Genomic DNA, 71,232 nt, shown 5'->3' with positions numbered 1-71,232 from the left:
TGTAAAACCACAAGAAAAGATGATCATATTCCCTTCACCATGGAAACACAAGTACACTAAAGAAATCAAAATGTTGGTTGTTGTGTGATAGAAGACAAAATGGGACACAAGAGCTGTGAAGTGAATGGTTAAAAATAATTTAAAAATTAAAAAAAAGCAACTTGTTACAGGCAGAACTTTTTTAAAGACTGAAGGACTCAGTCTCTAAGATGCATCCTGTGATTGCACTGGGAGGAAGGCAGCAAAAAACACATTTCTTGGGAATGGCACTGGTAAAACCCAAAAACCACACTCAGAAAACCCAACATGCAACAGCAAGTTGAGGGGGGAGGTTGTAAGGTAGCATGGCAAGATAGAAGATAATGAAAAATTAAAATCAAGCTATCCTAAAAGTTAGGCCAGTAATTATTATCTGAAAAAATTCATGCCATTTCCCAGATCTAAACTGATTTTAATATCATTCACTTCTCTTGTGATAATGGAAGGACAGCAGTGTGGGGTTGTTGCTGGCCATTTTTCAGTTTAGCAGTGTTTTCAGTTGCTAAGACACAGATGTGATTTTTCAGACTGCCTGAACATGACTACCAGTGAGTTTTCTATTAGAAATTAATGTGTAAAATGACTATTTCACTGTCAATACAGAAATAAATGTCATAAACATGAGGAAGTACATACAGAGTAGGACAGCTGTAAATTCACAACCTCTTAGATATTGTTTCTTTTTTACTTGGAGAAAATCAGGAATAGGTTGGAGTAAGTAAGGGCTGAGGTTTCTTTAGCTCTCAGCAGCTTCTGGGAGGACTTCCCAAAGTCATGGGACGTGGCAGCCTGTCACTGAGGGATAACGTGGATTAGGTAAGTACATTTAGCTTCACCTCTCTTTTTCTTCTGAAAAAAGCACATTTCTTTTTTTCTTCCCTCAAAGCAACCACAGCAGTTAGCCAATATTGAATACCTTGAGGGTTGTTTCTATTGGGAAAAGAAGCCAGTGCTGGAGCTGGGTGCTTTGTGCAAGCTTATTATTGAAAAAGGATGTCAGGAGCCCTATTTCCCTGAACTCAGCATGGATGGACAATAGGACGCAGTTTCTATTTCAAGACTCTTTTCAGCCAACACAATCCATAACAGAACTTCTTTTTTCCCCTGGTCTCTCTCTCTCTCCACAGCTTTATCTGAACAGCAGATGACAAGTAATTTTCTGGTGTGTCCTCATTTTCCATCTCTCTCTATTACTTTTCCTGCAGACGGGGCATGCACACTCAGCTGGTATTAATTCAGTCCCTATGTCTTTTTGTTCTCTGTGTTCCCATTCAGGCTACCATTTTAGATGGGTCTCTCCCATGAGGAACAAAGAGGTCATTAATTTCTCCACTGTTTCACTGATTCAAAGGTATTAATGCTCACCAGATTCAGAGCAGAGATGTGACTGCATATGCATCAAAGACAAGATTTGCTGAGGGCCATCCACTCAAGAGAGCAGCACCTCAGCTGTAGCTCCCTCACTTGGCTTGCTGGCAAGTGCAGTGACAAACCACTGAGGACAAGCTTCTCTCCTAACACGGATCACTTGCAAGCCAAAAATTTCATTTGCTGAAAGCTGTGCCATACCAGTTTATGTCTACTCGAGATGCAACTGTCTAAGGCTGCAAAGTCAAAAAAGGGAAATAATACCTCCAAATATGAAAGGGTAGCTGTCTTCCTATACCAAAAAGATTATTTTATTTCATTGCCACATTTCTTGTTCTTTTTTTGGCATGGTCTGTACTTGATTTTAGTCTAGACCACACCCTGGCTCACTGTGCTGGAATGCTGTGCACAATGGAGAGGTGGGCAGTGAGTAAACCCTTAACAACCCAAAAAGATGATGTGAGACACAGAACACAAGCTTCAGTTCAGTTCCTATCTAAGCAGAAGTCACTGTTTGTTTATTACTTGTTTTCCAGGGTTTTTTTTGCAAGTAGGTTGTTTCCTGTCAAGCTGAGCTGCTGTATTTTGAAGAACCCTGTGATAGAAGAGCCTATAAAACTCGAATGTCCAAATGCAATTTTTTAAAAATCAGGTCAGATAAATCCTATGCAGAGGGTCAAACAGTAGAAAGAACAGAGAGAACAGAAAGGGGGGAAAAATGTATGGCTGTCTTTCCTGTTCTCATTTAACCTGAATAAGAAATTAAGGAGGAGAAGAGGGAAGGAAGAGGAAAGACAGAACTAGAACAAAATTATTTCAGGATCTTTTGCAGATTACAATCTTTATATTTACATATGAAACCAGGCTGGACAAAGCACTAAAAATACACTGTATCTCATTTGGAACAATCCTATATAGCAGCAGGGAAATACAGCAGTTGACATAAATGGCCTTTTTCTATCATTAGCCTCTGTGATTCCATACCCATTTCATTCACAGCATGTATCCTTCTTACAAGTCTCTCTGTAATAATAGTTCCAGAAATACAATCCACCCAGCCCTCATTCTCTGCTCTACTGAGGAGCTGGTGCTTTTTAGTGCTTGTCATATTGGTATGGACATTGATGACAGACATCCCGATGTTCCTCTCTATTCCATTAGTTTTATACCATTATAATTCATGCAGGGAGAAATGTACAAGCACAATATCTCACACAGGTTTTGGGGTGATTTCTGCAGAAAGAACAGAGGATGCAGCATGCTGCAAAAGTCCTGGAGAAAATGAGCACTGTTATCTGTCTTTGATGTACACAGAAATTACTTATCAGCCATTAAACAACTGGCTTGACTTTTTACACTTTCTCCCAGTTGTCCAGGCCTAGAGTTACCTGTCTTGATTACACTAAAGATGTTTTGTCAGCCTTGCAGCAAAAGCTATTTTTGCAGGGCAAATTCCCCTGACCTGATAATAACAGGGGATTTGTCATTACCAAAAATATTTGGGATATGAAGAGTTCCTGTTAACAACAGAATAAAAGTAAAGGGCATATGAGGAGTTTTGGTTAACATCAGAAGGGGAGGGGAGGGGAAGGGAGGGGAGGGGAGGGGAAGGGAGGGGAGGGGAAGGGAAGGGAAGGGAAGGGAAGGGAAGGGAAGGGAAGGGAAGGGAAGGGAAGGGAAGGGAAGGGAAGGGAAGGGAAGGGAAGGGAAGGGAAGGGAAGGGAAGGGAAGGGAAGGGAAGGGAAGGGAAGGGAAGGGAAGGGAAGGGAAGGGAAGGGTACCCACTACTTGGAGCTCACTGTAGAGGTGCTGGCAGTCATTCTGACTCTGGCTGGGAAGCAGCACAGCTGCATCATTGTTGTCCTGCTGGTGAAAATCTAATAGCTTGAGTGGCTTTCCCAGGTGGGTTAAGCTGTTGAAGCTGTTTGACTTGCACCACTGTGAGCTCAGGGCCCTCTGAATCACACTGAGTAGCAAAGACAATTCCATGGTTTTTGTTTCCTCTGAAAATGAAGGTTTCACTGGTTACGTCTCCTGAGCCTTTCCTGGTGGGCTCCCACCTTGTTGCAGAGCAGCAGGAGAGCAGAGCTCAGCTGTGAGCTCCAGAGGAGGACTGTGCTCTGCCAGAGATCTTAAACTCCCCTGCTCTCCCAAGGAGTGCTGGTGCTTTGTTTAGAGATCTTGCAGGCCTGGAGCTGGGCACCACATTGTATTTTCTGTATTTCTGCTTTCAAATAAATCAGTTTGACATACCTGAGAAAAGAAAATAGTGGAAGCATTTCATATTTGGTGGCTTTTAATAGCGGTTCTTTCATGCAGGCAAGCAAGTACTGATTTTATGTTCTGCCTGTCCTCCAAGATTTCTCTGAAACACTTCAGTTACAGTACCAGAAATGGTGTTTCTGCAGTAACCAAGGCCCACAAGTGTAGTTGTGAGACTCTGCTTCACAACACTGCTAAAAATACAAACGTTTGTGGTGCACGCATACTTTGTTTATAATCTCATCATTTCTTATATGGCTTCCATTGCAAACTGTGGGATATATCATTCTGTCTCTTAGAGTGTAGAAATAGTGTATAAAAATCAGATTGAGCCCTTTATTTATAGTTGTCAAGAACCAGATGACAGAAAACATCTTCTGCCTGGAGAATGATTACTGCTGGTGTTTCCTGGGTACCCTCTTCATCAAACAGTGGGAATGTTTCTTGTCTTTAGCATCACATCTGCAATGCTAGAGCCAAGAAAATGTCAATAACTCTGTTATAATGAATCCCTGCTTTCAAGGATTAATAATTTCACACTTACACACACACAGGCAAAAGCATCGGAAACTGAAATTTGGCACAAACATTTGTAATCCAAGAGCAAAGCTTAATTCTGCAAAACGATCTCTGCAGTTTTGAGTCTGAGAGAATTCTCAAGGTGCCTGCATTTTACTTTTTTCTTCGAGTCAGTTGTTTGGAAATGATACAATCTCACTTGCTATCTGGCAAGAACTCATTTGTATGCCTGAAGCTCTCAGTAGGGAAAAAATTGTAGTTTACTTTGTCATGCTTTCTTGCTTTTCTAATGGAGTTTTCTCTAGATGCCAAGGAAAGTGAGATGGTGAAGTCCAGTTGGTACAATGGAATGCCTCCCTCTCTTCTAAATTTGTTCATTTAATATTCCAGCCACCCCTCTTGTTTAAAACACCTTTATATGTAGCTGTGTAATATGTGTAAAGAATATTTTGCAGGAAAATGCAATTGCATAAAGAAGCTCAAACCCCAAGTATATCTCCAAGCATTGGAATAAAGGAAGTCTAGTTTACTGTGGGTTTTGTTTGAGTTTGATCAACTTCAGTTTTGCTAAGATATGAACTGTAACTCAAGTTCTCCCTTACAGATAGCCATTTATAGTCTCTCCATTTATAGTCTCTCTTACTCCTTCTCTCCTTCTTGACCTTTCCGAGTGCCCATGTAGATTTAAATTAGCTTTTTCTCTGTCTGTTTCAATTAATTTGGCTGAAATTTGTATCCTTGACAACTTTTCCCCTCTTCCTGTTAGATTTTTTCCCTTTTAAATTGGTGAACATGTTCAAAAAGTATTACCAGGTCTCATAGTCGCACATAATTAAAATACCTGTACACTGGAAACAGACAAACCTCATTAGCTTAGAAAAGCAGATTTAAGAAAGCCCTCTGGCTTTCTCAGCTTTTGTGTGACATTATCTCAGTTGTCCAAGAATGACTAATAATCTAAGAACCTGCAGTAATAGTGTGAATTTCTCATCAGTCATTGCCCAATGATCTTTGGGCACCTTTGCAAAATGTAAATAAACCGAAGCGCCAAACATAAGGCAACATGCCCAGATTGATTTTATTATGCAACTGGCAAGTTGCTAAATTACAGAAGTGTTGGTGAAGAAAATTTGAGCAGATGTTTTTTCCTGGTAATGCACAATTTCATGTCAAAACCCAGAACTTGGTAGCATTCAGAACACCCACACAGTTGTTGTCGATGACAAGGGAATACAGTCCAGTTTAGCTTCTTCCAGAGGCCTGCCATCCCTCCTTTGCATTTCTGGACTGCTGGCTTAAATAATTCACTCATTCTGAAACCATGCACTTGCTTCCTCCCTCAGCCACCAATCCAAAGCATGAACAAACTTCCTGAAGTTATCACTTCGTATTTCAGCTTGTAAAACATGGCATTTCAGGCCTTTTGCACAAGCTGCCTTGGCTGCTGCTCCCGCTGTGGGGCCAGGGCATGATTGGTGTCCAGAATGAAAAATTCAAGTGGAGGAAGTGTCAGGCATTCGATCCTCCTGTCCTTGCACGTAGCGCTGCAACCATCGTCAGCGGAGTGGAATATTAAACATCGCAGGCGAGACAGCTTGAGTGGGAAGCCTGTGGTTTCATGAGGAGTGCTCTTCATTCCCTTGTTAAAATGATGCAACTGGGTCAGAAAAAGCCAAAGTCACTTCATGATCAATGTGTTAAGGGCTGCCTACTCTAGTTCTGACAGAAAAGTTACCTTTCTGCATGTCAGGGAAAGGGCCGATGAGGCTCTTGAGTAGTCTGTGCATAGAACATTTCCCTTCCCTTCCCTTCCCTTCCCTTCCCTTCCCTTCCCATCACACTAAACACAGAACTACTGGGTGAAAAGGTGTAAGAGGTACCAATCCAACACTCTGCATTTGAACATTTAATTTCATTTTCTTTTGATTAAAACTCTCCTTATATTCTGTTGCCTGAATCAGCATGGGCTCCCTTGACACCATGCTGAGCTCCCAGAAAAACCTGTTCCTCTTCCCTCCTTACTTCTTCCTGCAGGATTGTGGCCATTCAGCCACATGGAATCTGTCACCTGCCCAGTTGCAGCCAAAAAGTGAAAAAAAGCCAAGAAAGCTCTAATTGCCAATGTCCACATCATGAAATCTGTAAGGAGAATAAAGTTTCACAGCCATTCTCCAGCTCTAGGGAGTCGTGCTCATCTTTGGGAAGGAGATCTCCCTCTCTGGCCATTCTCTGCTGCCAATCTGCCCTGCAGATCAGGCACAGCTTCTCCAGGAGCTCAGCCCTTCCCTGCGTGGCAGCGGGGTCGGTTTGCAGGGAATGGCCATGGGAAGGTCTCAGGCTATCTAATGACGGTGCCACACGGATGTGTCACTGCTGTTGCCACCAGGCACCGCTGAGCCTCGCACCGAGCCTTGTGAGTGAGAAATCAGCTGAATCTAATCAGAAGGAGTGGCATAATTAACACGAATTCTGCGAGGAGCTGTTTGTTGAGTGATATGCAGCTCTCTGTTTAGTGGCTCATTATTCAAGCGAGTCCGGGTAAAGCTTTGCTGTCTCCACGGAGCACAATGTAAATAGAAAAAAAAAAAAAAAAAAAAACAGCTTCACTTTCCCCATCCTGTCACTGTAGACCATAATTTAAGCTGATCATACTTTTCCATTTTTCACAGAATTTTTCCACAGTGTGGACAGGGGCATCTAAAGTGTTATTAAAACATGTTAGGGAGGCAAGCTGGCCAGGGCTGCTTGGAGAGGACAGCCCCACTGCTTTCTGGCTGCTCCTGAATCTGCTAAAAGGATATAATCACAGATTTCTGGTGAGACAAGCAATGTATCAGTGAGGCAAGTTCTGCAAAGCATTTCAAGATCACACGGTGAGGTTGTCTTGGAAAGCAGCTTTCTGTTTGGGAAATAACCAGATATTGTCAGGAAAAGTGGGATCTCACCTGTTCCACAGCTCTGCATTGTATGCAAAGAAAAATTTCAGTCAAAAGGCAGGGAGGAGCAAGAGGCATCAAAGTGGCTGCTGCTGAAGGAGTAGCTCCAACCTGACATGAAATACTGCCACTGCCTCAAGCCAATGAGCATTGCTTCTGTCCCACCATCCACCTCAGAACCTGCTAAAAGCTCTTCTTCTCCCTACTGCCAAGGACTTGTGTGCTAATGGAATGCTGACAGATGGCTGAGAACATTCTTCTTTTTTTATTTCTTTTTTTTTTTTTTTCTTTTTCTTAATGTCTAAGAAAAAACCCCAGCCCCTTGGGAAAAGAAAAATGCCAGCCATTCCTCTGCAGTCTTAAGGAAATATGGGCACCCCCTATAGGTTTATATAACTTTTTAAAAAATAAAAAGAAATCAAAGCCCTACCATGTCTCAAGTTGCATCAGGGAAGGTACAGGTTGGATATCAGGAAAAAAATTTTTACTGAAAGAATAATAAAATACTGGAATTGTCTTCCTAGGGAGATGGTGGAATCACCATCTCTGCATATGTTTAGAAAAAGACTGGACATGGCACTTGGTGCTATAGTCTAGTTGTGGTGTTAGGGCATAGGTTGGACTTGATGATCTTAGAGGTCTCTTCCAACCTCATTATTCTGTGATTCTGTGGTATGTCCTTGGGCATTATAATTTCTTCCATTTTGTGCAGGAAATGCACTCGTGTAACAGCTGTTGACACATCCAAGTTGTGCTCCACAGCTGCTGCTGACCAACAGCAAACAGGAGGCCACCAGGACAGGGACACCTGAGCAGTGTGCCCCAGGTTTCAGTGCAAAATCAAAGCCAACACATGACCAAAGACATAATTTAGCTGGAGAGTGGCACAGTGAATGCTCTCCCATCTTTATTTTACTCTTTTTTAGTGCCCACAGTCTCAACTATGTCTCTGCTAGGATTTCCACAAGTCTGCCAGAGATGTCCTGAGCAGAAATGAGTGTGTCCATGCAGGATACTGCATGCTCATGGGCCTTTATCCATCTTCACCATGCTTGGGCAGAACATCTGCCTAGGATTCAGATTTACCAGCTGTACCTTCTTTCTCTGCCCAGAAATTCTGTCCAGACAAAATCTGAAAAATGCATGCCCATTTGGCCTGAATTTCTCAATGTTCAGCAGTCTAGAAGGAGTGATATTTCCAGTCAGAAAATGAGACAAGATAAAGAAAACCCAGACAGGTGGCAGTTGTATCTCCTATGACATAGATGGATTGGATGCATCCTCTCTTGGAAAACACTTTCATCCTGACATCTCCATTTCAATAACTTCTATTAAAAACTGGACCCCACTGCACCAATTCACCCTTGTTTCTGCAAATCCCAGCTCAGCCTTACTCCTGAATTCCTGCTAGTGAGCCCTGACTGGCAGCAAAGGAAATAAGAGTGTGTTTGTAACTGTGGGGGTTTGGAGAACCAAAAGTAACCTAAGCAGTCATTGGAATGGAAATATGGGGATGTTGGTCATACATGGAAGGGGTGTCTCAGTGGAAAGAGAAATAGAGACCAGCCTGAAATCCATTGCTGTGATGACTCAGAAATGAAGGGGCAGGAAGTGTAGACTGAGAAGCAAACCATCCCACAACTGAGAGACACGATTTCCAAATGAGCTGCAATTTGGCCAAGCTATCCCAAGAGCAGCAGGTGTGTTTGTGGTAGAAAAGATGTTTCTGGGGAACATGAAGCTGTGCCTTAACTTGAGCAGAAAGGCAGCCACACCTATAAGGTAAGAAAACCCCCTCCTAAAATAATAGCTCAAAACAAAAATAGAACAGCCAAATGTAATTCCCCCCCGCCCCCCCCCCCCCCCCCCCCCCAATTTTCTTCTTTCTTTTTCTCTCATTAGACACATTAGATCTGCTGAAGGGATTTTTTTTCCCATTCATGTTTCATGAATGCAAAAACATGTGCAATGTGTGCAGATTAAGGATATAATTGACAGACAAATGGCAACTGCCAAAACCAGGAGGGAAAAGTTTCTAAAAGCTAAAGGTTTCACAGATCCTTTCTGTTGTATTGTGGTTTTGTGTTTCTTGTTGTTTGGTATGTAGTATATTCTGGTAAGAATCCCCCAAACTGGTGTTTTTTATGATTTGAAGTACTCTGTCCATTATTTATGTCGGAATCAATAGAACAGTTTATATCAAAAAGATGCGTTGCAACAGTCAATTCAAAAAGAGCAATTTGTATGCAAGTGGAACTGATCAATCCAATAAAAATGATTGCCAAGTCTCCTGAGACTTATAGAAATACTTTCAATAAACGCATTTTTAATAAAATAGCAATGAAATATATCACAGCATAGGAGTCAAACAGAAAGCAAAATGTTTTCTGAACAGCTGAGGAAAAGAATTTATGCTTTTCTTACAGTCTGTTTTTATTCAATTATTGATGCAATATGGGTATTTTAGCATGGAATATTATTTTTTAAATCCTGGATTGCTCACTCAGGTCCCATTTGTCCATGCAGTTAATTCAGTGGAAGTGCCTAACTCCAGGATAACTTCTGTTCCCAGGCTTAAGGAAATAAGGTGCATCTTTAAGCCTGTATGGTGGTACCTCCACAATAAGATATAGAAATATTTGCTCAGAGATGGTGCTCAGAGTCTGACTCAGGCCATGCTCAGCCTAATTACAGCTATGACTGTAAGAAATCTAATTTCTTATGTGTCAGAAAAGTTCTGAAGTACCAGTATAAGACTCTGACACTTTTGTTAAGAAAAAAAACAGATTTTCTGGGGAAGTTTGTGCTCTTCAGAGTCTCTTTCACTGGAAAGCAGAGCACAGCTATTTGGTATTCAGCTGAGTCAGCATTCACAGCAAAGAAACAGCTTCCAAGGCAGGAAGGAGAGGAGTCTTCAGATTTGGGTGATATAAGTCTTCCTTCCTTCTGACTGTGGCAGGCACAATTCTGTAACAGGACTCTCCCTCCCAAGTTTCTTAAATCATGGTTGGTTTCATCCCAGCCTCAGAGGCTGGGTTATGACCTGACTGGGTGTGTGGTGGCACAGCCAGAGTGACCTGCAGCTCTGGCTCTGCTGTGTCCATGCCTGCAGGTGACCCAAGGCAGTGACCCTGCTGCTTGCTGTGCTGTCTGCCAGGGCATGAGGAGCTGCTCTCACATCATCTCTGGGTGGATGGGGACCTCCTGCCAAAGGGCTCTTCATCACAAGATGAAATAGGCACTTCTATGCTGTTATTTCTTTACACTGCAGATAGATTCAAACAGGCGTCTGCTGGTTTGCCAGACAGAAGGAAACCTAACTTGTTAATAAACCTACTTGTTTATAAATTAGACACTCAGATTTCTTAGATATAAACACTGAGGTTTTTTTAAGTCTTTTCCTGGCCATGGTCTGTCTCTCTGGACTCAGTGTCTATGTGATTTTTTTTTTGAAAGTACAATTTCAGTGAATTCGATGCCTAAAGAATTTTGCTTTTAATACATTTTTCATGCATTTGTAGCTTTGTAGACTGTTAATACATCATTATAGACCTCTTGGCATTTTTCCTACCCTTTCTTTTAGATTTTGGAATAATAAGCTAACCTTCTAACATATTCCTGAAATACTGTTTAGTCCTATTGTCAAGAAGAGAACCTCCAAAAGGACATTTTGTTTTCCAACCAGAACCTGAGAGGACACAACAAGAAATGAGGCAAAGAAGCCTCTGTACCAACTCCAGTTGGGCAGAGCCCGGGGAAAAATTACCTAACCAACTGCTCTTCTAATTGAACAAAATTTGTTAGATATGCTCATTTGTTAAACTTATAAAAAATAATAGAAATCTGATGCCAGGTGTGCCCATGACCATGGGAGCACCTGGAAGCTTCCAAAAAAGACCTGCTTTTTATTTTACTTTTTTAACACTGTTGCAAGTGTTTGGGATGGTTTTATTTTTTAATTTTTTATTTTGGGTGACAAATGAACTCACCTTTTTCTGTCTTGCCTTAAATCTATGAGGGTCTTTATGAACCCAGACACAAGATCCTCCTGCTCCTTCACCAGAAATGTGCTCACCCAAACCCTGCTGCCTGTTGGTGAGGAAGGCAGAGGGATTACAGAGCTGACTCTTCTAGAAGCCTCTTCTCCCATCTGCTGCAATTTCTTCAGGCCCTGGGGATCCATGACTATTAGCTGTGCAATAATTACATCAGCAGCTATAAAATCATAGAGCCCAGGCCTTCTCACCACAGTCATAAGCTCAGATGATGGAGACAAACAAGAAGTGTCACCACTAGTCACCACCAGGCAGACTTAGGCTTGCATAGTTGTGGGGTACATGAAATGAATGACCTTTGGCGTGATGAACACTTAGTCATTAATATAAAAAAAACCCAGTCATTCAGCCTACTGCTTCTCCTACACTACCAATGTGTTTTCATATCCCAGAAAATAAGTATTCCTGTGAAGTCACCCAGTCATCCTCCCAGGCTGCTCTCTCTTCCTAGATTATATTTCTCTCATCTTGGGACCAGAACCCTGAGTAGCAGCATGAAAAAAGCAACCATTAGAGACACATCTGATGAACCTCTAACATTTGGACTCGGGTACAAGAGCAGTCATCTCTGACGTCAAGGTTTCCAGGGACATATGGCAGCAAAATATAGGTCTGTGAAACAGAAATAAGTGGATGTCTGAAATGAGTAACCAAGCTCACAGTGAGAAATAGGTGAGGCAGTTTGGAGGATGAGATCAACCAGTTATCTCTTGACACTGAAGTATCATTTTTGTCAGCTAATTCTTTGTCAAGGAGAGCCAGGACAAATTCAAAAGCCTGACAGTGAACATCACCAAAGAGGAATATTTCTTTACTAATACCATTTATTTCCTCCTCTGACGCTTAGTGATGTACTCCACCAGATTCAAGTCCATTGAGGGGTCAAGGAAGCTGAATCAGATGTCAGCTTCACAAAACCAGCCTGGAGAAACAGCCTCTGAGTTTATTTTCTGAAACAGAACTGCTGTCAGAAGCCCTCAAACTTACACTCATATGTGCAGCAACTTTTCCTTATTTTCTTATTATGAACATCTTCAAATTCCCAGATTTGTCCTAATAATTAATGATAAGCACACATCTTCCCATGGAATTTGTCCATCAGAAAATGCTGCCTTAAAAGCCTTCAAATCCCTATTTTGTAGCATGTTAAAACAGAGCATAAAACCTTTAAAGTTTCATTCCAACAAGGTTAATTTCTTCATTTTGACCTGCAGGTATATTGCAGATTACTATTCTCATGCTAGCAATAAATTTAAAGATCAAAACAAAATGCTGCAACTTTATTGAAACTGATAGCTGGTATTTCTGAAATAACCTAAAAAGGTATTGTGCCAATGATTTAAAATTGTAAAGTTTTACTGTTCTTTGGAACAAGAAGAATCATTGGCAGACTACCACACTGTTCCCTCAGGCAATCATGCACATTAACCACAAATGCAGATAAAAATTTCTCAAGAGCAAACTCTTTATGTTTTCCTGACCACAGAACACATGGAAGTAAAATATCACACATTAGACCTTTTAATAAACAGTCTCAAATTATTGAAAATACGGGAATAGGAATTTCAGACCCAAAATCCTGGATTTTGAGGAGCTGCAGATGGAAAGCTGGGATTCAGCAGCTACTTTATGTTGCACAGACAGCGCTGACATTACGATGCAGTCATTTGATGTGAAGGGGATCATATGCATTCCCAAAAGCAGCTCCTCGAGCTTACAGTCCTTGAGCAGTCATAAAAATAAGATGTCTCTTGAGACATTTCAAAGATAAGGCTGGAGAGAGAAGGGCCATGTGGTTTACAACACTCTTGGATAAATCCCATGACACACCAAGGCCGTTTGCAAAGTATCCGGTTCTTTTCATGACAGCGGGCAGAAGTGCTGTGCTGGGAGAGCAAAATAGGAAGGAAGTATTTGGAGCTTTGCCACTTTTCCAGAAAAAAAATTATGACTTCATGAAAATGCACTCTCAAGAGCATCTTTGTCATAAAATTTGATTTTGGTGCTGGGTTTTATAACGCGCAGCCTCAACACCTCCATCCCCACCCCATCCTTCTGATCCCCAGGGGGATGTCTTCTGTGGAGGCTGCCCTGTGACATCCTCTCCCTTTCTGAAGGATCATAGACACTTTACTGAAGATTTCCACAGCTTTGTCAGTTTGTGCCCTTAGGGCATCTGGTGTTTAGTCACACAATCACACGAAGGAGGCCTATTAGGCTTAATTTCTGCCAAGTTTGCTGCAATTAGTAAAGATGCTCCTGGGTTTTAACATCTGTGCAAAGCATGTCCTGGTAGGGTGTTTTCTGTCCTTCATCCCTGCCTTTCCCACCTCCTCCACCTTCTCCTCCTTCTCCTGTTCTTCCTGCTCCTCCTCAACCTACAGCAGGTGTCAGCAGGAGCTGGCAGTGCCCTGGGGAGCCGGGTCCCTGTGGTGGCCCAGCCATCTGGGTGCCCCTGGCATCGCCCTCCTGCAGGAGCAGGGTGTGGCAGGCAGGGCTGGAGCATTTGATCTCAGATCAGAGGTGGGGAAGGAGGCTTCACTTCAAATCCCTTGCCAGCTGGTGTGGTTAATCTCTTCCCGTGCCCACAGCAATGAAAATCAGCATTTACAGAACATCTGGGGTCACCTGGGAAGCGCTCTGCTGTCAGGGAAGGATTATGTCCCAGCCTCAGATGCTCCTGTCCCTGGAAGGGGAGCTTCTGACTGCCAGGCACAGTGAAAAAGCCTCCTGCTCCTTTTGGGATGATGGCTCACCCTGCAGTGAAGTATTTGAGTGGGTTTGTACTTAGGATAGCACAGGGGTGGGGGCATTCACCTGCCTGGGTCCTCATCACAAGCAAAGACTGCTCTGGCCACACAGGACTAAAAAACTTGTTTAAAGTGATCCCAAAGCAAATCTTTATGCATATAAAAGAAAAGGCTTGAAGTGTTATTTCTAAAGCTTGGGAAAAAAAAAATTAAGTCCTGCCTTTCTTATTTGTGCTGTTGGGTTCCTTGGAGGGCTGGCAAACATGGGGAGTTGCAGCATCAAGCAGCAGTGGGAATATATTTCATCTAAAATGATGCTTATGTTAACATCTCTTCAGCACAAATGCCTGCAAGAACACTCAAGGGACAAACTCTCTTTGTGGAAATTTCAATATCGCTGCCTCTTTCTCTGCAGGCAAGAAAGGATTCCTTTCCAAAACAGGAAGAGAAAGTGTGTGACATTCTGGATATTTCTAAAAGAGCAAAATAAACAGATAGCATTTCAAATGAAGTGTTTTAAATATTTACATTGTTTGGAATGTGGTATGTATGATAAATTAGTAAATGAATAGAGAATTATCCATCTATACAGTGAACTCTGTATGTTAAATATAAATGTGTCTGTATAGGTAGAGCGAGAGATGCAGATATAGAGAGAAATGTATTCCACAAATGTTGGGGGGAGCAGGACACATCATTGGACACTTGGCTTGAAGTCACAAAACCTGGGATTAAAACCTGGGTCTGACACTAAGGTTTGGTATCATCTTGAGGAAAAAACTTCATTTTTTTATGTCAGCCTTTCTCCTCTCTTCATCAACTTAATCTGCAACTCTAAGGACTTTCAATTACCCTGTGTTGGTACTGAGGATCTCTAGGTGGGTCCATCCAGCTCTCCTTCTGAGGACTGTCTGTAAATCTGGGAATGCAAACCAGAGAAGTACATCCACTGTAGATTTAGCAGCTTCCAGATTGCAAGTCTAACAGATTCAGTTCCCTCCAGTTTACAAAAGACTCTGCTTTGAAATGTCAGATTTCAGGCACATTTCAGCAAAAAGCTTCCTCCTAGGTAAGATTTAGAAACAAGCAGCAAGTGTTTGTACCCTTATGGATTGCAGTCCTCCCTTTTCTGTATCTGCAATGTGGGGATTAAAAACTTCTGTAAGAAAACCGAAATGAAGAATTTCCCATGGCAAAACAGAACTGCAAATATGAGTGGTGTTTACAGCAGAGAAATACACAGTCCTGGCCAGCAGGATGGTTTAATTGAGGCTGGTCTAAATAATGGAGGTTTTCATCATAATAGAAGTAATTTTTCTTGTACTTCTTTATTAAACAATTAAACACCAACTAACAGCTAGTTATTACACTTATTTATATGTATATTTCTTACAGAGAAAGGGGATAGGAGAGTAATTGAAGCAAGCCTTTTCTAAGGGAGCAGCAGGAACCTGCCAGGATTCCCCACCTCCCTCTATCTCTGGGCAGGTAGATCAGCTCCAGCCAAGACTTTTGGGGGAAATTATAATCCCCACCAACCTTGAGTGGCTCTGAATGGAGACAGTGCTCTTCCAGTCTTTCCACAGCTGTCCCCACAAGATTGAGCATCCCAAAAGCAGGCCTCCACCAACTGGGCACACCTGGTACCTAAGCAGGAGCATGGAAGCAGATTGGGAAGAAGAGACTGGCATGCATATATGAAAATTTAATACCAAGAAATGATCTGCACATCAAAAGAATTTGCAAGTATGCCTTATAGGTGGGGATATAGCAGATGGCAGAGGATTTTTTTATGAGCTCTTTCTGAATATAAGGAAAGCAAGGAATGGAGCATTTATGCAACTGCATGTTGCTTGGCTTTTTTCTGTTTCTTAAAGGCTTAGATATTTGAATTCTAGTGATCTGGCTATGGATTTTGCATTATATCTGCTTTATAAATTGCCTCAGGTATTTAAATTTTATGCCATCAAAGACACTGGAAGTAGAATGAAATATGTTTGTTTGTGTGGGTACATGTGTTTTTGATAGGAAAATCAAATGTTTATTATGATTCAGCCATGATGCTTGTTAGAGCACCCTGGAGTACAAAAATGGACTGTCTCCAGGTTTGCAGTGTAGAACTGACAACAGACAATTCATTCTGTGTATTGATCATGCCTCTGAAAATTTTCCATGAGGAATACCTCTTCTCCACAAAACAAAAGGATAAAAAATCCAATCTAACAATATGTAACTTCAAATTTCTGATATCGCATCCCTGCGTGAAAACCACAGATCAGTTTTTCCAAGATACATGCAGGGAGGGAAATCATTGTTTCTACTGGACAGCTGTACTCTGTTCAAAATGTGATTTGCAATCACTTTTTGGTTTGATTGAAACGCCTTCATTTCTCCTGGAATATCTCCCAGAGGATTTTCACTCAGAGTAACTCCAGTATTACCAGATGACAAAAGGAGAAAAGGAGAGAGAAAATGTTCGTATCTATGCATACATAAGTTTTGAAATAGCTAAAAATCACTAAAATCAATGCCTTAATGTGACAGGGGGGGTAGAGGTTAAGAAAACATACTCCAAAGGGAAGAACACCTAATTTACTAATAAAGTTATATTCATTTGCTGAGGCCATGTATGGTCCTTTCTAAAGAAAGAGAATGTACAGACTTATAACTTACCCTATCTAACAATAGCTCCTAATTTATAGAATAAAAAACCTCATCCAAAACTCCATCCAATTCTCAGGACAATTCAGAACACACACTTCTAAGGTTAAGTATATTTTAAACATTGAAAGTTGTTCCCTTCTGTTTACAGAGCTCAAACTGGCTCCCTCATCCCTTCAGACCCTGCCTCCAAGGGATGAGCAGAGCTTTCAGCACTACCCTGAGCTCATCCATCGCCTTCAGATTCTGCCCCTGAGCAGCTCCTGCACTTCTTGGCCAGGGGCTGCTGAGAGCAGCTGAGCACACACCAGCCTTGGCCAGAAGGAAATGGATTGAAACACCCAAGGAGGTGTTCACATTCCCATGGGAACTGAGGAGCCCTGTGGCACAGTGTGTGACAGCAGGGCTGGGAGATCCAAAGCACCCTGGCCACCTGAGCAACTTCCCTTCCAGCTCAGGAGGATGCCAAACCCCAGGCCAGGGCTTCTTCTCCTTTGCCAAAACCAGGAGGAACTTCTCGGCAGCTGAGGAAAGAAGGCAGGAGCCAAATACCAGCATGGGAGAGAGAGCAGGCCGGTGCTTTGGGAGGTGGTGACAAGCTTTGGCGAAGAATCCAAACTTTTTGCCAGAAAGAGAAACTCCATTCGCTGCAGGAGCTCCTTCCAGGCTCATTCCCTCATTGCCTGCAGGCAAACATAAACACACACACACACACAAACACACACACACAAACACACACACACACTCATCTTCTCCCTGCAGCTGCAAGGCTGGGCAGTAGGGGTTGGTCACTTGGTCACTAAAGCAAGAGAAGGCATTTTCACTGTCACCATCCAAATCGAGTATTGGGCTCTGTTTGTTCAAATGATCTCTCTGCTACTCCCTCCCTTGATTAGCCACATAGCAGAGCTTGAACTCAAGAAAACAAGACAGCATGAGAGAGAGAGAAAAAGTCCACCCCTTGCTTTTCATCTGCCACTTCAATAACACTGGCTTCTCCAACAGCAGCAGTAGATGCTGATCCCCTGACCTGCTCTGAGCCCCACAATTCTCTAAGTTCACTATGACATGGGGCAGGGAGAAGCAGCTCCCACCATCCTCTGTCAGTGCCAGAACCAGCACGTCTGGACACGTGAGTGATCTGACCTTCAAAGAGTTAAGCAGTGCATGGAGAAAAGTACCTACCTCTGAAGAGCAGTGTACAAAAATTGCTTCCAGATTATTTTTCTACTAACCTGTGATGATGTTTGTGACAAGCACATCTCAGTGGAAAGACTCCATGAGACATGGTAAGCACATCTGTCATAAATGCTGTCTGAAGGGTGGAAGAGACCAATCTGCCATGAGAAAGGAAAAAAAAAAAGAGAAATGGTGAAATATCTGGGAATAATTCAGTTTGAGGGAAAAGGGTTGAGAGAGCATGGGTAGTTCCCAACTTTTATATTTGAATGCAAAAAGCTTGCAGGCAGTTTTTCACAGACTCGCAGAATCACAGAATAATGAGGTTGGAAGAGACCTCTAAGATCATCAAGTCCAACCTATGCCCTAACACCTCAACTAGATTATAGCACCAAGTGCCAAGTCCAGTCTTTTTTTAAGCACATCCAGAGATGGTGATTCCACCACCTCCCTGGGAAGACAATTCCAGTACTTTATTATTCTTTTGGTGAAAACTTTTTTCCTAATATCCAACCTAAACCTTCCCCGATGTAGTTTTTGATCTCTTGGGACCACCCCTCTAGTCAAGCTCACCATTTGAAAAGCTGGTTTTGAAACAATTCTTTCACCATGGGTGTCTTTATACCTACAGGAAGAAAGAAATACAGAGATTGTCTTTGATACAGTGATCATCATTGCTCAGTGCCAGTGCTGTTTTTTTCAGCATTTTCAGCTCTGTCCCTGAGTTCCCACTGCAACTTTTCCACCAAGCCTCTAACGTTACCTCTTGGAAGCCACTTCAATTCACTGCTCTCTGCCTGCACCTCACTCCCCATGCTCTGTCTTTGGACTGCAAGCTACACCAGGCAGCAAGGTGTTAGGAGCCTTATGTTCTGGGGAGATTCTAGAGACACCCCACAGGACTAGCTTGACATGGCTTAGTCTAATTCATGTTCTCAGTGAACACAGCTAGAAACACTAGTATTTTTAGGCCTAAAAAGAGGTGATCATTTACAAATCTGAGCAACTATTTTTCTGAACAAGAAGGAGGAGCCAGGGAACTCCACTCAGTCAGCCTCACCCCCAGCCCTGGTAAGGCAGATAATGCCATACACCATCTCCAGGCAGAAGAAGGACAAGAAAGTCACCAAGAGTGGCTTCACCAAGTGACAGAATGCAGGCCTGGTTCGGGGCTCTGTGTGGTGGAAAAATCTCTCCTCCAACCCGTGCTTCCGAAGAAAGGCTCAGCAGTCTCTGTTGTCTGGTCTCAAGGCAGTTTATTGCAAGTTATCTAACAGATTTTCTTCTGGAGCTGCTGTGGTTTGCTCACAGCTCAGGCAGAGGCACACACACACCCTGACATCCTCTCTGACCCCGACTGCTTCTTCTCTCCCCACCCAGGGCTGCTGCTCTCTTTTATATGGTACATTATGTGTTACATGGTTACAGTTCTTCCCCAATGCCTATTACCTATATTAAATGGTGACTTTCTACTCTAAACCAATCTGTGAGTGCCAACATCACCAAGAACATGGAGGCAAGGAAGGAGAAAGAGGGAGGACAGGGCAGGCCCAGATCCCTCCATCTTAAAACCTCTGACCCCCATGTACAAAACCAAAGCCCCCCTGTACAGCACTCAAAAATTCTTCCCTTTACTTTGTGACTACTTCTACATTAATATCTAAACTTTTGTGACTTCTTGTTCTTCCTGCAAAGTTGGTAAATCATTCCATGGCTCAAACTCAAAATCACAGCTGTTTTCAGCTGCCTGCCAGGGTCTCAAATGCTTCTGACCTGAACCTGGAACCTCCAAAAATGTCTGAGGGACATTTTGAGTTCCAACAACCAAGGGAAATGCATGATTGAACCTCTGTGATGAAATGACAGGCCTGGTAGGTGAGGAGAGAGCAGTGGACATTGCCTAGACTAAAGTAAGGCTTTTGACACTCTCCCATGTAATATCCTTATTGTCAAGTTGATAAAGCGTGGACTGGATGAGCAGACAGTGTGGTGCACTAAAATCCCCCTGAACAGTCTGGCCTGAAGGATGGGGATCAGTGACATGAAGTGTAGGTGAAGCAGCTTTACAGAGAAGGCCCAGGGGTCTCAGTGAACACTGGGTTGAAGATAAGGCAGCAACATCCCTTCAACAAAAGCAGCCAAAGATATCCTGGGCTGGAAAAAACACTGTCAGCAGGTGGAGGGAGGTGATCCTTTCACTCTCCTCAGAACCAGGCATGTTGGAGTGACTTCAGCAAAAAGCCATGGCGAGGATGTTTAAGGAACTGGAGCATTTCTTCTGTGGGAAAAGACTGAGAGAGATGGGATTGTTCAGCCTGGAGATAAAAAGGCTCAGAGGGGATCTCATCAATGTATGTAAATACCCAAAGGGAGGGTGAAAAGAGGACAGGGACAGGCTCTTCTCAGAGATGTCCAGTGACAGGACCAGAGGCAGTGGCACAAACTGGAACACAGGAGGCTCTGCTTCAGCAGCAGGAAACACTTTTTCACTGTGGGGGTGACAGAGCACTGGCACAGCTTGCCCAGGGATGTTGTGGAGTCTCCATCCCTGGAGATATTCAAAAGTTGCCTGGACATGGTCCTGAACAACTGGTTCTACATGATCCTTCTTGAGCAGAAGGGTTGGATTAAATGACCTCCATGTCCCCTCCAACCTCAGCTATTCTGTGATTCTGTGGTTTGAGCTGCTGGCCAGGAGCTTCTCAAGAGCATTTTGTAATTTCAAAGGCTTCAGTGTTTGGTGTGTTCAGATATTGCATATCACCAATACAGCTTCCAGCTGGGGGTGCTGATGTGGCACATAATTGGCTGTTCATCTGATAAAAAATTGTCACATTATGGTTTGAGCTGCTCAGATCTCCCAGACTGGGTTTGATATTATAGTTAAGGTGATCTTTGGACTGGCTGATTTGAGCAGCTCTGCCTGGAGAGGTGGAACCAGAGGGGTTATGAGACTCAGCTGAATTCAGCCATAATATCCTGTGAAAGATCCAGCTCTGACCAACAGATCTGCTCTTCTTGAGTGTCAAGAAGCATCTCAGTCTCTTCCTGACCCTGAAAGTGACAGGAAAAAAAATTCACAGCTCTTTCTAAATGTTACTAATTCATGGCACCAGGAAAGATGTGCCAGCTATTGAAATGGGGTTATCTGGCATTATCTTCTTCCTCTGTTACAGGACCATCACAATGATTTACACTGAGTTTTCAGTATCTGCCTCAGGAACACTTCACATGTCATGGAGTTGTGGTCCCAGGTTTTCTGCAGACTCATATCTGCCTTGCTTACCTTTATTCCTCATTTTTGAGATTCTCTTTCCCCATCACAGCACCTGCAACCCTGTCTGTGTTGTTGCATGAAAGTACAGTTTCCAGAGATTAATATTGTCCCTCAGGAGAAAGGCACAGCTACAGCAAATTGGCACATGTGGGCTATTTCTAAAGTTGCTCCCAGTAATTTTGCAGCTGATTACATGGCACCTTGGTTCAGTCCAGAAAGCACCAGCACTAATTCTAGTCCTTGGGAAAAATAACAAAAAGGTGAGTGATTTGCCATCTCAGGCTTTCTTCATCCAAAACCACCTGTTTCAATTCATCAGAGCACTGCCAAGCAGCTTTGTGAATTCAAACCTTTCTTCTGAAAGTCAAACAAAGTTGTTAAAGGACTTAAAACCCTGACATTTTGACTTTGCAGTCATTATTTTGGCTGCTGTTTTCCATATGCCTACCCTGTTGAGGGAGGATCTCTGTAAGCTTCTGCACCTTGTGTAGAGAATAAGAAATTACTTTGGTGGAAGTGGTTACAAAGGTGCATACAGGAGAAATTTGTCCTCAGGGTCTGGTCTGAATAGCCTCCATTTAAAGGTTCTGGTTAACCTGTGTGACTGAGACTCAAAACATGCACTGGTGGCTTCTCATTTGTGCACTCAGAGGAGGTAGAAGCAAGAGGACAGTATGGATGGTGTGGCCAAGGGCAGCAAACAGGCAGGCAGGGGTTCAGCTATTCATTTTCTAATGGTTTTTCTCTAGCTTTCATTTGAGCTAAGACTCTCACAGGAGACTTCAGCCTGTTGCCAGTGCAGCAGATTTCCAATCCACTGTAGCTATCACATAGGAAAATAAGAACTATAGGTTGAAAAAGAGTACGAGAAAGCAATTCTGTCTCCTTGAGAGGCGTAAATGGCAGCTGATCTGAGAGGGACAGCAAGGACTCTCAGCACAGGCTTCTTCTACAAAGGCTCACAGATGGCTTTACCCTGAGCCTCCCCTCCAGCCATGGACAAGCACACACCCCAGTGGGCTGTACTGGATGAGAAAGGTTAAATCCATCAGGTCTTTGTGGTGGCCACGTTCTCTCCTCAGCGTGAAGGATCTGCTCAGTGCTGGGGCAGGCTCTGGCCATGGGCAGATGTCCTGCAGCCAGGCAGCAGCAGCAGGGGAGGTGGCTGTGGTGGCAGTGGCTGCTCTTCTGCCAGTTGTACATCTTCTTCAGGTCTCTGATCAGCAAACCACCTTCAGTGCCTCTGGATTTGCCCTTACACTCTTCCAGACAGTGGCTGTGTGGAGCAGAGGTGAGCAGAGCCGTGACAGATCCAAACCAGGAGGGACAGCAGCCATGGGGTGCAAAGCTCTTAACTTCACCATTTGTCCCAGCGTGGCAGAGCGTGGCATGGCAGCCAAACCACCAGGAGATGTGCTTTGCCCAGCACTGTCACCCACCAGCACAGGCATTCCTGCAGAAAACATCTCTGCCTGATGCCTTTTGCTGCCCCAAAGAACCCTGCTTGAGCCCAACTTGAGTGAAACCAGGGAGTGGTTTAGTGATCCTGGGTGCAGGCTGGGGCAGATCCCCCCCGTCCTTATTCACCATGAGCTGTGCTGTAGGCAGTTACAGCCCCATGGAAATCAATGGGATAATGAATACTAATTAGTGGCAAGCCATAGTGGGAGAATCTGGCAAAACATCCGTCCTTGCCCCAGGAGTGGGATTTCCTCAGGTCCCTGCCATTGTCATGAAGTTTGGGGGGCCCTCATGAGCCTGTGGAAAGCCAGGTTTTGAATATTTACAAGCAGCATAAAAATTGGCCCCAAAAATCACTTCCTCATCAGTTTCACTAAACCTTCATTATAATGTAAATTGCAAAATTGGAAGGAATTCAGAGACGAGCAACAAATACGACTAAGGGGGTTGGAGGATTGATTTATGAGAAAAGATTAAAAGACCTAAGAATTATGCAGTTTGACTAAATGATGACCGTGGGCCTGATCTTGCAAACTTTTCCCAGAGATGGCTCTCCACATTAAAGAGCAAGTATGATTTAAAAATATCTACCATGTCCTCCAGTAAGAAGTTCTGCAAATCAGTATTCCAAACTAAGACAGAGGGGAGCATTAGTTTTCATCTTGCAGCTAAGAAAGTAAAAAATTCTTGTACAAAGCTCAAAGATCGTTTTCATTTTTGGGAGATGTTATTTGTCAAAAAAAAAAAAAATTGAATTTATTTACATCAGAAAGAAATAGGAGGCATTTAAATACTTCTGGTCTGAAAATGACCAGTGTTACAGGACTGATAGAAGATTGATGATTTTCACATGCTAGCCTGTTAAATGTCTCTATTTGTACCTTTCTGAACTGATGAATTGCACATTTGTATGAGTTCTACACAGCTTTTAGTGCTTTTGAGGATCTGCTTAAGCTGTAGAAAACATTATAGAGATGTCGCAGGATCAAGCATATGAAGCAATTCAAATTACAGAAGAAAGCAACAGGAAAATGAGAGATGCAGCACCTCACAAGGAGAGGTACAACACCAAGTCCTAAAACTGCATTCCTGTCCCATGGCATGGCTGTGTTTGAAAAACCAAGGTACAGTAGTATATCACTTGCTAAAGCTTGGTTTCAATATTGTTTTAATAATCATCACAAGATGAAATAAATAAGATTTATCATGATCGGCAAGACTGGTCTTCCTAAAGAAAAAATTTGGTAGTATTTTCCTTAAGGTTGGATTGAAATATTCTACTTCAGAAAAAGTAACTTTCTTTTTGTTAAATTTGGGAAATGTCAGGACCTTCAACTTCTTTTCAACAGGTATGGTTGGTATGGCCATAAAAAACTTCAGCAGGTTTTTCTCAGTTAAAAATGAATATATTTTATAAAGCACAATTTTTTTTAAAATGTCAGGTGAATCAGAATCTAAACCAACATTGAATCAAAACATAATGAAATCAGAAGCAAACCCAAAACTCATATAGATCAAAATGTAGTAAAAAGAGGAAAAAAAAAAAAAACCAAGAAAAAATTTTGTGGTTTGTCTCAACCTAAGCAAAATTCCACTCATTTTTTACCTGTCTGTCCATCTCTAAAATCCATCACTCATCAGGCTCTTGCTTTGGGTGGCTAACAGACATGGACATGGGTTCAATGCATGACTGGCTCTGCAAAATAGAGTGCATATAATGCCTCCAATATATTAGAGTGTAAATAATGCCTCCAATCTTGGCACAGCAACTGAAAATCCTCACAGTTCTGGTCCCTAAACCAAACTTGGCCCAGAGAGATATGTCTGAGTCCACCTTGTGATGGAGAAAGCAAGTTCCTAGCATCTCCAGGAACAACCTCAGTGATTCAAGAGATTTGTGTTTTTATCAGCAAGCAGAGAAGTAATGACTATTTCAGAGGCCCTGAAGCAAAGAAAAAAACCCACCTTATCTTTCCTAAAAACCTCACAGCTGCTTATCTGAAGCAGTTCATGACAGTGAAAGAAGTGGATAAATGTGTCGTGTAATGCTGCAATGAGATTTTTAAAGGCAGGCATGATTTCACTTAGGCAAGCAAGGGAAGGGTGAGTCAGCAGGTGATTTCCTAAGAGCGATCCACAGCTGGCTCCAGCGTGGTGGCTCCAGCGTGGCCAGCAAGGCAGGCTGGCTGGTGGGCTGGGATGGTGCCAGCTGTGACCCTGACCTGCCAGGACACAGTCACCAAAGTCAACAGGAGAGAAGCAACACCTGAGGAAAAGTGCTGGGCCAGGGAAGGCAAATGCCATGGCAGAAAAACGCCAAAAAGTCTTGGTAAGCCAGGGTAGGTCCACCACAATCTTCATCCTTTCTCCCATGGCTGTTTCCTATTGCACTTCCCTGATTCCCACAAAAATTCCTCTTATGGAGGAAGAGGAGGATGAAGAAGAAGAGAGAAAGGCTCTAGGAGGCCTGGGAGATGATGCCCTCCTTCCCAGCTCCTCTTTCATGAGTCTGGGTCCCCCTTCCCCCAGTGGGACATGGCTGATGACGTGCTGGTGCCAGGACTTTCCCACCCACCACAGTGCCTGGCTGGAGCCAGCTGCTCCAGCACTGCCCGGGAGCCACGGCACAACAGGATTGTCCAGCCCCTGTGGAGGAATCCCACCCAGGAGCCTGATTGCAAGGAATGATGCTATGATATAAGAGTATCACAGAATCACAGAATAATGAGGTTGGAAGAGACCTCTAAGATCATCAAGTCCAACCTATGCCCTAACACCTCAACTAGACTATAGCACCAAGTGCCATGTCCAGTCTTTTTTTAAACACATCCAGAGATGGTGATTCTACCACCTCCCTGGGAAGACAATTCCAGTACTTTATTATTCTTTCGGTGAAAATATTTTCCTGATATCCAACCTGTACCTTCCCTGACATAGCTTGAGGCTGTGTCCTCTTGTTCTGTCAGTGCTGCCCGGTGGAAGAGACCGACCCCACCTGTCTGCAACCTCCCTTCAGGAGCTGTGGAGAGCAATAAGGTCACCTCTGAGCCTCCTCTTCTCCAGGCTAAACAACCCCAGCTCCTTCAAATGTTCCTCACAGGGCTTGTGTTCCCAGCCCCTCACCAGCCTTGTTGCCTCCTCTGGACGTGCTCAAGCATCTCAACATCCTTCCCAAACTGAGGGGCCAGAACTGGACACAGCACTCAAGTACAGGGGAAGAATGACCTCCCTGCTCCTACTGGTCACACAATGCAGGCCAGGATGCCACTGGCCTTCTTGGCCACCAAGGCAAGAGTAGGTGAGTCTGTGAGTTCCCAGTGAAGGGCAGGTAGATGTCCTTCCCTCCCCTCTGAAGTTGGGGATACCAGGGTCTCCTCTCTCTGTCCCTGTGCTGCAGGAGGAAGCAGGAGCATCCAGGAAGGAGCCATCAGGGTCTGCTGTCACAGATAGAGCACCAGGTTTTTTCCTTCTCATCATCCCTCATCCACATGCCTCTGGCATAAATATCCTACACAAGTGTGTTCTGCCCCACTTCTACCCCACACAAGCAACACCTCAGCCAGCCCCAGGATACTCAAGAGGTAACATGGAAACACCTTCAGTGAGAGAAAAGGAAGTATTGAATAGGGGATGGTGAGCAAGATAAAAAACTGGATGAAGCTGAAAAAAAACTGTGGATTTACTCACAAAATTTGGGGGGTTTATCAACCCTAATTTTTATACTAACCCATGCTTTCAAGTACATTTTGCCATGTGAACTCTGATAGGTTTTCATGCTTTAGTCTAATATTGCTGTTCCTCTTGATATTTCCTCTGGTTATTCCTGCACAGGTTCACACTCACCATCACATTTTTCTCCTTTTTTTTTTTTTCCCTTGCAAGAAACTCATAATCAGCTTCCCTGAAAAACTCTGCAGTTCAAGAGTGCCATCTTGAGGCTTCCTAAGTATAAGAACTATGTGCTGATTGAACCTCGTGTATTTAGGGAGTTATTTACATTTAAAATATCATTTTAAAAGGCATGAGCATGTGTACAGAGGAGCAAGTAATTTCTGCTGTGTATTACCTAGAGTTAAGGGATCCAGCCTACAGAAATGTCACCCACAGTCAAGATTTTCAAAAGCAAACAACACTAGTGAGTGCTCTGCTTTGGGATATACTATCTGAAATGCTTCAGGAAATACCTGTTGTTCAGACTGTGCTCATTTCCAGCCTTCTGAAAAATCAATGAACTTCCAAAGTGTTTTAAGCCAGGTACTGAAAACGAATAATTATTATTTTAATTTTTTTTCCTATAAGATGCATGTTTGTATATTTAAGTTAAAGGCAAATTTAGAGGGAAAATAAGACTATGGCTTTCACAATTATTTTAAGTTGACATTGAGAGAATATTGATTTAGCTATTCCCATGCTTTAAAATAAAGGACAAACCTTCATGCTTTGGAGTATAAGCTATGGGGTTCTTATGAAATCTTTCTCCTTCTACAGCAGAGTCCAGTCACCAGTAATTTATCCCTGCAGGAGAGCAAATGGGTAAATTGCTACAACAAATCATGCATAGGTTGAGACTTTACTGTTGAAAGTGGGATGTTGCTTTTCATTCTTCCTGCTGTAGCTGCCAGGTGGCTTTGGGCTTGGGAAAAGGATGTGTGCCAGCACGTTCACAATGAAGTGCCCTAAGGATGAGGCGCCACAGGAAACCAGAGACCCTCAAAAATATGCATTGTTAGCACCACAAATAACCCCATGTTTCCTTGAGATATTTTTCATTTGGAAGCCAAGCAGAAATGTAAACCTTTCTGGAAGGAATTGCCCGTGATGTACATCCCCCAGTTATCAGCAATATCAAAGTTGCACAAGTATGCTCCTTTTGGTATTTTTACAAGAATTTTAGATTGCATTAGATGGGAAGTCATAAAACTGTGAATTTGACTGAAGTCCAGATGAAAAGCTATCTACCTCCAGCTACAGGAAGAGGTCCTGCTTGTTTTCCAGCAGCAGCAGACTGCAGCAGAAGGTAATTTTATCCTCAGCATTTAGTACAGCTACGACACATCTCACAAAAGAAATCCAGCATCGGCTCTGATCATCCTTAAACTATCAGGATCTGAGTCATATCCCAGTCTGGAAGGAGGAGTGGGTAAGGAACTAATTTCCCTTTCACAGCAAAGAAAACCACAATTTTTTTTTTTTTTTTTTCTTGCTTGGAAGTCCAAAACACCTTGCCAATAGTTGGTGAAGATGTGTCAGATCTTCTGAATGGGGTGGGAGCACCTTGGGACAGCTCATGGACTGCACATCCCACACAGATCTCCTTGTGCTGCTGGCCAGGGCAGCACCAGGATGACTTGGGATGAAAGAGAGGAATTTTTAGTAGTCCAAGAGAGCCTAAATAAGACAGCCACAGTCCAGGGGTTAGAGCAAATGAGGTCTATGTCCACAAGGAGAGGCCGTTTTGGAGATCTGGGTAGGGTTAAACCTGTTCACAGCCTGATTCTGGGTGTAGCCTGCGTTATTAATTGAGGACTGACACACTGCTGAGCATGAATGGCGTGGCAGAGTCTGTCTCTGTGTGAGTGAGAGATCACTGAGACTGAGCTGGGAGCTGGTTCACTTGGAAACTATGGCTTGGGAATGAGCCAGGTGTCTATTTTGGGTCTCTTCATAGGCTGGAATTGCCTGCAGTCAAGCTGGACTCCTTTCTAGGACAAGCTAAAATGTTGCTCTGTCTTCTAGAGGAGCAAAGAGCAGGAATACTCCAATAACTAAAAAGATTTCAATTTAGTTGGCTCTTAGCTCTAGGCATGTTCAAATAATTTTAAGCCTGCTGCTGTAATTTATATTATAAATTCCCAGTGACAATTGGGAAGCTAATCAAAAGGTTCAAGAAGATTTACACAAAAGTTAATTCCGCAGTCTAATCAGCTACTGAAAGGTTTTGAATGTGGAAATTTTGACAATTATTTAGCCAAATGTTACATTTACATTTGCCAACGAGGGATGAAATTTGAGTACATGTTAATATCCTTTTGAATGTTTCATAAAATTTGCATTAATCAAGGTATTACTAAGTTGTCTTTAAAGTTTTTTTGTTTTGCAGTCATTGCAGTGCATCATAACATATCTTACGTGGGTTGTAAAAGGATAACATTGTGTCCTATCACATCTTTAAGTTGCATTCTAAGCAAGTATTTTTGCCTGTGTTAGTATAAAATCTAAATGTTCTGGAAAATTGTAATTTTCTTTATCTTATTCTGTACCTTCTTAAGGTATTTTAGATACTTGACATTCATATGTACACCTTTCTACAAACTTGATTTATAATTATAAATCAAAAGTAATTAGTGCTACCTTCTAGAATGATTCATACAATTAAAACTTTAAAGTTTTTTTCTATCAAAGTTAATAAACTTTTTCCCCGAAGAGATAAAGAGGTAAAAGAAAGGGATTTTTTTTTACAACCACCAGTCAAAGACTAACTACTGACAGTGATTGGGGTGATTTTCCCAGGTTATGTTCAAAAATAGGACTGAAGGACACACATCAGGAGACAATCATTTCACTGGAAGGAGAAGAACAGCTTGTCTGACTTAAGCCATCACTGCAGTGATTTGGAGTGGTAAATGCAGGAACATTCCGGGGATATAGCTGTGAGGTAAGAAAACCATTAGCGGTTTCAGGAGATATTTCTGCCAGGGACATGCAGATCATTTTTTTCTATTCCTGCATGTGTAAGAAGTATTTCCAGGAGAACTTAAATAGCATCACTTGCTTGAGAGCAAAGTGTTGGAGCTCATGCAATGAGAACAGAATATGGAAATTAACAAGTAATAGAAAAGAAAACTGTTGTTTCAAACACTCTCTTCCATGCATTGGGAAACACAGAGAGCTCCACCGGTGCTGCCATCAGCAAATGCCAACTGCACATTGTGAAATGCTGGGTATAGCTCTGTGATAAGCTTATGTACATATTTCTCTGCTTTAAGCAAAGAAACTCGAGGAATGGGACCTACAAGAAAGATTGTCCTTGAATGAACTCTGAAAAAATAAAACCATGTAGAACCTGTATGTAATCCTCTTACCTTTATGCTTTTTTTTTTTGATCCAGTTGTAAAGTAAGATGCCAAGTTCACCTGCCTGCAGGTCTAGAGCTAGAGAAAAATGGAGAGGGATGTAAGCAAAGACACCTAACCAACCTTGTGAGCAAATAAGTGAAAAAATCATTTCAAAGAGAGTGTGTGTGTGTGTACACATGCAAAATTTTATCATGTGATTTATAGTATATATAAATACACAAATGCTACATTACAGCTGACTGAATGATTGTTCTACAGTTAACCCCAAAATTATACAAATAGGAACTTGCAAGTGTGTGTAGGCTGTGAGTTCCTCATGGTGTGAGGAGGCACCATGAGTGTTATGTTCACCTTCACCAGTCATCAGCCAAGCCAGCCGTGATACAAAGCCAACAATGTCAGTTCAACCAGACTGAAATTTAAAAAACTAATTGTAAAGCTGTCCATATTAAAAATCAAATCAAATAAAAAATAAATATATGGCTCTGTGTGCAACATCAGCTGTCTTAAGGGGATCCACTGTTTCTGAGTAAAAGACACCAGTGCTAAAGGTCTCCAGCCTCACCCCTTGTAGCAAAGCTGGACACTTCACACCAATTCATGTCACACCTGTGGATGTGATGATGGGGACAACAGCCACTGACTAGGGGACAGAAGGGAAAAAGCCATACAGAAAACTGTGCATGCCTTTTTCCTTTGCTAATTTTCGATCTTACCCCGGGGGAAGATGTTCAGTTTGCCTGTTAAAAAGCTGAAGATCCAGATGGGAGAAGGCTGTAAGCAAGACGCCTGTGGCTGCTGGCATTCCTAAAGCAGAGCCACTAACTTCTCATTCAGAAACAGTTTTGACAGTGTTCAAATGAAGGGAGGCAGAGGAAGTTTGCTGAACACTTCTTCCATCACTGTGGCCATCAGTGGGGCTGATAGCAATTGTAAAAAATTAGTGCAGAAAAGATCAGCTGCAAACATAGGCACAACCTCAAAGTAACTCCTGAGTATTATTTTTTCTCTGGAGAAGACTGCCCAGTCTCCCGGGAAACCAAGTTTGGCTATATCCTCTCTTACCTTTCATGTAATGTGTCAATAACTATTTATAATTGTTTTTTCCTCCACATACAGTCAGAATACACATTAACTCCAGGCAGCAGCTTTTTCTTATAAAGCCGGTGGAAACACAGGTTTCAATTTCCTCCCTGTTTCTGATTTATGATTAATACATATCTCCTTTGCAATGGCTCATATGCTGTCACTTTTGAACAGAAAAGCACTAGGGAACTTCCAACTTTGAAATTAATTACAGGAATAAAGGCTTCTCTGCCTATTTTCTAATTATCCCTTTCTTTGTTAATGCCAAATAATGCCTTTAGCATCTTCCTGGAAAAAGTCTCATTGATCGCACTCTGTGATTATAGTGCTTTTATCTCCCATCTGTGCTGTGAAAGCTACAGGCCTTCCATTTCCAAACCAAAACCTCCATGATTAAAATCATTAACACAAACAATAAAATAAAATAGAGAAATCTGTACAGGTACGTAATGCAAGCCACACACAAGGCAGCCTTATCTAGTCATGGATTAAGGAAGAGAAAATAAAAAATTGGCATGACTCTGTGATTGAAGGACAAATTAGACTTTAAACTAACCTAAGAAATTTTGCAGACATTGAGAAAACTCCCAAGCATTAAGAGTCCCCTGGTGAGATGGCTGGACAAGGGTCACACCCCAACCAACACTGAGCTCTGGAGCAGGGTGGTTGTGCTGCTTCACTGCTCACATTTGCTCTTTGCTAACCCTCTGCTTCAGGTCAGGGTGTCATTCCCACCCACCCTGGCCTCCCCAGAATGCTGGGAGAGCAAGGAGGATCCTGGAGATGGAGCTGGGATTGAGATGGATGACAACCTGAGACCAGAGCCAGGAAGAAAAGATGTCTTGCCAAGCTCAGAGATCAGGACAGGAGCACCCTGGGGTGTCAGCCCCAGGAGGTAGCAGCAATCTGTCTGTCCACCTCCCCCTGCCCAGCACAGGGAACCAGCAGGGATGGAGTGATTGTGGTTTTACAAGTTATTCAATCATCATCCAGCTTTTCCAGGTGTCTCTGGGAGGGGGTTTTCATGTCCAGTGACTTTTGACCAGAGCTCAGAGAAGGATGTTTCCCAGGGTGGCATCTCCCTGCACACATGGCAAGCACCTGGTGGCTGCTGCTGCTCCACTTCCCCCTGAGATATTCCCTCCTGAAGGGAGCACAGGAAGAGCAGGAAGAGCAGAGAACAGCCTGTGCTTGCTTGGAACACCCCACCCCTCCTGCCACACCTCATTCTGTGCCCACCTGCCCCAGCCTCCTGGGGACACCAGGGCAGGGCCAGCAGCAGGGCTGGGAGGGCTGGAGGAGCTGGATTTCCAGGACAGAGCTGTCAGCACACTCCAGGGATCTGCCAACATTATGAAACTCACAGGAAAGTGCACGTGTGTCATTTTTTTACTGCACACACCTCATGTCAGACCTTGTTCTCTCTGGTTTTTTTTCGCTTTGTCTCAGTTTTGGCTCCACAGCTTGTTGCTTTCTAGCTTGTTCTCATGATCCTTTGAGTTGTGCCATGGTGCTTTGAGCTGCTTGCAGAAGAGTTGGCAGAGAGCTCCTGTTTTTCTCCTGGTGTGCTTTAAGCACGGAGAGCTGGAGGGGATGACGTTTGTGCAGGTTACTGACCTGGAGGCCTGGAAGCCTCCTGGAAGAGGATGATGAATGTTGTATAATGGAGAGTCCAAAAAGTACACTGAAAGCTGAATTACAAACACCTGGGGAGCAGTGGTGCTCTCAGCTCCACCTCCCACACCCTCCCGTGAATTGTGTGAGTTTACTTTCCATTGCTTCCCTGATTTTTTTTTTTTTTTTTTTTCCATTACAGAAAAGCCTAAAGCATTTCCAAGGGAAATATTAGTGAAGTGTCATGGAGGATCATGAGTAACACAGCCCTGGGTTGCCCCCCTCAAACAGGATCCCAACAGCTCAAAAAACAGCTTCAAAAAAATCACACCATAGCAGCAGCAGCAGCAGGAATAAATGTCTGATAAAGCAATCAGAGAAAGCTTAATGACTTTTAAGACAATGTGTGCTGTCAAAAAGCAAAAGAAAATATCCTCCCATGTGTTTAAGTGTTCGTTATGCAAAAAAAAAAAAAAAGGTCTATCTTTTTTGGCAATTTCTTGAAGGGCTTGATGTTTCTTGGGTTTTCTTCAAAGAAGATCCACAGAAACCAGTTTGAAAATGAGCACATTCTTTGTAATACCTAAAATTAACAACAGTGAGGCCCCAGTCTAGACCTGATTCTCTTCTTTAAAATTAGGTTGGCCTGCACTTTTCATTTATTTACTCACCCAAGCAGCCCAAGGGAATACTCTTCGTGTGTAAAGCAAAGCACGTGCCCTTGCAAGAGCAGATTTTATGTCCCTAAAAGCAAAAATGTAATGTTGCAAATGAAGGAATGCCTCATTAGAATTGCATTTACTTTGCCACAAATGCCAGCCAAGAATTTTTTTTTTTTTTAAACATATACCCACACTTATGGCTTCCAGATATATTCTGCTACCAAAAAAGGGGCCACAAGTGGCCTGTGATATGATCCCTCGTCTAAGGGTGTCTTTGCAGCTCATTAAAGAGATGCCTAAGGAGCACATAAGCAATGGGATGTGGGGAAAGAGAGAGGTGGAGGATGGCTGGCAATGATCACAATTCAAGAGCAATTCAAAGAACAATGGGGCCTAGGATGGGATTCTCATCTCTGTCTTCACACAACTTCCCACGAAGAAATACTCTTTCCCACAGACAGTTCCATCACAGCAAGAGCTAAGGATCAAAAGCCAACCTTGAAATAGCTTTCTATTAACATTTGTTTTAATAAAACGAGCTTTGGATGAAATTTCAGTTCTTGAAATTACAGCAGATTTTTTTTTCTAGTTGGATTCATTTCTGCTTTCCCATCCACATTTTGCTATAAGCAGGGTTATGGCCAGCTTCTTTTATCTCAGTGAAATTTTGCCTTCGTGGATTAGGAATAAAAAGAAAGTACAGTGTTTGTTGTAAAACACTGCCAGGAATTCCCCCAGCTAACGCTCCTTTGCTTCTCTCCCCATAGGTAGAAACAGAACATTTTGCTTTTGGAATGGGAATAGTTTGCATATTGCAGCTGGGAAGAGCACATCTCTTTCTGAACTCCGGGAGGCAAAGGCAGCCTAAGGAGGCTCTTGCAGGGGTGCCTTGCAGAGAGATGTTAACTTGGGCTCCCACAGACTGCTGTGACTCTCCATGCCAAGAGGAAAATGTGTTCTATTTGCAAAGTGCAGGAAAGTTGCAGAATGTTTCTGAAGATTGGTGGCTGCCCTGTGAATTCACTCTGCAGAGTTCACCAAGCAGTCAGCTGCTGAAAGAGCCTCTCAAAGTTTTCATTGAGCTGCTGGCTGCCTCCCCTCACCAGCTATCTTCCTGACTGAGGTTAAATAAGGACAAGCCTTTAAAACTCTACTATCTTAAAACAAGTTACCTTATTTTTTGCTGATTTGGCATCTATTTCCATGGAAACAGGAGCAAGAACTAGAAGCCAGCAGCTGAAGTTGGCTACACCACTGCTCTTGGCTTGTTCTACTTCCATTTCCATGGAAACTGATGCAAAATCACTGCAAACTAGGCAAAGTTTGTTGTTTGTTTTTTTTTTAATTAACCCTTTCTTGATTTTTCCTGTTCCAGATTAAATTTTTGCCAGAAACACAGGCACAGAGTCACTGGAAATGCAAGGAGGAGCAGCACAGATGCCATCAGGAGCTGTGCAGGTGTTTGCATGGGAGCATGTGTGTACACTTCACTTCCTAACATGAATCTTCAAAGTAAGCTCCAATTTACTGTGAGGATGCTAAAGAAAAAGAAGTGTGTGATGTAAGGGAGGGTAAAATGCATGATTGTCCCCCGTGGAGGTTAAAGGCAGAAGAAATAAATTGGCAATGGAGGGAAGCAGTTTGATGAAAAGAAAAGGCACTTCTTGCCTACGGCTTTCTATGTTTTCTAGAGTTTTCTAGATTATTTCTCCTCTGAAGACATGCATGGTTTTATTTTTGGCTAAAAAACCATTGTAACTCAGATTTTGGCATATCTTTTTATTTTCTCTTTCTTTTTAACTCCCCTTCTGATCTCGCAGTGTGCTAGAGCACATAGAGCTCATGCCACATCCTGGGTAACACGTGAAATTTAATGTGGAGCCAGAATATTTCAGGCTGTACTACAGAGTTTGGGCAGGCTGGGGTTGACCATGGAGCATGAGAAATGCAGGTTTTCTTTAAGTTCATGGCTGAACCTCATCTGAGATTAACTCATGTTTAAGGAATTGATTTATTTACCCTGCTTTATTAGCAGGGATTTTGTGCCTATCCTAAAATATCTGGATCCAGACATGCAACGCCCAATGTAATAAAGCATTGAATCATCTGTGTGAGTCCTCCAAAAGCCCAAAAAATATAATTTATGGCCATGCTTTGCTGTTTCACACTTCTGGACCAATGCTTACATGTACAAAAAGTTTTACAGATAGTAAATCTGCTTAAGCCTGGGGGGCTTTTGAGGACTCTCCTGCAATTGATTGCTATTCCTTCTAAAATGCAAGGAGGAAGCCTGGGGGAGAAAATGGCTAAAGAGAATGGAGGTGGCCTAGGTCACACATCTAGTTAGCAAAATATTAAAACACTATATTTATAGGCAGAAGAGAATAGAAGCCAAGGTTTTAAGAGTGATGAAGAAAAAAAACCAAAGAAAATCAATACTTTTTGTGTCTTGATTAATTATTTCTTCCAATTAATACAATTGCCAGTTTTAAAGAACCTCTTCATATTTGCACTGGACACAGCAGAACCTGGTCTGTACCAGCTCTCGATGCCTGGATATCAAAAATTGTTTATGAATATGAAAAATTGCCACCTGCAAATGTCAGCTGCATTCTTACAAAAACATTCAAGACTATAGGGCACATACTCCCTTCCTTATGTGGGAAAAACAAAGGTCACTGCCTAAAGTGCATTTGTACTGTTAAAATTCATACTGAAAGTCCCAAGTCCTAGCACTGGGTATTGGTCAAAAGCACTCCCAAGGTTACTCAAAGCACACTCCACATCTTTCTCCTTAACTGCTTCTCCTTCCATCCAGACAGCTGGATTGATACAGCTGATCAAAAGAGAGATTCCAGTCTGAGGGACAGAAAACAAATGGTGCCAAACAATGGTTATCTAGAAATAAAGTTATGGTTTGACAAATTTATGGCTTAGCAGTCTGCCACTGGATCAAATATCTGTCATGTTTTATTCTTTCAGGGCATATTTTTAAAAGATTTTTTTCATTTATCAAATAACTAATTCAGGAGGAATTTTTCATACCTATATTTTAAAAGTGTTTCACTTTGGTCTTGGAAAGCAGGCTGGTTTTTTTAACAGCTCTGGTTCATTGGCCAACCTGTTCCAAAAGGTTCTCCCTGCCATGTCATTTTTATTTTAGAAGACCATGTTTTGTCCTGCTTCTGCCTCACAGAGGAAGATGACCAAAAATCTGAACGACACCAGAAAGTCTGCATTATGTTTGATCCTTTTAACTACTGGGATGCTGAACAAATAGCACACATCCAAGAAATATATTGTGGGTAGGTCTTTCCCCTCTGAAAAATTGTATGACGTGAAAATATTTCTGTTTTTCTATAGGAAGAGATTTTTATTTATGTATTTATTTAGCCTAGGAAGTGATGCTTTGTTCCTTTGTTGCAGCAATCACAAAAAAAAAAAAAAAAAATCAGGAGGCAGGTGCTGGTGCTGCAGCTGCAGTCGTGTGGACTTGGACTGGACCTAAGGAGATGCTTGGTTGTACCAGTGGTCAAGGAGCCCATGCAAAGTCACCACCAAGGACAGCTGCTCCTTGAGGAGGAGCTTTGCTCCCTTCCCAAGCAGCTCATCCTGGCCTCTTTCCCTCATGCTTTGTGCAGGGAGTGACCAGCACACCCCGTTCTGGTGTGCAGCCAGAATATTCTTTTCACTGCCATTTTCCCTTAGGCTTGAGATTCCTGCATCTCATTTTCTGTCTGTGGATACTGATGCACCAAAATCCAGGATCCTCTTCCACAGTTTTTGCTGCTTGGCATGGTCTCCTGTAAATGCTGCAAACACCAGAGCAGCTGACAGCATTCAGTGGCCTTTTGTACTGATATTTTAGCCTCTCACAAACTAGAACTGGCCTTATGTGTTGACTGCAGCGCCTGAGGCTTTTCTTCTCACTGACTTTTTCTTCCAGCTGCCTACCAAGTGTGTAAAGACTTCCCAAAGAACAACAGGTTTCCTCTTCTGCAGCAGAAGAATGGAGTCAGGGAGAATCCAAAAATACTGCAGACACAGAACAATACCTATTTTTATATATAATTAATATACTTGATTATTATTGTCACTTCAGATTAATTACATCCAAGATTATCACACAACAGGAATTATTCCCTGGTGAGGGAAAAAAAAAAGCTCAAATTTGTATCCCACTTTTAGTATTTTGATTGATTCAAAATGTAGAAAAATCCATATACAAACAACATCAAATGTTCTCAAAGAGAACTGAAGTGCAAACATTCTCTGCCAGCTCAGCTGTGGTGTTTCACACCATCCACACCTCAGTAGCTCATTTTTCTGTCTGTATTTGTAGTCTGGGCAGTGGGGTTTGTTTGCTTGAGTTTTTTATCCTCCTCTTCCTTTCTCTTTCATCTTTCAGCAAAAGAAAAAAGGAAAGAAACAGGGCGGGGAGAACAAGACTCTGTAACAGTTGTCCATTAAAAATCCAACTGGAACAAAAATTTTCTGTTGCAGATCTCTTCAAAACAGATGTTTCTTTCATAATCATGCAATCGGGAGGAAAACAGAGAAAAAGGAAGTGATCGCATCCTCCCAAGTGCTGTGAGTTTTGTAGCATTCAGAGTCACATTTTTCGTTTTGAAAGAATTGAAAATGTGTCAAGCTGCTCTAGCTATAAATCCACACATCCAGCCCAGCCTGAAGTGGGGTTGAAGTGATAAGCAGTTTGATACCAAGTCTGTACTGATAATTTAATTATTATCTTGGATGTGATTAATGAAAAATGCTATTAATAATAATCATGGTTGCACCACACCCTGAGCTGCTTTCCACCCTGTCCTGCGAAGCCGCTCTGTGTGGCAGCCAAGGTCTTATCCGGGCCCTGCAGGCAGCATGACCCAGGCAGGGATTACTGAGAGCCTCAGGAAGAGCAGGAGCCTCTCCTCTTCCAGCAAAACTTTGATTTTTCCTGTCTATTGTTTCCTTTCTGTGCGTGGCAGTGAGATGCAGCCCTGCTTCAACCCTCCCAAAAAACCCATCCTTGCTGAGCAGGCTCTTTTGCAAACCTGGGCTGAAGAGGAAGATGAGATGATGTGACACCCAAAATCTGCTGGTTTAGGTTGGCCAAGCAGCAAAATCCCCATGAGCAAGTGCAGGTCAATAACTGCAAAGACCCTGGTGGTAATGTCAGCTGAGGAGCAGCAGCACTGCACCTTCTGCTCCTCTGCAGCTTCATCTGGGATGTTTTGAAACACTTATTGGTGATTATCCCAAACTATTTAATTAATTCTAACTAATTTAAAAGGTCTCCTACAGAGGTGTGGGATGAGCCATACATCTTTTGGGGGGTGGGATGGAACAGTCCATTTCACCCCAGGACTCATCCGAAGGCAGGGGTGTCACCGGCTAGATGGGAGAACTGTTCTCATCCTAGCTGTATTATTTATGAACAAACATATTTATGTATCATCTGCAACAATCTCCTGCTCTGCAAAGTCATTTTCAGTGTCCCAGTGGAAATGACAGGGCACCAGTGAGATGGGGAGAGGGAGGCTGCAAGGCTCTGCTGACATGAAACCACCCCTGGCATTACCCAGGGAAGGTGGGCAGCAGACTGGGGTGGAAAGAGGCAGTGGAGAGCAGCAGCTGAATTGCATTAATGGATTGGGTGGAAACTGGGAGGTGGGTTAAGTAAAAGGTGTATTTCATCCCATGAATACTTGGGAAAAATCAGCTTGTGTTCTCCAGAGGGCAGGACCTGTCCCACCTCGCTGAGCAGCTGGAGGTCCCAGCCATACCCTCCCAAACCTGCAGGGACTGGGTGGTTTTGGGACCCAGGAGCTCCACTGCCCACATGGTTATGACCAGAAGTGGGGCTGTATTTCCAGGTGTGTTTCCACACCCCTCATGACATGTGGGGAAAGGAGTGATCAGAGGCTAGATAAAAACTTTTACCTCTGTTGGTAGAAACCACTCCAAAAGCTTTTCTGCAACTGTTCTGACTTCAATAGGGCATACATTCATATTGATCCTTTTTAGAATTTTTTAGAAGTGGTAGCTTTTAGAACACTAACGAGGCTTTTCTGTTAGGGCCATGTTCTCTCTCACATGGTTAATGGTGCTGCATAGGAGTCTCTCTTGTACAAGTTTTTGGAAGGTCCCATCGGGTTGTTAGGGCCAGCCCTTGGTTCCAGCAGACACCACAGTGATCCATGTCCTGAAAATCCCACATTCTGGCACAAGGAGAAGATCTACAAGGCTTCTGCAGACCTGGCTGTTCTCCACCTGACCACAACAGCTCTGTACCATGTCACCAGAGGAAAGGAAAAAAATACAGGTTTGACATTACCTGCTGAACAACCTCAGTAAAAGAGAGGCTGCTTTGAGGAGTGCAGCCCCTCTCACAGCACTCACCAAGCTGTGGTTTCTCACCTGCCTCTCTGGCTAGTTCAGATATACATCTACTCATTTTTAAGCTTTGGTTTTTCAGTGCTGTGAGCAGGAATGAGTGTTTCCTACACACATCATCTGTGCTCAGGGACTGCCCAGCCTGAGCAGAAATGTTTGAGGGAATTAGAGAGCTCAGACCCTGGGGGTAAATGGAGATGCTAGCAGCAAGCTTGAGGTGGCAATGATGGACCAGCTGCCATTCTTTGAATAAAAAGTTGCTTTTATAACACTTCAAGGCAATGCAGGTGTGATACTCTGTACAAAAGCACGCTTACACGTGCTGTTCCTAGGGAGACATAAACATTGCCTTACGTGTGCCTGAACTACACAGAAGTGCAAGAACAGCACAGACATCAAGGCATCATTAATAGCACAGAAAGCTCACTGCCCAAGTATTGGGTTTTGTGCCAGACCCTGGGGTTTGCATTGAAAAATGCTCAATTACCACCCCCAGAGGCTGAAACCCTCCCCTTTCCATGGGGTGGCAGAGGCTGGGGCACCAGGATGGGAGCCTGGGAGTGTCTGCTCTTAAAATTACATCAGAGGATAGAAGACAGAAGGAAGGCAACTGAATTAGTAAAGAAATTGAAGGATACGTGGTTTATATATTACGTAATGAAGATAAAGACAGATTGCTGGCGTGTAATTTTGGTACCATCCAGGGAAGAGCTGGGCAGGGAGCAATGTGGGCATGGCCAAATTTGCAGAGCTACTGGCAGGAAAGAGTGGGCAGGGCTGATTCCTGCAGAGGGGATAGGAACAATGTACCAGCAATAGAAAAGGGCAGGGAGAAACTTCTGGAAGTGGGAGACAGCTAATATTTGTCTAGCTTTGGTTCTGTCTCTTTCCACCATGTTTCAAAGAGCTTTACAATGGAGTGCTAGGCCAAAGGCAGTGATGGCTCAATGCAGAGCTGTGCTGAATGCACTTGCTGGTGTTTTAGCACTGCTTCACCACTTCTGCAGGGCTCATTATATCCTCCTTTCTTCTCAGCAGGGCTTGTTATCCTCCTCTGGCAGTGCTGTACTCTCTAGACAAACCCCAAACGTCACCATCTCTATTTTCTGCATAGGGATTCAGCAGGAGGTGAAGCAACCTCAACCTCCCATGAGGACATGGAGCCAAGGAGAGACCCTGGATCTCCCAAGTGCCACAACTGATGAGTTTCTGTGATTTAAATAGCTGCCTTGCACTGCTAAGATCACCCAGCAGCCTCTTCAGAGAGTGAGGGGTAATCACAGAGCCCAACACAGACTCCTGTGGCTCTCACATCCCTTAGTTCCATCAGGCTAAATGCCAGAGGGGATAATAAAGGATGGTTACAGTGCACCTTCTCTTCCATTACAAATGTGCTAGAAAATGGCTTGGCCACTTCGTGTGAGTAGTCTAGCTGGAGGGATAAGAAGTCTCCAAAGCCTCAGTCTGCTCCTCACTGCTCCCATGGTGAAATATGGCCCAGGAGAGTCTCCCATGTCATAGGAAACACAACAGCTGGGGACAGAGAGGACCCAGGCCCAGTGCCACCACAGCAACATGTGCTGCCTTGCAGCCAGAGCACCACTTGCTCCTTCAAGGTGTGCTTTCCTGGCCCTGAGCAGCAGCCTGCCAGATCTCCTGGCATAGACCCCAGCACCCAGGCCAGGATGGGTGTGGATATTCTCAGTTCAGTCAGACAGAAAAAGAGAAAGATTTCTGCCAGGCTAAGCCTGGGAAAAAGTCTGAGATGAATATAAACAATCTATTATATTGTTTTTCATTCATATTGTTTATAAATATGTTCTACCACACTGACCTAAGTGCAGTGTACCAATCAGGTGAAATGTTTTTACTTTAAGACCAATGCTGCTAATGCTCACAATGTTCTCTATAAAAGAGAGAGGTGCTTTTGAATAAAAATTCATTTGCCTTCTGGAATTGTACGAGATATTTTGCCTGTCCCTGGCTCAACAGTGTCAGATGGGTAGCCACCAGTTTCCATAGTTCCACCAGTTCCAAGTCTTTGTCCTAACAAGAACAGCTTTTGGTGTGATCACAGTAATCTGTAAGTCTATTTGAAACCTCTGACATTCTCCTGAGTTCACCCCCATCCCTTTCTCTAGCTTCTTTCCAGTGCCAGGACTATCAAGAAAAGACATTCCAAAGCACACAAGTCTTGCTGAAAACCTCATTTTCCAAGAGGGGCATAGAGATCAGGCTGCTCTATCAGCTGGGAGTTTTGGGAAAACTGCAGGCTGTCCTGCTTTCTGTGGTGCAATCTCTGCTAAACAATGCTGTTTTCAAGAAACAGAACAGTGATGATTCCACCTGACAGCCTTTCCAGTGCTTTTATGAGTAGGGCCAAGGAAGCATCCAAGAAGTCATGTCATGCACCATCACAAATCTCCAAGAATAATGCAACACCAAATGTCTGCTTCTGGTAAAATGTGCATTTCTGCCATGCTACTACTCCTTCCAAAACTTTTTTTTTTACTAAGTGTCCCACATCTGCCCTTTTCTCCAGCGACAGGATATCCTTCATTTGTCTGCACCAAGAGCAGATGAGCACTTCTTCGTGTTGTTTTCCAAACTGGCTGATGGGAGGGTCAGCAGGGGCCAAAGCAGCTGCAACAAGGAAAGGAAAGATAACCATGGCAACCCAAGTTATCTGCATCCTCCATGTATTTCCTTCTCCCCACCCTACAGCATATCTTTCCCACCCAAACCTCAAGCCAATAGAGCCAGTGACCAGCTGGCAGGATGGGGACTGCAGCAGTGTCTCCTGCACCCAGAGTGTCTTGCTGTGTTTTGGGGCTCACCACTGCAGGCTGAAGTCATCAAAAGGAGACCGAAATCCTAGAGAGGGACAACTTGCAAAAAGCAGAGCTCTCCACTACTGTAGATGGGGCACTGGGTATGCTGCCTCTGCTCCAGAGCTGCAGATCCATTGATGCTGCTCCTGGTTTTGGCTCTGGGCTGTAACCCTTCCACAGCAGCAACATCTTCTCCATCTGTGCCCCACGTCAAACCCAGCTACAGCTTTGGCCGGACTTTCCTGGGACTTGATAAATGCAACGCCTGCATTGGAACATCCATATGCAAGAAGTTCTTTAAAGAGGAGATAAGGTCAGAAACTCAGCAGAGTAATTTTTAAAGCATTCTGTATAGTAATTTGAAAGTTGTTAGAATTTCCAAGTGTTTTCATGAACAACAGTGCATAGAGCAACTTAGCACCCAGTTGCCATTAAAACACTTAGTGTTTTAATTAATGCCTGTAAGCTGATGCTTTGTCTCTTTTTTAGTACTCTCAAGCTATGTCAGAGAAAGTTTAGGTTGGATATTAGGAAAAAATTTTTCACTGAAAGAATAATAAAATACTGGAATTGTCTTCCTAGGGAGGTGATGGAATCACCATCTCTGGATGTGTTTAAAAAAAGACTGGACATGGCACTTGGTGCTATAATCTAGTTGAGGTGTTAGGGCATAGGTTGGACTTGGTGATCTTAGAGGTCTCTTCCAACCTCATTATTCTGTGATTCTGTGATTTAAAGCCACGCAAACATGATCAGACTTCAGCCCTGAATTATAACTTGAAAGCAGGAGTAAAAGGCATAAATTTCTGTCTAGAGAGTGGCTCTGAAAAAAATTCAAGGCAGTGATGGGGGAAGGCAAGAGGGAAGGAAGGAATCAGTTTATTTAGATTTACTGGAAGTATTTTATTATGAGAAACTGGCTAAAGGCAAAAGGGGGTTTAGCTTTGCACGCTCCCAACAGAGTATGTTAACTACAAACATACAAACATGCCATATAATTTTGTACCAGGTGCAACAACGTGAATGTGCAGAATTTCATGTGCCTTTTAACTAAGATCAAAAGGGATCTAAACCTGCCTGAGGCATAAGGACTTCTGCACATGAGGTTACCCACACGCTTGAAAATAGCATGCAGCTAAATTACTGGTACAATTTGGGGAGATTTGTGTGAGAACTTGAAAGCAGAAATTGGATCTGCCTCGCTGTTGATGAGACACACACTGTCCAAGTGGTCATTGGACCAATCCAATCATTTTTGGGCTCAAAAGCAGAGCGTATCTGATGACAGCAGGGAAAATGTTGCCACTTGTATTTGAGGAAAAAGTTAAAGGCAGTGCTTGGCAGAGGGTTTATTTGGTCTGATATGATTTATAGAGCCATATGCACTTTCTTTTATAGATATAAAAGCCTGGGGGAGAAGAAATTATTATAGTAAAATTGTATTTTTAATGCTATAATGTAAGAAGTATAGTATTAGACAAATCACCATTTTTATCTTAAACTATCCTATAAAATGTAGCATAGTAAAACCATAATGGTTTGTCTGGGATGGACTTGTAATCCTTCCACTGCTGCTGGAAAAAGGCAGCTTGTGGCTCTGCTGAGCCAGGGCACTCCTTGGGGTCCCAGTCCTTGTCACTTTGCCCTTGGCTTTCCATGTCCTCAGTGCCAGGGCGAGCAGTGAGTGAGGTGCACAGGGCTCAGTGCTGGGTTTCTGCCAGCCCAGCCTGGATCCCTGTCCCAAAATGCAGCGTGGATTTGCAATCAGCCCAGCATGCTCAGCTGGCTGACGGGCTGGCATGGGTCTGCAGGGGCCAGGGGTGCATCCAGGGTAGTGTTTCCTCTGCATTTTATTCCCTGCAGCAGGATGCCACTGCAGCTGGCTCCTGCCCCCTGACCCAACCTGCTGCAGCCCCTTTACCGCTCACCTGTGCAGGGTTTTTAGGGACTTGCTCCAGGCACAAAGTGGCTCCCTTTTGGTTACTCCCACTTGGCCAGTGGGGAGGCTGGGGCCATGCAGGTTCCCTCAGCCCTGCCAAAAATAGCAGAAGTGCCTCTGGCTGTGGGGCTCCAGCTGCACAGTGCTGTGGGAGAGAGGTGCTATGTGAGCCAAGGCAGGAGAGCCCCATGCTGCCTTTCCTCCAGGGGACAGTGGGAACGGGGTGCAGGCGTGCAGAGGGTCCCACTGGGGTCCAGGAGTGCAGAGCCACAAACATGTGGGAGCACAAGACTTCTGCCTCAGGGGACACAGAGGGGCTCCCTGAGCCAGACACTTCTTTTTCTCTCCCACCAGCCTGCAGCTGGCTTCCCACACATACGTGATAACGTGGAGTTCTGCTGTGAGCTCCTCGGGAAGGGGAACTTAAAAATGTTCTCCTGAGCAACCACTCAGCTTCAGGCTTTCCTTTGCATGGGTAAAACTTTTTCTCCCACTTGATTTCTTGAAAAACTGGGATTATTTTTTGGCAAGTGGGAGCTGAAACTAGGCAAATTTCAGTGGTGCTTATGCTCTTTGATCCACCCTCGTACCTTTTCACGTGTTTGCAAAGGTGGATGGCACTTGGGCTTCTCTGTGTTAATTCACATTAGAACATGCTTCATTAATTCTCCATCATTTCTGGGAGCTCTGACATGCGTTCACAGGGAGAAGATGGGAGTTTTGTTCCCAGAACGGCTGGTGACTCATCTTGTGCTCTAATGTTCTATACTTCCCTTATTTTGTCCAACTTTATCCATCTGTAAATGAGGATACCAAGCCTGTCTACCAACTGTACTGAGAGCAGAGTGCAGCGAAAGTTTTTGTAAAATATTAGATTTTCAAAATACCGCAATACTGAGCTGACCAAAACTATTCAAAGTCTTGTGCCAGTGCTGGTCCTGAGCTTTGTCCAAAAATAATAGGAAAAAAAGTCTGAAAAAGCTGGAATGCTTCAATTAGAAGGGGGTTTATAGGCTATTTCTTTTGTTTGTTTGTTTGTTTGAAGACTTAGCTTACTTTTTTTTTTAAATCTGAAATTTCAAATGCAAGCAAAATTATTTTGGCTGAAACAAAATCCTTCATTTTATTCAAGAAAAAAAATAAAAAGAAAAACTCGTTTGGTTTTCAGCATTTAGTTCTGAGTTGATCTAAAATCTGTAATCTGTGACTCACTTATTCACATACATCTCACTGAAGATCTTAGAGGATTTGCTGGCCCTTAGCTAAAAAGCTCTGTAAGAGAGGGAGTGGTTGCAGCACAACTTGATGATGAATCTTGAAAGTATCCAGCAAATGTGCCAGGCCAGCGCTGTGCTGCCCAGAAATGATGCCAAATCCAGACTTGCTGCAGCCCATGCCGGGTTCCCAGGCCAGAGTGGCTCTTCCCGCAGAGATCCGCAGAGGGAATCACTCCATCCACCCTCAAATTAATGCTCAGCCCTGGATTTCACACATCCATGTGCTGCTTGCATGCAGGAGGTGGCACTTTCCTGCTCTCTGCCTGATACGAGCTCCCCTGAACACATGAGCTTGAGTCAAGTCACAAGGCATATTTGTGCTTAACTTAAAAAAAAAAGAAAGAAAGAGGAAGCCAGTCCAGAGCCATCTCTTCCCAGTACGTGCCTGGCACGCTGTGCCCACTTTGCAGATTAGGCACTGGGAGAGGTCCTGATGCACAACAATCACAGTGAGGCACAGCAATTACTCTCTTTTCTTTAATCCTAGCTCAAAACCAGACCAAAAAAACCCAAAACAAAATACCAACAAACCCACCGAAACAAAAAACCCAAACCCAAACCAAGTGTTTATTATCATGTCAGGTGCTTTAACTGTAGGGAATCTTCAATTTCATATCAGGCAAAATGCCCAAACAACTGAAATGCTGGAATCCACCAACCTGTTCACACAAGGCTCCCCCACTTCTAGTCAGCCTCCATGGTGAATTTCTGGAAGGAGGCAGGAGTTGAAAGCCAAAGCATGGGAAGCACCAGGGTTTCACCCATCCTGGGTACCCGTGCCTGCCCCAGAGCTCAGCAGCACAGGGCTTGTGGTGGGGAAAGGGAGTGGGGTGCTGCCTTCAGGAGGGATCATCTGATCAGTCTCTGATTGCAGATGGTGGCTCGTGTCACTGAGTCAGTTATTTGCCTGAAATCATAGAAAAATAATCCTCCCAAATTTCTCTGTGCCAATTTCCCAAATGGAATTTGGAAGGAAAGACCAGCTTCAGCTTTCAGATTTGTTAAAGTCATGTAAGCTGTCTGAAACTCCTGCTGGGCTAATCCCTCTGGGAACCTCTTGCTCTCCTGTTTCACTTCTGAGCCACCGGCTTTAATTTAGGGTGAGATTAAATTAGGACGTGCTTTCCTATGCACTTGGACAAGGAGCTCAGGGCAGGAGGGTTCAGAGGCAGCGAGGGTAGGATGTTGGCCAAACCAAAGGTCAGAGTTGGGCAGTTTTCCAAGAGCAGGTTACAGACACCCTCCCAGAACAGGCACCGCGCTCCTCAGCTCCGGCGGGTGCGACACGCGTGTGGGCAGGGCTGAGGGGGCTGCTGAAACAAAAAAAAATTACCTAATTACCCAGCCCATATGCTCCCCTCCTGTGCCTGTGGAGGGGGAGCAAATTAGTGCAAGATCTCCATGGCTACAGAGATGCTGCATGCCCAGGGCACACACACCGTGTCCCCCCATCACACCCCAAACTCTGCTGCTGTCAGGGAGGTCACTCGTCCCAGCTGCTGAAATACAGTCAGGGGTGTTGGGGGAGACAGGTAGACCCCTGCACTGACAAAAGCCACCATCCCAAAACAATAGGTTATTTTGATATTCCCAAATACATTTGTTGTCAGGAGGTTTTCATATCAGGAGGAGCCTTTAAAGTGTCAAGTACTCCTTTTTTGGGACCCTTTCCCTGTAAGTAGGAAAATTTAAAAACACCAGGAATTCTTCATGAACCAAAACCCTGCAACCCTCTCCCTTTCCTCCCTCCCTCTACCCAAAAGACCCCATTTGGGTGTTTCACCCTTCGCTCCATGGCAGCATTTATGACAAGGGATCCTTTAAAGTGTCAAGTACTCCCTTTTTGGGACCCTTTCTCTGTAAGTAGGAAAATTTAAAACCACCAAGAATTCTTCATGAACCAAAACCCTGCAACCCTCTCCCTTTCCTCCCTTCCTCTACCCAAAAGACCCCATTTGGGTGTTTCGCCCTTCGCTCCATGGCAGCATTCATGACAAGGGATGGTACTAGTGGGAAGCAAAGAAGGACTTTTTTACCAAAACACATTTCTTTAGCTGATGGTTTCAGGCTGCTCACCCTGGGGCCACCCAGCCAGGGTGTCTCAGCCTTTGCCAGGCGATGGCAGGGAGCCCCAGGGGCCGGCCTGGAGAAGCTCAGCAGGGCGGGCGCTGTGTCCGTGTGGCTTTTAACCCCCTCTCCGTGGGGCTCTCGTTTTGGTTTGGCAGGTTTGACACCTGGCTTTCTTCTCATTTAAAGCTGCCCCCCAGCTCCCTGCTCAGCTACTCGGGCAACTACACGGACGATGCCAAGAGCTGGCGGCTGGTGGACATCACCCGGCTGACCTCCAAGTACCAGCACGACCGGGCGGACAAGCGCATCTGCACCTCCCTGCTCAAGAGCAAGAGCTGCAGCCTGGAGCGCGCCCTGCGCCGCACCCAGCGCTTCCAGAAGTGGCTGCGGGCCAAGCGCCTCACGCCCGACCTGGTCCAGGTCTGTGTCCCGGGGCTCCAGCACAGCCGGGGGACCACGGGGCAGAGCAAGGCCCGTGGGGTTTGGGGGTGTGAGAAGGGTCTCGTGGGCGTGTGGTTGTAAGGTGCTGGCTGGAGGGTGAGATTGGGCGGTGCCTGGTTGGTGGAGATGGGGCAGCCTGGTGTGCCGCCAGCCAAGCCCACCGGCCAAAGCAGGGAGGCAAAATGATGCCCTGATGGGAAGAAGAGTGCCACAGTTGAAGGCCAAGCTTTGCCAGCCACAGAATAACTAAATAACTCACAGAAGCAGGCTAGATGTAAAAGGAAAGGAAAAAAAACCAAAAAATCCAGCTTTTTTTTCTGACTCTAGTATATATACAATAGTAAAAGTGACAGTGGATTGGAGGGTGAAACTGCCACCTCTCCAACCACACTGGTCAAACCAACAGTCCATCAGTTCTTTCCACCCACAACGATGAATGCAAAACAATCATTATTTACATGAACACACGTGAGAAAACTCAGTTGAAATATCTGAATATCAGAAGGCATAGGAACTTTTCGAAGAACTTTAAAACTCTCAAAAGAACAGGGTGACAGGTAATACCATGGCACAGACTGTATAGGGCTGGGATGGGCTCAGCCCCACTGAGGAGAGCACCAGCCCCTGGCTCCTTGTGCAGATTGAAGCTGAAGTCCTGTGGAAAGCCGCAGCATCAGGTGGCTTCAGGCACAGGGATAACAACAGGCTGTGCACACAAAGGTGGTAATTGCTGCCATTTTTTTTCTAGTTTTCCATCATGTCTCAGCATTGTGGGGTTTTGGGGTTTTCTCCATCATAAATTTGTACCCACAAGGGCAGCCAGTGCCTTGAAAGAAATTTTGCTTTGGGCCAGGGGCCAAGTCAGTGTGGGTCTGTCTTGCTTGTGGCTGGCAGGACAAGGGACATGGGCAGTCAGAGCCAAAGCCTCGATTACTCATTCTCCTGCCATCCATAGCAAATGATCTCAGGCACAAAGAAGCACACTGCCCTTTCTCCCACAGTCCTGGAGTGCCACAGGTGAAGCCAGGACAGGAACATGGTGAGTGTGCATCACCACAACCACGTAGATGGGCAGCTACAGCACAGGGCATCCCCCTCACCCTACCCAAACAACAGCAAAACATCACTAAAACCCCTGGAAAGGGCAGGGGCCAGGGTGGGGGTTGGATAGACACTGAACAAGACCTGAGAGACTAAGGATTATTCCAATACTTCTTCCCATTCCAAGAGAGAAATGACTGTGAAAAAGTGACTTAATTTATATTTCTATATAGGCAGCTGCTCACTATATCCACTCAGCTCTGGTGAGTTCTAAAGCTATGCTGCTTTGGTTCTTCCTCTACTCTTAGCCTGTGGAGCAGCACACCTTAGGAGAGAGAGGGAGGGATACACTGGGCTTGTGCCTGGAGTGCCCCAAAATGGACTCACCCAAATCACGCCAGTCCAGCACAGCAGGTCACCCTGAGCTCACTACCCTCCTGGGCAGCACATGCCTGATGGGGAAAAGATTTTTGGAGCAAAGCTACCCTGTACTTTGTTTAGCAGCCTCAGGAGAGGCACTGCAGGGAGGGGATGGTGCATCACTTCACTCAGAGCATCCCTCACCTGAGCTTGCGGGCAGGGACAACTCCTTAGGCTGGCAGGTGCCCAGGCAGCTGCTGGCCACCACTGGTGCTCCAGGCAGCACTGCAGGGCCTGCAGGAGGGCAGGTTGGGCTGCCAGGTCCTTGCTGTGCTGTCCCTCCACTCCCCAGCAGTGCTGAGAGAAAGAGAAGGAATAGAGAGTTTATAACTTCAACTTGCTGAGTTGGGCGAAAAAGTAACTGGAGAAATGTGGCTCTGTGGTATCTCAGACCTGCTGCAAAGCTAAACCATCAGCTGAGCCCAAATCCTTCTCCTTAAAAGGCTCCTCATGTGCTACAGTTTTCCCTACCCCGTCCTCTCGGAGTCTGAAATGCCAGCTGAGCTGGCAGGGTTGCACACACAGGTACACACACATATATGGATGCACATGTGCACACACAGCACCACGCTGGGCCACCCTGCCCTTGCACCTATCCAGTTTCTCCAGGAATTTCCCTGGGCAGCAGCAGTGGGGAGCTGAGCTGATGCCAGCCCCAGGGTGCCTCTGAAGGGAGCTCAGGGCCAGCCTGGGGAGACGTGCCCAGTGACAAACTCCCTGGGACATTTCATCAGCCCCTGCAGCTTTGTAGTTGGAAAGGGCATGGGAGGCTGCAGGGAGGCCCAGACCTTTGCACATCAGCCTCAGGATTGCTCTGCTCATGTTTTCATGGTCCTTTGGTTCTGTAAATCAATCAGAGAAACAAAAATTGGAATTTAAATCCATTCTAACAGCATATACATTTGAATACACAGAGAAATATAGTGATCCAGAGACCCTGGAACCTACTTCCTCATCACCAAATTTCAGCAGCAATCACTTTTTAAGATCAGGCATGTGCTCTGCAAAATGGCTTCTGCTCTCACAGTGCTGTGAACTGAAAAACAGCCAGTGGCAACAACATTTCAGTCACACATACATGTGTGTGTGAGTCTGTGTGTGAGAACCCATCCCACCCTGCTGTGTGGGCCACCACAGGTTACAGTCTGGCCTCCCCAGCCCATCCAGCCCCACAGGGATGGGGATCCCCCTCCTCCCTGGCCATCCCACCTGCCCTCCTCCCTCTGGAAAGCAGCACCTCTGCCTGCCCCCAGCCCAGCACCGCTGCCCCTCTGCAGTGTTTGCTGTGCAGATGTGTGTTGGCAACCCAGCAGGAGCCACTGGAGAGGGGTTTTGTGTCTCTGCAAATACTTACCTAAAGAACTGCTCTTATGGCTCTGTTCTGCTCTCCCTCTTTTCAGAGGTGTTAACAGAACACCTCTCTCAAGGCTAACATGATGCCCAGCCTGTTTCACAGAGCTGCAGTCTCACACAGCAGTGCTTGCTCTCCCTTCCCTGCAGTTTATCCTGTATAGCAGCACTGGGGACAGCTAATGGGCCCAGGTAATTTTGTCTGATAGACAAAGCATTACAACAAACCACAACGTGCTTGAATCAAAATGACAGACCATGAAGTGATGTTTTTCCACTTTACGCTGCCTGCCCTGCCTGACCCAGCCATCAGCTGAGCTGCCTGCCACAGCGATTATTTCACCAGCCACAATGAAAATCTTTATTGGATGCAGCAAAGTCTTCAGTCTTAAAATCCAGCCTGCCTCAGAGATGAGCAGGATTTAGCTGGGGCTCAGCCTGCTCTGCAGCCCCAGACACCCACTGCTTCGCCCAGGAGCTCGTCACCTCCAACCACTCTGGGTGCTTTCCTGCTGGAGGGGCTAGAAAGCAGGTTGGTTTCAGCACAGATCACCCACAGGGAAAATTTACAGCCCTGCCTACAAAGCACAGACTGGAAAATGATGAAGGTAGACAGAGGAAAGCAGCACCAATGTGAAAATCCAGCATTTACAGACCCTCTCTCTAGGTCGGACTGTTTGAGACTACTGACCAGCAACTATTGACCAGCAACTACTGACCAGAAATTACTGACCAGCAACTGCTGACCAGAAATTACTGACCAGCAACTATTGATCAGCAACCACTGACCAGCAGCTGCTGACCAGCAGCTCATCCTGCCCCCAGCAGATGCACCAGCACCCTGGTTATGTGGCCTCTGAGTCTAGTCCACATCTCTTCTTGCTGCACAGGGGCAGCAGCTCACTCACAAGTCCAGTTGTCCATCCTAGGGAAGGATGGGCACTCTGGGGCTCCCAGAGCCACCTCCTAGACCTGCCAGCTCTTTGACCCAGTACCTGATTATCAGAGACTTCCTGCTGGCAGTGGGGATGAGTTTCTCAGGGCATTCTTACCTTCTTTCTTTTGGGAATTAAGGAGACCCTTGGATTCACATCGCCAGGAGCTGTAGGTGCTGTGACACCTACATCCAAGTGTTTCCTCCTGGAACCCATCTTAAACCTGGTAGTTTGGTGAAGTTGGACCCCTGCAGTGGCTCATGGGCAGGAGGCAGCTGTGCTCCTGGTCTGGGCCATCCCTCCTTGGGCTGACTGAAAAAAAAAACAGCAAGAAGTTGTCTTCCACGAGTTGTCTTTACATCCAAGTGAATTCTGGGCGTGTCTGTGCTACATATGCATAAAGTGGAGATTAAAATGCATCCTGTAGTGTGTAATAGGGTTTAAAAACAGCTGAGTGGAGGTAGGCTTTGCAGGAACTACTCACTATCAGGTATAGAAATGTGGGTATTTAATCGAAGTAAATAAGAAGATTTCCACATCAATCACAAACAATACATCAGGCTGTCTGTCAGGTGTTATTCTCTGGGTTGATAAGTCACTGCAAAGGACTTAAGATATTCTCAGGTAAATTTGTATCCCCAGTGTTTAAAGTATGTGTTCTTCACATTTGTCTTCCGTTGACAGTTTTTGTCTGACAGTTTTACAACTCCAGCTCCTTTTCTGCTGTAGAGATGTTTCCATCAGCCTGCAGGAAGGTGAGAACCCTCTCCACTGAAACAATCAAGCGAGGTGCTGAGCTTTATGCTGTTGACTGTCTCTGCTGAAATCAAAAGGACCCATTGCCCAGTTTTTGTGGGTCAGGGCTTCATTAAACTGTAGGAAGGTGTCAGCACCCAGCCCTGCTCCTCTGTTCCCACTTGTCCATGGATGTGCCAGTTCCTCAGGACACCAGCAGCCAGGAGCAGCACGGGCAGCACGTGCCCACATTTATGTTAGGAGGGTGAGCTCTGACCTCAGAAAAACCCTAATTACACCATCCATGCCTTCTCTGCTGCTGTGATTTATGTCTCCACTGTGCACTCTTCAGGGTCTCAGCTTTTGCATTGCAGACTCCTCGAAGCAGCAAGGCTTTCTAACTTTGTCTGCAAATATTTGCATACGCACGGAGCTGCAAGAGACTTTCTCCACCATTTATCTCTTTACACAGCTCTGTTCTGCTCATTTTTTATCGCTTCTCCTCCAAAGTAAAAGTGACAGAGTCAGCCACAACGTTCTTGCAAGTGCTGCAAGACAGAAATCCATAACCATCTCTCCCCCTGCACCTCTTCTATGGTTTTAGACAATTAATTGAGAAAATATTTTCCTGATAAGGGTGCACCAGAGAAGAGGAGTGTATGAAGACTTGCAACAGAAACTGAGTAGAATTATTTTTGACAAATGTTTTATTCTTTTTGGGAGGAAAGGTTTTTTTTGTTTTTGTGAAACAACGCTTCAGTTGCGATTGAATTTCTCAGGTAGTTTTGACCAGCTATTGGCATTTTGGACTTGTTTTGTGCAATTGATGGCCAAGGAAGGAGTGGTTGGAATCTCACCGAGGCCAACAGGGATGCAGAGGAAGAGACATGGGACATCTAGTTCCCCCTTTCCTCCTCCAGCTGGGAAAGTGTCCTACTCGTCCTTTCCATGTTCCTTTATTTCTTTGTCTCGGCTGGGTGGTTCAGTGTTTTATGCCAAATGAACAGCTCGCACAGGAGGGGCTGGGAAGGACCTACCTCAGAGTTCCCACATGACCTGGGGAGATGCTGCGTCACATCTTTGCTCTCAGCATGAAGGATGGCAGGGAGCAACGTGAGCTCCACCTCCTTTTCCTCTGAAACACATCTCTTAGCCTTCAAATTATAAAGAGAACTCAAAAGAGCAAATTTGGCTACAGGGATAATTTTTAATAAAGAGACTTAAAAAACCTGATTCCCTTCTCCAGCAGACACATGTCAGGACAGTGCTTCTGTGCCACTGTGGGCAGCTTTCCATATATAAACTCTCCTTGGCTATTAAGGAAGACTAACTGAAAAATTTTTAAAAAGCCATTTTTTACTATGAAGGTATAATTTCTATGCCATTTATCTCAGCCATAGTTTGCTCATGCACTTTTACAAGCCAAACCTCTAAATCTGAAGGGTGAAATACAGCAATAATTGACTCCATTAGCCCAACGGTTCTCTATTTGTTGCTGGTATTTACAAAAAATAAACACAGGCTATTTGTTTTTGATAGTTAATGCATGAGTTTATCAGAGAGAGAACATATCCTGTGCTTATACTCACACACAATGTTTATTTACATTTTTAAAGCATGTTTACTGACCTTAGCAAATAGCATTTCCAAGAAAGCTGCTCTCAGGTTAAGCAAATAACAAAGTGATCAGAAGATTATTTAAGGAGGGAAGTGAGTCACTGTTGTAACAACTGGAGGCCTCCACCAGGAATGCCAGGGCTGGAAACCCAGGCAGAAGGAAGAGTCCCATGGTGTGGAGAGATGTGGTGCAGCTGGGGGAATATGAGGTTTGCAGTGCCCAGGAATGGGGGCTGTTGTTGACACCTGAGTTGGGAAGTGGCATTTTGGATGGCACAGGTCCTCTCCTAGGAAGGGTGAGATGCCCTGTGTGCCCACATCCTCCGGAGCTGTGCCGCAGCGGGCAGAGCACAGAGGTGTGTGTGTGTGTACCCCAGCGAGACCCAAGCTCATTGCAATGTCTCAGGCTGGAATCAGACCGTCCCCGCCGGGTTTTCCCCTCTCACAGGGCCTGTCCAGCCCCATGCTGCGCTGCCCATCCCAGCGCCTCCTGGACAGGATCGTGCGGCGCTACGCGGAGGTGCCGGACGCCGGCAGCATCTACATGGATCACCTCACGGACCGGGACAAGCTGCGCCTGCTGTACACCCTGGCAGTGAACTCACACCCCATCCTCTTGCAGGTACGTGCCAGCCTGAAACAGCAGCCCTCACAAGCAAACCCTCGTGTGAGATGTGTGCCAGCCTCAGGGGCACAGGAGTCCCAGCCCTGGCCTTTGTGTTTCGTCTGTGGGGCTGGGTGGCTGAAGCCAGGCAGGCTCATGAGGTGCTCCCTGCATAGTTCTGTGAGGCTGAGGACAGATAGGGAAGCCCAGGTGTGTTGTTGCACTAGAGCACTGTGAAATCCAGGGTTTTACACATCCCCAGCACTTCAAAGTGTTAGGTTTACACTGCTAATGCATTACATTTAATCACAGCCTGTTTCTGGGAGAGAAAATCATGATTTCCCATGCTCCACGTGCCAATGCTGTGTTTTCTGTTCTCCTGCTGCTGGTGACTGGCTCTGGGTTTGAAGGTGGTGAACTGGGAGGCTTCACACCCTTCCCCTGGACCCCTCCTGACCTGCCTGGCTCCTCTCTTTCCTTATGTTTCCAAGGGAGAGTCCTCACCTTTCCCCATCCCACCTTTAGTCCTCACTGCTGGGTCTTGAAAACCTTCATGATTCCATGAAGAAAAGATGGCAGTGGCAGCATCATCCAACCCTGGCCCCAGGCCACTGCTGCACTCAACAACTCACAGGGCTCTGCGTGGTCCCAGGGAGGGGGAATGGTGCTCGTGCTCTGGGACGCCCCTGGGGGTCATTCAGCCACCCCAGTTATGGGTCACTGGGACATGAAGCTGTGGTCTTTAGCACTCTGAAGACATGGGAACACAACTTGAAGAGATGAGAAAAATATGCCAAAGAGAAAAAACTAGATTTTTACACAGTTGCCTTCACAGCAGAAGGGAGAAGTAACCTTAAACATGAAGCTGGATGAGTTCATAATGGCTTGGCAGGGTCTGAGGTGCTGGGGACACAGATGAGTTTTAATGCAAATGACAGAAAGCTTTGTGCTGGCATAGCTCAGCAGTCACACGGTTTGGTTTCCACCTGGGACATCCGTGTTTCTGGCACGAGCTGCAGGGATGCAGGGAGCCCAGCCCAGGTGTCTCCACCAGAGCAAACACCCACCACATTGTAAGAGACTGCAAAGTCTCTTACAAATGAGCCTGGCAGTTCTCACCAATTAGCAAAAACTGCTTTAGCCTTACCTCAACTCCAAGCTGTGACTTCATCTGTTCAGTGCTCATGAGGGACCCATCAAAGACACCTAAAATTAGCTGTTCTGTGGCTAAAATTTTCATGAATCTGAAAACTATTATTATCTTGGACTTTCCAGTTAGTCTCTCTTACAGAATAAGTCTCGAAATACCAGATTCTCCCTCCATTACAAAAAAAGAACCATAAGAAAAGGAAAAAGGCATCCTAACTCCTCCAGGATGGGGTAGCAAGTACCTCTCCCAGCTGCTAGGGCTGGATGGGGCGAGGAAGGATTGCAGGCTGGCTTGGAAACCAAACCACAACCCTGCTGCTTGGAGCCAGAAAGGGCACTCTGAGAGGGAGGCAGGTCTATGGGCAGAGGGCAGGGGCAATCCCCCCTTTCCTGCTCTTCCTCACAGATCTTCCCCAGCGTGGAGGGCTGGCCCTTCCCGCGGTACCTGGGCTCCTGTGGGCGCCTGGTGGTCAGCGCCAGCACCCGGCCCCTGCGCGACTTCTTTGGGGCGGCCCCCGAGGTGGCCGCAGACCTGGCCCTGCAGCTCCTGGCCGTGCTGCGCTCCATGGCCAGCAACGACCTCAACTACTTCTTCTACTTCACCCGCGTGGACGCTGGCACCTTCGGCGTGTTCAGCAACGGGCATCTGTTCATCCGGGATGCCAGCACGCTGGGCATCATCGACAAGGAGGAAGGTACTCAGCGGGCTCCGTGGCTACGCATCTGTCACGGGAGGGCTCGGGAGGCAGGGCAGACAAATCCTTCCCCTTCTGCCCTTAGCTCCACTGCAGCCTTTTTTGGGGTTTTTTGTTGGTTTGTTTCAGGGTGGGTTTTTTTTTGTGTTTTTTTTTTGTTTTTTTCAATTAACCAAACACCACTTACTAAATTAAATTATGAGACATTCACAGAGAGACTCCCCATCAGCAGCTCCTGCCATCCTGGCTCGGAGTCGGGAAGGCGACGGGTGTTCTGTTTGTGCAGTCGGTGGTTTGGTGATCCCTCTGTAGCTGGCAGCTTTCAGTGTGCACCGTGTGCTGAATGCTCCCATTTGAAACCTTTCTTTTCAAACTTCTGCCATGCAAATATCAGTATCTGCAAGCAGAAACTTTGTAATTTCATTTGTTCTAAGTAGTGGGTCAAATTGGACCCTTTTTATGCACATTTATCACATTGACTAATAATGGTTATTATTATTTATAACAATAATAACAAAATCTTCCTTTTTGTAACTTTTACATAAAATCAAGGGTTAGTATTCAATTTTCACAGGTTACATTGGTCTACTCCTGCAAGTAGAGCTAGTCAAAGACTATTCATCCATTAATTTAAGTTTCATTTTGAATATTCAGATTTTCAAAAGGTTTTTCCTCAGCTCCCACATTCAGCTGAGTATTCAGAATATTCAGAAGCAGCTGTCAGAAATTTTTCCACTGGATTTCCTTTTCTTATCCCAAAAGCTATGACTGTTAACTCGACTTCAGCTAGATGAGCTGTTGTTGCAAGGCAATGATTTTGGTTAACATGGAAAAAATTACAGGTCTGGCTATTTGTGGTAGTTTTTTGTAGGAGCTCCACATTTTAGATTTGTACTCCAATTCTCATTTTTTCTGCATCAGCTTGACTCGACAGACTCATCTCCAGTTCCTCTGACAGGCAGTTCTGAAGAGCTCTGCCATTCAGAAAAATATACATATTTCAAAAGCAAGAAAATTGGCACATACACAGCTTCAGCACTGAGTAATTTGTAGTGAAAGGTGGTCACATCCTTTAGACAGTAACAAACCCCATGTTAGCACAGAGGCACAGCTATCTCTGGCTGTCCAGGAGCTCACTATTATGTTTCTAACAAGCGGTTTAATTGTCCCCAACAGGGAGCCAGCTGATCGATGGCCAACAGGAGTATAAAGATATCTTCAGCTGCCTGACTGTGGACTGCCAGTCTGCATTTGCGTCCTGTGACTCCATCAGGGAGATGCACAGCCTGGTCATGGTGTGTCAGGACCTTCTGCCGAAGCTGCTGACGGGGAAGTTCGGGCCCCCGGTGCAGGAGAGGATCGACGCCTTCCTGCAGCGCTGCGCCCGCGGCCTCGGCGACGACCGCGGTGCCAGCGAGGCCATGGCGGAGCTGGCAGAGATCCTGAAACCTCTGCGGTCCTGCGACTCCCGCTTCGCCTACCGCTACCCTGACTGCAGATACAGTGACAAATTCTGACACAGGAGCTGTCCCTGCCAAGGACTGGGGCAGTGGCAGCCTCCTCCCAGTGCGGGAAGCGAGAAGGAGCCAGGGGAGCTGGAAAGAGCTGCCCCAAATCCAGGGCATTCTCAGTGTAAGAGGGAGCAGAGTGCATGTGGGATTCATTATTCATCTCCCAGAGAGGCATTCGTTACATGGGATATAGACATGGTGTATGGTTTGTGGATTATTAACATTGTCATGACTGACAAGGGGCCACAGGGTTAATAAATCTCATTCACGTGTTTTGGCCTTGGAAGAGTTTCCCATGCCATTTGTTGAAAAGCAAGGCAGGATGCTCACAACCAGCTAGATAGAGGATCTTTATTGCCAGGAAACTCCTTCTGATGGAGATGATCTATAAATAATATGGGATGGATGGATGGATGGATGGATGGATGGATGGATGGATGGATGCATTTAAGGGTTTCCCTGTGGTTATTATTAATATGCTAAGAATCATAGCACACAGGATGTGAAATTTCACATAGGATGTGAAATTAACTTATAAATGGCAATGGAATGACCAGATCCATTCTGTACCATCACAGCTCACTTATATTTTATAAAATATTTTAATTTTATTGCTTTGATGGCACACAGAACAGAAAGACACAATCAAAAGCATTAAAAAGCTGAAAGGTTCCATGTCTTTTGAGACTTAATTTCTCTAATCCCCAAATATAATTGCTTCTAGTCTTTCCCAAGTCAATGGACAGTAGTCGGAGACTAATATAGGGCTTTGGTTTAAGATGAGAAAAAATTCCAGCTCTGGGATGGGATTGTTCAGCAGATATTTTCACATTATTCTCTCTAAAGTGCAGGAACCATTTGCACAAAACCATTCAAATGGGAAAAGTACCTAAAGAGGAGAAGGAACACAGGCAGAGGATGAAACATTAATTTACACTGAGTCTGACATGACTTGCCAAACACTGAATACTCCAGTGTAGGTGCTGGGACACCCACCAAGAGCTGATGAGATCTAAGCTCTGACCAGCAAGAACTGCAGCCATCCTCATCCATTTGCCTTCCAGAGGAGGAATTGGCAAGCCAGTCCCCAAAGGAGTGAGTCAAGCACTTAAAATTTGGGGTGGTTCTGAAAACATTTTGCAGCAGTTGTCAAACCAGGGCTAGATCCAGGTGCCTCATTTTGCACGAGATGGTTGCAAAAGTGGCAAACCACAACTTTTCTCACCGAGAATCTGTCAGTACCTCTCATATGAGGTCCCTGTGAGGTGTCAAAAGCCAACACCAAACATTCCTGAATGTGTAGAGGTCAGACAGACCTCACCAGGGTTTCTCCTGGGATCCAGGCACGCAGGAGTCACTGAGCAAATTTGACTGAGCTAAGTGAGAAATGAGGCTTTCTGGATCATCCACAAGAATTTTCATCATGGAAAGGGTCTTTTTTCTAGCTATGGTTAAAAAAAATTGTTAAAAATGTAAAGGCAGAAAAAGATGTTTGTGCATTTGCATTGCCAGTGGTTGTTCTGACTTGTGTTGAACAGAGAAGGAATGCAAATCCAGATTTTGTGTTGGCTATGAGGGGCTCTGTGCACACAGAGCATCCAGCCTGGGGTTCCAGGCAGGTGTGGGTGAAGGCTGATGAAACAGGTTGGGCATCCAAAACCACACACAAAGGTCTGACAGGGGAAAATATGACTCAGGACAATTATTTTCCCTTTCTTCCTGGCATAAAGTATCTAGTGCACCTTTTACCTCTCAAGACGTAGAAACATTGAAAATAATAAGTTTAAGTTTAGCTGCAGGCCCAGATGGTCAGACAGCAAAGAGATTTAAATATACAGCCTCAGCTATGGCTGCAGCCCTCTTTCCTGCTTTCAGTCTATTTCTACATCGTGGCTCTCTTCCAGAAAGAAAAACATGTCCTTCACTGAGATGCACAAGGCTGTCTAACAACCTACTTCCATCAGTTTTTCTTGAATCTGTCTGCATCTCCAACCTCTTGGGGAGTGGGTTTACCTGGGTGTTAGCTCTGGGCCCCTTTTCCTGCAGGGATTATCCCACACTGTGCTGGAAACACAGAAGAAACACACAGAGAGGATGTGTGTGCTCAGCAGAGAATGTCAGGAGCAAGTCCAGATCCCTCAGGAATAGCCCAGCACTGGGCAAGAGGACAGAGAAGTGTCCCACAGGCCCTGGTAACTCACAGCCTGAGGAGCTGGGGGTCACAAACAGAAGAGCTGTGCTTTTACTTTGCTGCTTGGACTCATTTTGCAAGGCTGCAGCAGAAGCCTTGAGACACGTAGCATCTATTTTTACAGGGCTTGATTCAAAGTTGTTAGAGCTGAGAGGAGTCTCCCTGCTGCTTTTAATAGACTTTGATACGAATTTAAATAAAAAAACCCACTCATGATTAAAAATAACGAAATTGTGGATTTACAAATTATTAAAGCATTGGGAGCTGTGTTCTCCACCAGTTTCTTTGCAGACATTGATTACAAAGGCCAGGCTCATGTAAGACTGACTAATAAGCCAGCCATAAAATCAGTCCATGGCTCAGAGAACAATTATTTTCCTAAACTAAATCTCATTTCCTTATATTTCCCTGGCCTCTTTTTATTTTTTTTTTCAGAATTGCCAATTTTTACTCTTAATATTTTCCTTTTTCTTGGCAGTCAAACTCTGGAATCAGTGCCCACCCTGTCTGCCAGCTTCAGTCAAGCCTTAAAATCCTAGTAGGCCAAGCTCCAGAAGGATGTGAAATTAACTTATAAATGGCAATTATTTAAAGCCTAATCCTTCCCAAAAGAACTCTCAAGCAATTTTTTCCTCTCTGTATTCGAGTTATTTCTGTCAGTGACTTTGTTTGAGCCTTTGCAAACTGTTCCTGGTAACAACTTGAGCTGTTTCCACAGCAGAACAAGAATGGCAGGAGAGATCTTCCACCAATCTCCCAGTCAGCTGCCTTTATGCCCAGCTGTTTATCAGGCATCTCTCTTAGTGCCCTATGTCCCATGTATTTTTAGAGTTTTCATGTCAAGAGGTTTGTAAAACTCTATTTTTTGCCTTATTTTGACTCGCAGCGTATTTTGACCCTGTCATTTCTCAGGGGGTTGAGGCTGCTACACGTCCTGGGGGGTTGGAGATTCAGATTTCCCACTCCATAGCTTTTGTGGGTGATAACTTCTTGCCACACTTTGCACACACACACACACACACACACACACACACACACACACACACATCCCCTTCCCTGCCAGCTGCCAGCCTCTCACAGAGGGCCACCCAACAAACATGATGGCATTTTGGAGAACCTGGAACCACCACTCAACAGCTCCAGTCCACAGGAGCAGCCAGTCAAGCACATTTCATGCATCTTTCCAGCAAGCTCAGCCAACATCAGTTGATTGCAGGTGGTTTTTATTTGCTTTCTGGTTTGCTGAGACTTTAGGATGCACTTGGGTCCTATTTGCCAATTACTCTCTGCAGCCAGGTGCTCTAGATGCTTTATTGCTAATTCTTCCTCAGTTTCTCCCATCATCCCATGAATCTGGGAAGTAGAGCTTTAACAAAAATATTGAGTGTCATGAGATGTTATGAAATCACAAGAACCAGCTCTGTGGTGTTCTGAATTGGCTCACCAAAACACATTAACTTGATTAATAGGTGAGTTTGTCTGCTACTGTACCCTCTGTTCCTCTAATTCAGAGCTGAAAGGAGCTTGGTAGCCATCCTGAAACTACAAAAACACAAACAGGAATTTCAGGGAAAGGAAAATTAAATGAAAGAGCTACTCCAGGCTGGGGGGCTGGGAGAGGCATGCACTATTTCTGCCTTATGGATTACAGAATATGGGCAGACTCATCTGCTCTCCTCCACAGGGGCCAGAGTGGAGGCAGTGGGGTTTTGGGATGACCTGAACAACTGATAAGAGACCCCAAGGAAGGGTGAGAATGATCCAAAAGTCCAGAAAAAGTGAAGAGGAAAGAAAAGGCAAGTGGAAAACTAGGGAGGGACACCTGATCAAGATCTTCAAACAGTTTTGCTACAGTCATAGCTTTACTTGCATCATTGTACTTTTCTGCTCTTCCACAAAACCCCACAATATTCTATTCCTTGCAACATAGAGTATAAATGACAATAGTTAGTCTAGAACAAACTTTTCAGGTGTTTGAAGAACAAGAATACACCAGGCTGTTCCCTGGGGACATGCAGGTTTGAAAGAAGCAGCTTGTCAGGTTTTACAGTGCTCTAGTACTACTCAGCAAGGATGCAGAGAGCTACAGCCCTCGCCTTACAGTTCATTTGCTACATTGCATGCAAAGATAGCTCTTTAGACTCAACACCCACAGAAATGTCATGCAAGGTTCAGCATATTATGTGTTTGAAAAGGACCTTGTCAGTCACATGGGAGGTTTTTTTTCCCCTTTCAAAATTTAAACATTCATTTGGATAAGGGCTTGTCAGATTCATTCCTCTGAGGATGCCTGAAAATAGTGGGTTTTGTTGCTCTGAAAAAAATTGTCAAGACACTTCAGGGACTTTTCTCAGGGGCTGAAACCTCCCTCTGCTCACATTTTTGGTGCAGAAAAAGTAAGAGAGAAAATCACCTCTGGGTGTTCACTCTGCTCTGGCTGGAACAGCTGTAAACATTTACCCATTTCCTCAACACCTGAAGATGAAGATGAAGAAAATAAAGTGCCTTTCTGTGTTTGCACCATTTCTACAAAGCAGAACAAAGCAGGAATTTGTGTACAGTTCAGGCACTGCTAAGGACAAGGGTGCTGGAACAAGGATGCTGCTGGGGGCAAGTGCTGGGATTAAACATCCCTGCATCCATTCAGGGCACTCGTCACCATTTCAGACACCACTGAAAGGAGTCACTGCATCCGTGCTGGGGTTTCAAACTGGAAATCCCCCCAGCAGGTGGAGAAGGGATGGGAACAATTGCCCAGATTTCAGGAAATCAATGACTTATCCCTTCCTGTTTCCACTCACAGCACTGCTTGTTCTGCCTGTCCCTTTCCATGGGCTGCCTTTGTTACACGAGGGATGCAGAGGATCAAAAGCTCCCAGGTGTCAGAAATCAGGTGCAGTCACCTGAGGAACAGGGCCAGAGGTGATGGGGGCTTTCCATCAAATGGCTGCATTGTCTGGGGACAAATATTGACAGGAGTTTTTGTCTGCAAGGTGTGAAAGAAAAAGCAAACCTGCAGGAAGTGATCTTGTTGCAGTCTGTGAGTAAAATAACCAGAAAAAACTAAAAAAAAAGAGCTGCTGACTTGTTCTGTCAAAGTGCTTAGGGAAAATCTCCCCAAAGTTGAGCAGTTTGACTTTTATTCCAACAGGAGTTGTGGGGTTACCACCCCAGGGAAGGGATGGCCAGGCAGGGCTGAACTTTATGTTTGCACGTCCCTAGGCTGGAGCCAAGCAGAACTGTCTAAAAATACAGCTTTTGCATGACTGGAGGATGGCATGTGCAGCCAGATAAAATTACTGGGGAAGGAGGGCAGGAAAAAGGAGCTTCTGAATGGAGGACAGGAGTACAAATATGACCTTGAGGTGCCACAAAAAAAATGCATATATATTTATTAAAAAAAAAGGTCAAACCCCTCAGCACTGGCAGATCAAAGAGGAAGTATAAAAGGTCAAAAGGCATGGAAAACCCAGGACTTTTCTAAGTGGATCAGAGCCTTCAAAAGACCATTATTCCCAGAGGTGTCCATGTTCATGGGATTTAATGAGGAATTGTTCATAAATTTGATGGAAACACAGACTGAGCTAGAGGACAGAGGACTCTCAGTACTACAGAGGCAAAAAATAGGAATTTATTGGAAAAACTGTGACCACAGGTTCCCTCTTTTCCCTGCTGCAGACCCAGATCCACGAGCACACTCTGAGACACTGGCCAGCTTCTTCTGGGGCAGGTGGGAGCAAATGCAGTCCCCCAAATCCCCTCCTGCTTCTGGACAAGGATGGAGGGGTGGCTCCCTGGCAGAGGAGTGAACTCATTCAGAGGGAAACTTTTGGAGGCTGGATTTGCAGGTTGCAGGAACAGCTGTGAGCTGCTTCATATCTTTTTTAAGCCATATATGGAGCCCAATGGGAAAGTGGGATCTGCTGTGATCTCTGCCCAAGTTTTTCTTGCAGAGCCCTGCAACAGTGGGATCTCTTTAAAGACACCACATTAGAAGTTCACAGTAAATGTGTGCTGACAATAAATAAAAAAATACACGCACACACCCCCCAGGTGGCTAAACAGCAGCACAAGGGAGCGATTCTAACCAAACAGACACCCTTCAAAAAGGAGGAATCAGATGCAGAAATTAGGCAAATTAGATGCAAGGCTACAGTAAGGCAGCCCCAGAAGAGAAATCCAAGGAGTGACTTGCTAGCAGCGTGGAGGCTGACAATGAGCCCTTTCTGAAACACATCAGAGGCAGAGTCTGCCAGGAGAGCTGCTGAGGCCAGCAGGAAATCTCAGTGCAAGGCAGCCCAAGGAATGAAGAAATCAGTATTTTGCAATGACAGTCGCAGGCGGCGTTTCAAAGAAGAAATAGGAGAGACTCTGTTAAGACTAAAATCACGTAAACCCCACCCCAGCCTCCCCTCTGAGAGCAAGGAGCACATGAGGGAGGGTGGAGGCTGTGCACTGAGACTTTGGTGCTGTTTTGCAGTAAAGATGGTGAAAAATGGGTGGAAATAGCACCCAATGAGTGCAAGAGAGGAGCCCTGCTCAGGGCGTGTGTGATTCCATCCAGGGGAGATACTCCTCATGGGGAGAAAACCAGGAGCAGAGCAGAGGCTCCAGGGAGCTCAGGCAGCCAAGGGAGCCTGGGAAGAGTTGGGGTTTCAGCACAGTGCAGAGGAAAACAGGATAACTGGAGGGGCACAAGCATGGGAGGGTTCTCCCAAGAGAGGTCAGCCTTGCAAGATGTCATGATCCTGAGGAGGGGAGATTGCCAAGGAATCCCCCACAGCAGGAGTGTAGGGGTGCAAGGACACAGCAGGACAAGGATCCTTCTTCGTCTTGTTTCTTACACTCCTCCCCAAACACAGCACCAGAGATTTGGCCCAGTGTGCCAGCCCAAGGGAACTCCAGATGTCACAGGAATGGCAGGAACGAGGACTGGGGCTCTCAGGGTGATGTCCCATGTTGTGGTCAGACACCCACTTGTCATGACCAAGGAATCATCTTTCTCAGTTGAAAAGGAATCTTAAGTTTTGCAGTGTCTGTAAAATTAAAGATGTGAATAATTTTACAATATTTATGAATAAAGCTATTGCAACATAGCTACTAATGACTCACTGTCTTCTCAAGGAAACACCCTAATTTTTCATTGATACATCCTTTTGGGGAATAAAAACCCCAAACCAAACCCCAACTTGAAGGAAATAACCTTATCCTGATCCAAAGAAACTGTCTTAACATCAGAGTTGTGAGTAGGAGGGAGGGAACACTGTGTAATGGCACATGAGAGCTTTGAGATCCCAGATCTATTAAAGTGCTGGTTTGCCAGATTAGCCACTTTGCATGCCTGGAAATGTTCATTCAGAACAAACTTTCATCATAATCAAAAGCAAGTTATCAGGCAAAAATGCATCTGGTTTCATTTTCAAGGGCTGGTACTCTCGAGAGACTTTTTATTTCAACATCTGAAACAGCTTTCAGTGGCTGTACATGGATTGATACAGGTTTTTCTCCTCTCACAGAGTCAGAATGGTCCAATACAGTTGTTCAGTCCTTTGTTTGCTTTTTAGCGTTTGGAAACCTTGGTCTTAGAAAATTTGCTTTCCTCACAGGTGAAACTGGGAGGAAAAGGCTCAGGAAGCTGTCCCTCTTCCTGTCTTCTCGTGTCCTCCTTGGATTTTTGGAGAAATTAACTACCATGACCAAGTTTTCTTGATGTCTTACCCAAAACAGCTCTCTCTGTTTTCCCTTCTTATGGCAGCAGCTCTCTGGCCACAGAGAGCAGGCACAGACTTTCCCAGGCATTTTCCCAGGGAAGGCTGTGAGAGAAGCAGAGAAAAGAATGATCAAAACATTTCTTATCTTACTTGCTGCTGCTCAGTGTTTGGACCCATGTGGAACGTGGGATGGAGATTGTTTACCCAAGGTGATGGCTCGATTGGATTCTGGTGATGGTTGTTTGGATTCATTGATCAATTGGATCCACAGATGTGTCCGGACTCTCAGGGGAGAGTCACGGGTTTTCTGGTTAGTTAGTGATAGCTCTTGTTAGTGTAATATAGTATAAGATGATATAGTCAAGTACAAGATGATATAGTATAAGATGATAATATAGTGTAAGATGATATAATATAGTATAAGATGATATAATACAGTATAAGATGATAATATAGTATAAGATGATAATATAGTATAAGATGATAATATAGTATAAGATGATATAATAAAGCAATTGATCAGCCTTCTGCAATCATGGAGTCAGTGCTAATTATTACCCAGCTGGGGACCTGTGGTGACACCTTCTAACCATCCTCACTCCCTCATGTTTACTGAAGTTGAGTCATTTCTCCCAGAGGACCAGAGAGATCCCAGGCTCCTTCCCAAGGGACAATTCCTCACTCCAGAAATGGACACGGAAGCGTTTTCTGACCTGACCTGAGAGGGCTGGTGAGCAGCCAGTGGGGCTCTGCACAGGGACAGGAGCCAGGGAGGAGGAAGCTTTTCTTTCCCCATGCTGGGACGTGCAGCTCCAGCCCTGCTTGCTCCCAGGGGATGTCCCCACTGCCAGGGGCCAGGTCCCTGCCCTCCCCAGGGTTTGGCTGCAGAGATTTCCAGGGGCACCTCTTGGACAAGAGCTGCTTCAGCTGCTCGGGACAGGGAAGAGAAACTTCCCTGGAAGTCGCTGCAGCTGGAGAGGTGCCAGAGGAAAAACTTCCCCGTGGTGCACCTGGAGAAGATGAAAGCAATTACAAAGAGAAGAAACAGGGAAATGTTGTTATCACCCAAACCAGCACTGGGGCCTCCAATTCCAGCTTAATTTGGGGAGCATGGCGGGGCAGAGGACCCCAAGGCATGAGGTTTTCTGTGCTTCTGCACATCAGATGAGATGAACTCAAGGGAACCTGCCATCCAAACAGCTATAACAAATATATTAAAGAAAGCAGAAACTGTGAAGGAGGTTTCACTGCAAAAGAAATGTAAATGCAACTCTTTCTAATTCATTTTCTATCAATTAGACCAGTTTTTTTTCCTCTGCTGACCCAATAACCACTGGTCAATAACCTTGGGGGATAAAGGAGGGAGGCAGAGGAGGGAAAGATTTCCACACTTCCCTGTGTGGCAGGGAAGTGATGACCCAGAGCATTTTAGCATGGCAAGAGGCAAATGTGGAAAAAAAAAAAGCACCAAAAAAAACCCCAAACAAGTAGAGAACCACAAAGTAATTCAAGTCAAACCAACATTTAAAACAGCATTTCAATAATGGAGACTGAGGTGGAGGAGCATTGGAGGGACATTATGCCTTCAGTCTTTAAAACTTTAAAGTAATTGAATGCTTTCTCAGACAGCCCAAACAAATGAATCACCTTGCAACAGGACAAATAAAAGCCTGCTTTAAAAAGAACTATTTTTCTTGTATCTTGTATGGTGGATTTGCCATATCAGTGACAGGCACAGGCCTACCTACAATATTGAGATAATTGCTTTATGATATCCTTTGGTCTGAAAGTTTCTCCTAATGCCAACCTATTCTTCAAACCCAAATTTTTCCTCCCCTCTGAGCATTAAATCCACCAAGAGAAGGTGATGAGCATGGCTGAGTGTGTCACAAGGAGTGTGTCAATGAATAGAAAGGCTGCACTAGGGATGTTGGCAGTGTCAGCATGGAGATAAATGTGAAGAGAAAGAGAGATATTTTGAGAAGGAGAGATGAGCACAGCCACTGAAAAGCACCAAAATGAGCACACAAATAAGGCACAGGAGACATTCAATAAGTGAAGAGGCTTGCCAGAATAGAGAGAAAGAGGGCTTCTTCTCTGGCAGATCTCAAGCAAGATAGCTTGCCAAAAAAACTGGAAGAGGAAGGAGGTGCAAAAAAAAAAAAAAGACACAGAGCAGTGAGCAGCACTTCCTCTCTATGTAAGATTTTTTTTTTTTTCTGTGTATTCAAGTTTTTCAAAAGCAGTCACACCACCCGGCTTCTGGAAGATGAGAAGAAAGGCAAGTGCCTTCTCCTCAGCTACAGAAAAACCCACTTTTTAAACTCACATTATCCACTGCTGCCCTGCACCCACTGTCCCTGCAGTGCTGGGGCTGCCTGGGCAGAAACACCAAATGTGGGTAATTCCTGGCAGGGAGGAAAGGAAACACTGAAGCAAGGTGCTCCACCCCTCCATCCTCTGTCCAGGTACCAAAATCCAGCAGCACAAACCTCCTCATTCCTTCCAAGACTGTTCCTCAGCAGAACTCAGAGACGTGTGTGGGAAAACACAGCGTTCCTCCTTTTCCTGGCAGCACTGACTGTCCTGGCTGATGATGAGCAGCAAGGGGAGAAGGTGCTGAGCTGGCCCAGCACCCTCCTTCAGGAGCCAGCACCTCTGCAGAGGCCACCCTGGGATGGGCTGCTGGGGGACAGGAGGTGGCTTGAGGGCAGGGGAGCAGCCTTCCCACCAGCACAGGGGCTGGGAATGTTTCCGTGCTGGAGGCCAAATTGATTTTTCTAGCGCAGTTCCTACATTAATGCGCAGCTCAGCAGGGCCCAGCATCACACCCAGAACATCTCGTGGCCACCACCCAAGGCAAGGAGGCCACGGGTGGTGCAGGACGGGAGGTGGAGGAGCACCAGAGAGAGCTGAAAAAGGCAGCTCCTGGCACACACAGGGCAATCAAATACCTATTCAAACACAGCAGCACCTCATTCATATGCTGTCTTATGTTCTCCCATCTCGTGGTTGTGTAAATAAGCCATAGAGAGCATTAGCCATGGCATTCTTCATAACACAGCCCTAATTGCTGGAGGCTCCATTGAGCTCTGTAAACAGCATTTTGCACTGATTTCAAAAATTAGGAACTGAAGTTGCACTTATGATAATTGCCAACTCAGTGCTGGAAAACTCATTGTACCTTTGCTTTTCACTTTGTAGCTGCTGAAGCAGCTTTTCAAAGGTATATCACTTACTGACCCACGCATTATTTCTCTGTTAACAGAACTGAGGGGACTTAACCAAGCACTCAGACAAACAACTTTTTGCCTCCCCAGACTTTTGCCCTGCCAGAATTTTCTTCCCTACTTCTTCATTTGCTACCTTTAAAAAAATTGTATTCTTGTACCACTAAGACAGTTCTCAAAAAACCTGGTATTTTTCCCCTAATCTTTTTTTTTTTTTTCCTTTTGCAGGGAAAATGTCTGTATCTGTCTTAGAGACAACCCTGTAGAATTTCTGACTGGAGAACATGGTTAAAAGCTGAAAGACCAAAACAATCACTGAATCATTAATGCTGGAAAAGCCCTTCAAGATCATCAAGTCCAACTTTTGACCAAACACCACCACACCAATCAAACTACAGCACTAAATGCCAAATCCATGTTGTTTCTTGAACACTTCAGGATGACACCACCACCATCCTGGGAAGCCCCTTCCATCTCTGGGCAACCCTTTCAGTGAAGAAATTCCTCCTGAGAATGATGATGCTGAAGAAGGATTTAAATGTGAGGCTGCAACTTGACTTGGAATCACATGGTTACAACACAGAGTTCAGTGCACACAGACACAGCAATTTCCCTCATCCATGTTTAGGAATACCAAAATTTCATTGCATTTGAGTGCAGGAATGGATGATGGTGAAGGAAACCTAATCCATGTGGATCTGAGGTATTTTTCTCCCAAGATGTCCATCTGCCCAGGATCTGTTGTGGGTTCTCAGCCAAAGCTCAGTATTTTGATACAAAATGTGTGCCATGGGGCATCCCTGGGCTGAGCCCACCCTGCTATTTCTCAGTAACATTATACCCCATCAACCTGTCAATGAAACCAATTTTTTATTTTTAAATCTCCCAGCCAGATATCTGATATCCTCACCCTTATCTGATGGCTGTGTATCAGCATCCCTGGGCTGCCCAGGCACTTCTGCCTCCTCAAGCATAATTACAACCACTTTTCCACCTAAAAACAAACCTTTCTGGGTGCTCTCACGAGGCTTCCAGGGTTGCACCAGCCTGGGAAGCACCGGGAGGTAACAAGATGGGCAAAGTATTAAAGAGCAGCAGCCCTAAACCCTAACACATTCCCAGCTCCTGCTGTCTGCTCTTCCCAAGGGGTGTGGGTGAGCACCAACCCTGCCCTGGGCTCTCCAGCAGGACTCAGGGGAAGCTGTGAGGAGCTGCTGTGCTCCTGAAAGGTTCACACAGCCCAGGGGACTTGAGCTGAGGCAGGGCTGGAATAATTTGCTCCCCTGTGCCACCTCCTCCCTGCTCCTCCTTCCTCCTGGTGCCCAGCACAGGAGAGCTGCTCTGTTTGCAATGGATATGTCCCTAGATCACCATTTAACCTGGGACAGCAGAGATAACACTGGCATCTCCAAACAAAGTCCTGCACATAAATACCAAGCTGTAGGTCTGCCCTGAGCCTGCCAGCAGGTCCTGAGCCCCTGGAATACATTTGAAGATCTTCAGCTACGAAAGCATTTGACATTTAAGGAGGTCTTCAAGTACTGGAACCACAGCAGATGCTCTTACCACATTGCACTGGGTACCCTGCCTAGTTCTACTAATCTTAAAAAGCCCTTCACTCTCCCCCCTGGACTCCCCAAAATAACCCCAAACATGTGGCAACTGTGACTGGCTCCTAGTTGTTGTCCCTGGATTTCATCACAGCCCAAGTGAGGCTGTTCCTGGTGGCTCACCCTCCAGTAGCCAATGTCCACTCCTACCTGAGGACCACTTTGGTTCCTAAATAAGTCAATTTTGCACCCACCTGAACCTTGCTTGCAGATAGGTGACCAAACCCTGTTTGCACCCACTGTCCACCTCTCAGCCTTCTCCAGGTGCCACAAAAATCCTTCAAGTTACTGCTGTGAAGGTCAGCCTGTGGGACAGCCCACTGGCAGTGATGTCCTGGGGAAACAAAACAACCCCAAACCCCTAAATGTATGTTAAAATTGAACAGATTAAAGCTCCAGCTGTATCCAGGACATGAACTGCATGTTGCACTCAGCATATGGCATTGACAGCCACAGCTGACTGACCACTGCCACAAGAAAAGCTCACTTTCCTCAAAGGATTACTCAGTTTCCCACTCATTTGGTGATGAAAAG

General features: G+C 44.8%; 1 protein-coding gene and 2 long non-coding RNA genes across 5 annotated transcripts; 2 read left to right on the top strand and 1 right to left on the bottom strand.

Annotated features, from left to right (window-relative positions):
• Nucleotides 1-17,795: 17,795 nt before the first annotated feature.
• Nucleotides 17,796-37,491, top strand: LOC116184563 (uncharacterized). Of its 3 annotated transcripts, XR_004149320.2 has the most exons (5): nt 27,517-27,647; nt 29,018-29,162; nt 34,321-34,457; nt 36,109-36,250; nt 37,449-37,491. It is a non-coding gene; the product is annotated as an uncharacterized LOC116184563 (long non-coding RNA). The 3 variants fall into 3 exon arrangements; XR_013342094.1 differs by lacking the exons at nt 27,517-27,647; nt 37,449-37,491 and adding an exon at nt 17,796-17,879 and having other exon boundaries at nt 36,109-36,571; XR_004149318.2 differs by lacking the exon at nt 37,449-37,491 and having other exon boundaries at nt 36,109-36,571.
• LOC144248915 (uncharacterized) lies at nt 17,868-29,601 on the bottom strand. The gene is made up of 3 exons (XR_013342095.1): nt 29,590-29,601; nt 18,343-18,394; nt 17,868-17,927 (listed from the first exon to the last, which is right to left on the bottom strand). It is a non-coding gene; the product is annotated as an uncharacterized LOC144248915 (long non-coding RNA).
• Nucleotides 37,492-41,708: 4,217 nt separating the features above from the next.
• On the top strand, nt 41,709-58,239 carry DIPK2B (divergent protein kinase domain 2B). Its single transcript, XM_031507305.2, has 5 exons — nt 41,709-42,485; nt 47,614-47,878; nt 54,446-54,619; nt 56,157-56,445; nt 57,622-58,239. The coding sequence occupies exons 1-5, from the start codon at nt 42,262-42,264 to the stop codon at nt 57,960-57,962; spliced, it is 1,293 nt and encodes a 430-aa protein (XP_031363165.2). The 5' UTR covers nt 41,709-42,261; the 3' UTR covers nt 57,963-58,239.
• The last annotated feature ends 12,993 nt before the right edge of the window (nt 58,240-71,232 follow it).

The sequence above is a fragment of the Lonchura striata genome, chromosome 2 (assembly GCF_046129695.1).
Source record: "Lonchura striata isolate bLonStr1 chromosome 2, bLonStr1.mat, whole genome shotgun sequence".
NCBI classification, from domain to species: domain Eukaryota; kingdom Metazoa; phylum Chordata; class Aves; order Passeriformes; family Estrildidae; genus Lonchura; species Lonchura striata.
Note: the sequence above shows the minus strand (reverse complement) of the source record. Positions and strands in the feature narration are given on the sequence as shown.

What these genes read in the sequence shown, in the direction of transcription:
- DIPK2B (XM_031507305.2), top strand. Translation starts at nt 42,262, where the DNA reads ATGGGGCACTGGGTATGCTGCCTCTGCTCCAGAGCTGCAGATCCATTG. An exon ending in TTCTTTAAAGAGGAGATAAG is followed by an intron (nt 42,486 to 47,613) that starts GTCAGAAACTCA and finishes TTGGTTTGGCAG; the next exon opens with GTTTGACACCTGGCTTTCTT. An exon ending in TCACGCCCGACCTGGTCCAG is followed by an intron (nt 47,879 to 54,445) that starts GTCTGTGTCCCG and finishes CCCCTCTCACAG; the next exon opens with GGCCTGTCCAGCCCCATGCT.